This window comes from Protopterus annectens, chromosome 2.part0 (genome assembly GCF_019279795.1).
Source record: "Protopterus annectens isolate FY-2018-M chromosome 2.part0, PAN1.0, whole genome shotgun sequence".
Lineage (NCBI taxonomy): Eukaryota > Metazoa > Chordata > Ceratodontiformes > Protopteridae > Protopterus > Protopterus annectens.
In genome coordinates, this window is record NC_056728.1 from 327,052,547 (window position 1) to 327,124,635 (window position 72,089).

The following is a 72,089-nucleotide window of genomic DNA, read 5'->3' on the forward strand; positions in this document are numbered from 1 at the left end:
CATCCTTTATTCTATGTTTGGCTTTCTAGTCATGTACTCTTGCACCAGACTCTAAGGTATACTCCCATTTTTTCATTACCCTTTAAGCAAGTTTGGTGATGTGGAGTGATGCAAAGCTCTGCTTAAACACACTTAATGACTGTAACTTGCAATTACTATGCTTTGCTTAAACCAGCTGTTTTAATTAACATCTGTGTGGAATGGCAGATTAATGTAGTGGTGTACAGGTGCATTGGTCTTGGGTTCAAAATAGGGGACAGGTGTTTATTTTGTACATCTTTATTATCATTTAAACACATATATCAATATAGCTGCATTTAGCTGAGCTTAGCGAAGCTGCGTGGCGTAGTGCGTCTCGCACCATTGAGCAGCACAGTGCTAAAAATATATAAAGAAAACAAAAATGGTGAGATAGGAAAGTGGTGAAATGGGGTGTAAGCAGGGGGGAAAAACATAATGAAAGGCAGGTAGGTATGTGCAGGAAGGGTGTAGGAAAGAACCATAGCTATCCATTTCTTGTACAGCAACAACTGTGCACTTTGACAGATTGATGAGGTGGTAAGCCAGTTGGACAAATTATGTGTGTCCAGTGGACATTTGTGCAAAATGGAGAGCTATATATGGGAGAATATTTTTTTGGGACATGTTCCCATTTTTTAAGGTGAGAGTGGAATGTTCGGGGAAGGGACATAGGTACATGTGGGGGAGGTAAGTTGGGTAGGTGAGGAAGCTTTTGCAGACAGACAAGACAGCAGACAGGACTGGTGTGTGACACAAGAGGTAGGTAAACAACTTGGATGTGGAGGGTGTTGTAGAATCTCAGTCCACTGTGCCTCCACAAGGTAGCAGCATGACTCACATCCTCACCCATGGGACTGTTGGCACTGCTCCGTCACTGCCACAAGGGTGACAGTGGTGGAGGCTAGGCTCCGGAGTGAGCCTGCCCCACCAAGGTGGGCAGCATGCTCTCCATCCCATGAAGGCATCATCCAAACCCATGGTAGACGATCCTGAGTACCAAACCTGGCAGTTCATCATGGGTGACAACTCCCCCCACCACCACTGCTCCCGAGGGGGGGGGCAGGGCCTGTCCCTGTCCCATGGAGCAGTACTACCTGACACCACAGATAGTGCAGGGACAGCAGAGGGGGCACCACCAGGCTGGGTTCCAGACATGCTGGGACTGGGTGCCACAGCCGGAGGAAGCAAGGTAGGCAGATCACAAGGAAATGACTGACCTTGACACGCTGTAGTCAAGTAGTTATAACAATAAGTTAAGGCTAGTAATAACCAAACAAATGTTAGTATTAACAGAATAGAAAATAATATTTATTAACCCAATACATATTAAGGTATATTATGTGTAACACAACATTAAGTAACATAACAGTAAGTATGTTACCAGCAAGCCAGTATGAATTAAACCATAAGGCCAATTAAACAGATCGTTTAGCAAAATATGTTAATATTAAATCATAATAATAAATAACAATAATAAATTAAAAAGGATAAGAGGTGGGGAGAGGGAGAGAAACATCCCATTAGTTACCTCACATGTAATATTACTACACAGAGTACTACTACATACTTCTACAGGTGTACAGTGAAGTTGTGAGTACAGTGACTACAATTCTTCTATAGCTGATGTAGCATGTGCATACCTCTCAAGCTGTTAGCATGGGATAGTATGGGCCAAGCAGTATCAAATGCAGGTACACAACTACACAGAACAGTTTCACATAATGTGGACTTATATACCAAGGTGTTCTATAAACAGATTTGAAAATATATTGCATTCCAGGTAATCATTTATGTGGTAATCATGGAACAGAAAGATTAGGCAGTTGTAATTACATTATGAAAAATCATGACAGTTGGGAGGTATGTTTGTGTACCTTAAGTAAACTAGACAGCCATCATGCCTTAGTTGGCAGGCATGGGAGTAGAACCTAAAAGCTGTGATTGGAGGGGACATCTGCAAATAATGTAACACTTGACTGCAGCAACTTAGAACAGACATACAATGAATACAGCAAGTATTAAGATAGATTTACTTAGGAAAAAACAATCCTGCTTAACACTTTATTGGTACTGGTGTTTATCATCTGTGAAGTCTACACACAATATTTGCCCATAAAGTGGGCTACCTCACCCATATACCTTTTGTTCCTGGAGTGGGAGGAAAATAGAGCATTATGTGACTGAAATTGGCCTGGAGACAGCCTTGAGCTGTACTATGAGATGAGCAATACAATATTCAGGACATTACTTTTGCATTCTACAGCTATTACAGTTTTATACTTAACTGCAGTGACATTAGGACAGACATGCAATGAATACAGCCCTAATGCAAATATTAAGACAGAGTTACTTAGGAAAACACAATGCTGCTTAACACTTTATTGGTACTGCTGTTTATTATCAGTGAAGTTTACGCACAATATCTGCCCATAAAGTGGGCTACCTCACACACAGGGCCAGTGTCAACATTAAGGCGAATTAGGCATTCGCCTAGGGCGCAGATCATAAGGGAGTGCAAAAAATGTACTCATTAAAACCGTGGCCGGAGTGTTCTCCTTTAAGGAGGACCATGAGTGTGCTCGCATACATGCCAAACATGGATGTAAACCTCATTCTGCACTTGGGCGTGGCATGTCACCTCCTTGTATACTAGCATTCCCCATTGGGCAGGACTCACTGCTTTGCAATATTGGCTTGATCGGGCGAATATGTACAAACCGGGTTTTAACACTCTTCTGGTTTGTGAATTGGTACTCACCTACAATGTCTTTTATTTCAAAAATAAGTGTTTCTGGCAGATTCAATGTACTGCTATGGTGAGCTTCTTTTGCCCCTATATATGCAGACCTGTTTATGGCCTACGTAGAGGAGCAATTGATTTATGATATGAACCATAACATTTTCATGAATGAATTAGATATTTGGAGGAGATATCTTGATGACTGTTGGTTGGCGTGGAGAGCGGATGAGGCTTTTCTTTTTGAATTTTTGGAATACTTGAATTCCAACAAGTGGGGTGTTGAATTCAAGTTAACTTATAATAGATCCAAAATAACTTTCCTGGATGTGTTGATGAGGAGAACTGAATCAGACACTCTGGAGAGTGAGGTATTTAGAAAGTTTCCTCAGTTCAACACCCTACTTCATGCCACAAGCTTCCACCCACAACATGTCATCAGGAACATCCCCAAATCGTAATTTCTTTGTATTAGGAGAATTTGCGCTGACGTATGCCCACCATCGACAAGAACTAATAGCCTGATTTAAGAACAGGGGGTATAAAACAGATGACATCATTAGGGCCAGTTGGTTTGCTAACCAACAAGATAGGTCACAGTTGTTAACATATCATCTTAAGTGCACAAATCAATCTCAGGAGCCCAGATTGATCACTACCTATGGCAGAAACACTAGGGGTTTCATGAATATCATCCAAAGACATTGGCACCTATTACAGTCAGATAACATACTAAATAATTATATTAAGGATCAATGCTCTTATTCCTTTTGGAAGCGGCGGTCATTGGGATCCCTATTGTCATTATAAGACGGTTCATAATCATTTTCCTAATCCCCCCGTTCAAACTACAGTAAATGGGCAATCTTTGCTGGGATGTCATCCAAGTGGCACTGTTCATATTGTCCGAGGGTGCTCAAGTCAGACAGTTTTACTTCCTATAATTCTCCACATGTTTACAATGTTTCCTTTTTTGCCAACTGTAGTACCAGCTGGGTTGTTTACTTAGCTCAATGCAGCTGTCGAGCATTTTATGTGGGACAAACTTTCCGACCCTTTAAATTAAGGGTCGGTGAACACTTAAATGATATTAAAAACAAAAAGGTTTCAAGTTCCTTATATAAACACATAATTAAAAATCTCAGAGGGAGCTTTAGCTTCATGGTCATTGACCTTATCAGGTTTAAGAGCAATGAGGTTCATGTGTTACATGAACTACTAACGAATAAAGAAAAAATGTGGATTGTTAAATTGGGAGCTCTATTTTTACCTGGGTTGAATGACCAGTTTTGAAGTATTCTTCAATAGATCTTCATTTATATATTTACCATTGGATTTCTGCATACATTGGGAAATATTTTCTACATATTTCTTAGATATTACAAGATTTTGTAATATATTATTTTTGTGATTTAGTATTGTAATGTATCTTTGATCCACTAGAGGGCGCTAATATATTGAATATAAATATATGTGAATGTATAGCCTTTATTGGATTTTTTGTGTGTGGTTGCTGAAGAAGGCTTATGCCAAAACCGGTATGACCCCACTGGGTTAATTTTTATTTAGTCTTCATGGAATAAATTATTCCTTTGCCAGAAGGCTACACTGGAATTACTGTGTGCTGGCTCTTTTTTCTTTGTTGTTTTTGAGATGGTACAGCCGTGCACCAGCCACATGTGCAGGTTCCTTTTTTTGCTGTAGGTATGTTTGTGTACCTTAAGTAAACTAGACAGCCATCATGCCTTAGTTGGCAGGCATGGGGGTAGAACCTAAAAGCTGTGACTGGAGGGGACATCTGCAAATAATGTAACACTTGACTGCAGCAGCTTAGAACAGACATGCAATGAATACAGCAAATATTAAGATAGATTTACTTAGGAAAACACAATCCTGCTTAACACTTTATTGGTACTGGTGTTTATCATCAGTGAAGTCTACACACAATATTTGCCCATAAAGTGGGCTACCTCACCCATATACATTTTGTTCCTGGAGTGGGAGGAAAAGAGAGCATTATGTGACTGAAATTGGCCTGGAGACAACTTTGAGCTGTACTATGAGGTGAGCAATACATTATTCAGGCCATTACTTTTGCATTCTACAGCTATTACAGTTTTATACTTAACTGCAGTGACATTAGGACAGACATGCAATGAATACAGCCCTAATGCAAATATTAAGACAGAGTTACTTAGGAAAACACAATGCTGCTTAACACTTTATTGGTACTACTGTTTGTTATCAGTGAAGTTTACGCACAATATCTGCCCATAAAGTGGGCTACCTCACACACAGGGCCAGTGTCAACATTAAGGCGAATTAGGCATTCGCCTAGGGCGCAGATCATAAGGGGGTATAAAAAATGTACTCATTAAAACCGCAGCTGGAGTGTTCTCCTTTAAGGAGGACCATGAGTGCGCACGCATACATGCCAAACATGGATGTAAACCTCATTCTGCTCTTGGCCGTGGAATTTAAACTAGCCATCTCTAGTGTGTGTGTGTGTGTGTGTGTGTGTGTGTGTGTGTGTGTGTGTGTGTGTGTGTGTGTGTGTGTGTGTGTGTGTGTGAGAGAGAGAGAGAGAGAGCAGAGAGAAGGTGGGTGTGTGTGTAACATACCTCCCAACTGTCCAGACTTTTGCATCATATTTTTGGCCTATTCCTCAGAATAGAACAGCAGAATAGAACAGATGGAACTGTGAGCCTGAATCCTCTACACCAACTACCAGACTGCTGATGGAATTGTGAGTTTGAGTTTCAGCACATTTTCATGGACCTGAGTTGGATTGAGTTTCAAGGGAAGACTGGTTTTCTGTTGCTCATGCTTAGTCTGTTTTCAATATGCAACTAATGGTTTTGTTTAGCAAATGGCAGTCACTGTTTGTGCTGTAGAATTTGAAAACTGTGTTAGTAGCATAATTGCCTTTGGTGGAGAAGGCTGTGGATTCTAGTCCCACACCATGTATATGTAGTGTTGATATTAGAGTGCTCTTTTGATTGCTGATTATATGATGCATTTTAAGGGGGGATAGAGGTTCTGCACTCTTGAGTGTGTCCTTGTTTGTATGAGATGCCTAGTACCTATCAACTTGTTGTTGGCTTGTCAATCAATCTCTATTGCAATATTACCAGCTTACCAATTTTTTTTTATGTAACACGGGCAATTAATTCTTCAAGGCAGCAGGCACTGAATTTGTTGATGAAACATTGAAATGTAAAGTAGCTTGTCAATAGCAACCTCTTCACTAGTTACAGATGGCTTTAATGTGGAATTATTCAAATGACATTTACTTCTGCAGAGATTGTGCTTATTGACTGATACTGGTGGATTGTAATGACAGAAGCTTGAGTGGCCTTTCATGGTTGAAATTTTCTGAAATGGTTAGTTTTTCATTTTTGGGTTATACATTTTGTTTCATTGATTACTAGAATAATGTTCAAAACTACAAATTTAAAACACATTCTAACAAGTGGTGCTATATTATACAAGGAATATAATTTAATACAAGGAAAATTAATCGGGGAAGGTGAATATATTTGTATGTTCCTAAAAATGTGTTCAAGGAGCCTATGGTTTGCAAACAGCCCAAAGGTAAACTTAATTCTCTATTGGCCAAATGCATTTTCTTTGAATGTGGGTTTTAATGTCATTTCAATGAGTGTGAGTTTCAAGGGCAGAGAAGTTTATTGCTAAGTCTGTTTTCATTGTGAGACTGTATTGTTTGCTGAGCAAGTGGCTATCAGTGTTTATGCTATTTTATTTCAATATCTGTAATCATTGTAGAAGTAAATAAAGCAGTATGCACATTGACAGGTTTGAACAGTGTTTATGGTAACTGGGGAGAAATAGCCAAATAATGGAACACCTTTGCCTTGTAAACTCTGAGGACAGTGGCGGTGATGACATTGGTCACCAGTGCAGGGGATACCAGTAGCACTGGTAAGTTCCCTGGCCAACCGATCCCAGGCCTCAGCCTTACACACTGAGCCCTGTTAACTGTCCTGCAACAGCCTAGGTTCATAATTGCATAGCAGGAGCCCAACAAATACCCTGGACTCCTGCACACCTCATCTCTGTGCCCAAAAACACGCACTGTCTCCCACACTGCCTGGCATACTGTCAGGCAGATAAACTCCAATGAATGCTGCAGTATTCTCACCTATTGCCAAGAAGCTACGCTATAAATTGTAGTCTAGGGGGCAGTGCTGTGATCCCTTTTATTGCAGCAGGAAAAACAATTTGCATGCAGTATAAGCAGAACTGTTATTACTATTATCAATATTTTAATGTGAACCAGTTACGTAGTTTTAGAAAGATAGAAAGATACTCCATAGGCCCGATTCATAAAGGTTACCACAAAGTGTACAATATGTGTACACATAGTGTAATCATTCTGAGTAAATAGACAGCATAAGCATTGGGGTAGAGCCATTCTTAAATTCAGAAAGTGTACACATAATGTACACTTTGTGGTAACCTTTAAGAATCTGGCCTCATATCTATTGTTTTTCGCATTCTTCTTTTTATTGTTATTATTTCATAGTACATTTGTTCACATCGGTTTCTCTTTTAGTAAACTATAACATTTTTCATGCATATAATCGCAACATATGGTTAATTTTGTTTGCAATATCAAAGGTAAAATAGAAAAAGTGGAAAGCATACATTTATTATCTCAGTATAACATATGAATAAAAAAGTTAGGCTTCCATAAAAGTAATGCTAGACACAATTTTGAGCATCAGTGGCAGATCCAGGAATCTGTAAAAGGGGGGGGGGGTGTAATCTGGTTAGTTGACTACTGGGGTGGGAGCAGGAAAGTGGGACACTGAGTTTTGGGAATGTGGAAAGATCACCATATGATGTTCTGATATTATGTATAAAAAGACAGCACTACATGTTCAGTTGCACTTTATTTTGCTGTGGATGTGGTAGTAGAAACAGGTAATTCCCATGCAGCACACAGCAGTACAATTTGTTTTTTCAACATATGCTTGAAAGAGATGCTTGGATGCCCATGGCAAGTCACAGTCCCTTTCCATGGCATAGCTGGCATGTGCATTGTTGTAACCTAGGAAACAATCCCACTGAAGGTGATATTAGCCACAATAAATACCATAGTAAATTTAAGTCATTTTTTGTAAATTAATAATGATTTATGTCGAAATAGTGAAATTCAGTTAAGTAAAAGTAACACAACAATTAAGTAGATGTTATGAAAAAAATCCCAAAAAGCAAATACTTAGTTTAGTAATTGCATGAATCTTACAGATGTTAATAAAATAGATATTCCACATAAATATCTCCTGACTATATACTTGCCGAACTTTTCTTAACAATGTTGTTTTAGTTTCATCTTGAATTTGACTCTGTGTTTAACCTAAAAACCATCAGTGTGTACCCTTTCATCTTTTCAGGGTATTCAGATTTGCAAGTCAAATAACCACTAATCTAGCCACTATGCGAATAATGGCATGTCCTAATTATGATTTCACAAATAAAATGTTTAGTAATGTATGCTTTAAATACACAAGATGCTTTGTTAAAATATTTCACAGACCCTGTTGGCAATATACAAAACCCATATGTAATCCTCTTAAATCTGGGCCAGTCAGAAACTTGGCTGGCTATATTGATAACAGACTCTTTACTGACCCCCTTGCCTCTATGGTGGATAGAAAATGCTTTAGTTATAAACATATCCTTTGCATTATCCCACCATAGTCTAATGATTCCTTCCTTATTAGGGTCATCATTGAATATAATGCCCGATTCAGCATGTACCTCACTAAACAATTAAACATTCTTAAAATGCAACCAGATTTCATCACTAGACTGAGTGAAAGCTATGTCCATACACTTTATTTCACAAAGACTCCTCAGGGGTGGTCCTTGCTTATGAACATCCCAGTATTCTAAGACCTTATTCATCCTAAATAGAATAATTTTAAAGCAAACACCAGTTCTGGAGACTTAAACCTATATTAGAATATCAAACACACCAAACAGCATGACTGGTATGTAAACCTGTGTACCTCCATTTCCAGAATAGGCAGCCTTTATATATCAAGCAGAGAAATTCCACAGCAACCCTTAAAACTAATCAGAACTACTGAATGGAAGACCACAAACTTTCACCCATGCCATAATGGGGGAAGTTTACTTAATGGTGACATTAATGTCCCACCAATATTGGGTGACAGGGCTGAGATTCTTGATGGCCCCTTAGCATTAAGGCTAACAACCTATATACCTATAATTTTCTGAGTATTTGTTGTGTGCAAAACTGGCCAAACGTTGGTAGAGCACCAGACTTATAGTAAAGCTAAAGTTAGTGCTTCCATGTATGGAGCTATTTCAGCAGGTTCTTATGAGACATGATTTAGCTCTAAGCCTGTATGAGACACGAAGTAATGTAAAACAATACAAGCTGCATTATGTGGAAGAATACTGTCCCTTAAAACAGCTGCATTAAAATAAACAATACGGAGTGACATAATTTCAGTGAATTGGTATGCAGTTGCTGTAATGATAACATTACAGTAGGTCTGCAGTTCCATAAGGTGATTGTAGTAGTATATGATACTCTTGGGGTCTGCTGGGATTTACTTATGTACTTTATTAAACAGGGACTTTATTTCTTTTAGGCATAATTCTAAGTGTGTGAATAAATCTGTTTTTACTCCCATCACCGAGCTAATCTGAGCCAAGCCATGCAATGCTATCTACCCTATTTTCTCATGGCTTAACATATCAGATGTGGTACAAAGTAACTTTGTACAGTATTCTATATGTAGTTTTACAAGTTACAATGGGTAGTCAGGATTTAGGTCAACTTAACAATGGTCAAGACACTGAAAACTCATTCACTGGCACCCATCTATTGAAAAGCCACCTGGAATGACAGCCCAACATACTGAGCACATACTAAAAGAATTCAAAGGCTATGAACATAAAAATAATTTGTGCAGGGGGAAAACCTTTTGTTGCATGCTCCTCACCTGACAGTTATTAACTCCTAACTCATATAGTATAGTTAGACAATAATAATAATTAGTAATTGGAAAAACTAATCCCCATCTTTCATGGTTAGGGAAGCACACCCTCTGTGTAAACACACACACACACACACACACACACACACACACACACACACACACACACACACACACACACACACACTACCAACAACAACATACCTCTCAACCTCGTAGTGCAAGAAATCAGGGCAAAGCCTAAAATTATGGGGGACAAAGTCCAGAAAATAAGAGACAGATTTTAAACATTTCTCTTACAACCAGACATTTGCTAGAATAACAGGATTTCTGTTATCATGTATTTTCTATAGGATATGAAGTCTGAAACTCAAATGTATGTCACTATTTAGTGACTTCAGTCATCAGTGGTTTGCCAGAAAAAAACACACGTTTTCTGAGGATTAGACGAAAAATATAAGGCAAAAAGCTGGACATTCTGCAAATATCTGGACAGTTGAGAGGTATGATTTACAACAACAAAACGCCCATCCCATCAACAAATCAAACATAAAATGATAGTTCTGAAAAAGTGGGCATTCATACGCTTCACCTAGTTGAAGAGCCCTCAAGGAAATAAACCGAATGGAGTATATTTCAAAGAATGGAGCACTTGCTGATAAGGATTGATACTGCTTAATTACTGTGCTCTGATGTTTCATTTCTAATGCAGCATGCAGGTGAGCTGTAAAACAAATCTGGGCAAGACCTTCTAACAATGTTATTTTAATTTATTTTTTATTATTTTGTTTATTTAACATTTGTTGACCTGAAAAGTCTGACAAGGACAGAGCCTATTTTCAGTGGAGACCTGGGGAGAAAAGCTCCAGATGCATGTCTTTGGAATGTGGGAGGAAACCGGGGTACCCAGAGGAAACCCATGCGAATGCAGGGAGGACATGCAGACTCTGCTCAGAAGGCACCCCAGCCGAGAATTGAACCAGAGAACCTCATGCTGTGATGCTTATTTGACATCTTATGACAAATAAGCAAAACTTTTGAAGGTCATTCTGCATGACTAGTAAAAGCTGATTTTCTGTCTGGCTTAAACATGTAGCAGGTTTATAGCGCAGGAAAAAGCTACAGTTCTAACCATCTGCCTGTGTAGTTGTTTTTGAAAATGATGGAGTAACTGTTTGCTTTTGCTGGGCCAGCATTCTGTAAGCACTAAGGAGGTATCATGCTGGTCTAGCACTACTAAGCTGTAGACATACTGTGGCTGGAATGGGAGGGTCTCAACCCTTTTCAAGTCCATCACCCCTAGGAACTCAGCTCTTCTATAATGACTATTACCAGGTCACATAATGTTTAAAAGTAAGAAAATTTTACAGTACCCCAATACCATACCTAATTAACAGTGTTGTCTATTATTATTTCTCTCAGCATCATCAAAATCATATGTAAAGCATAAATTTATCGAGCTAATACAGTAGTAGGCCTAGTACCCAGCAATAGTACAGCATGTACTAATGGTGCCTGTCCTACCTGTACATGCAATACTGTAACTACTGATTCTTATCTTTGTGAACATGATCATACAGATGTTAAAGTCATGACTGAAGAATGGTGACAGTATCCTTCATTACATTCAGGCAATGCATAATTCCTTCCAAAGCGAGACACTAAAACTTAAGTAAGTAGAGGAGCTCTACTAGTCAAAACAGTACTAACTGCACAATCATCTTGTCAAGTCACGACCATAACTGTGTAATAATTCATTCACACGCAAACCAACAATGAAGTAAAAGTAAGCCTCCTTTACCAAACTCCAACTAATTCTAAATTTGTAAACAGGTTTATTATTACTATTATTCACATTTACAATGCAGTAATGCATTTTATCTTGGTGACTTTAACATGCACTGGGATCCTAGACACAATTTGCTTCCATACAGCATACCATATGAATATTTTTCCTACCCTGTCATAAAGCTTACTAATTTTAACTCCAAATCTATTAAACATGATAATAGAAAAGATCTGCTTCAAATGTAGTCACACAAAAGTCAGGGTACCTTTTTGGCTGTGCTTGTATAGGCCCCAGGGCCGATAGCCTAGTACCTACCTATGAACATGCAATGTGCAGAAGATAAACCTCTTGTATTCAGTGATCATGTATCATCACTACTATCAGTTTTGGAAAGAGAAAAGCCCACTAAAGGTAAGATCATCCCAAAAAGTTTTTAAACAGACTGGCCAAAAAAAAAATAAAGCGTAGAACAGAAATAGCTATGATACAGTAGTCCTGTGAAATAAATCACTTGGACTGTGGAACTGCAGTTTAGTACTTTCTAATATTTTTTTACAGTTGCTAAATATGCATTATACTGAACAGAGCGAATGTGCAAGGAAGGCCTGCTCCCTCAGATTAATTCAGAGCTAAAGAAAGCCTTTAAAAATCTGAATGCAGCCTGGCATTAATGCAAACACACTTGCAAGCTGATTATGAGTCACAAGTTGAGAAATCACTAAACAATAATACCAAAGACCATATTTCTACAACTGCAGCAATCTGTCTTGCTAGGGAACTAGATTTTAAATGAGGGCCTAGTACTTACCCAGGCAACAGGAAGGGTGGATAAAAGAAGGAGCCAACTCTGTAGGATCTGCCACCTCGCCATTCCTAATGGCAAAATGACTCAAATTATCTGATTTTGAAAAGACCTGTAGTATTGTGTTTCAGTTTTGGTCCAAACTGCCTCTGGAACACTTCAGGAATAAATGATCCAGGCCAGTGTGCATCTACTGGACTGGTCACATTGCACAACACAAAAGTTTAAACAGATCGGTCCGACTCCCTTGCAGAAGAACCTTGAATTAAAAAACTGAAAAGAAAAACGGTCACTCAGCAACTCCACCGAGAGAAAGAAAAATAAAACGGGTTTGACTGCAGCTGTATTTAACGGGAATTAAGCAGCCAGCCAAATACACCTGCAGCCAATAATAACTAGACTGGATCAGTCATCACCCCTCCTTGCAAGTGCAGAAATGAGTAGCACCATGATGTGACCTTAAACACGAAGTGAGCCAATGAGGGATGTTTTTTTTTTGCTACTTTACGGCTGGCCATAGTGTATGCTATAATGTACATAGTGTATGCCTGCCGATTTCCTTGCCACCAAGCCCACATCATGCTATCGCTAACCAGTCCCTTGTTTAGAATGGACTTAATTTCTGTATCATCGGCTTTAAAAAGGGGGAGGCATGTGCCCCTGCGCCCAGGCCTAAATCCGTCACTGCATGCATGTTATACAGTATGAAGAAAACAAACATAAAAAAGAAATGCCAGTTTTGGTATGCAAGTTCAAGATGCAACTATTCCTTTATATCTAAAAACAAGACATGCATGCTTTGTATGTGGCTTTCTAAAAAAAGATGCAACAAAAAGTCAATTTTGCAGACAAGTTTAAAAATGTAACAGATTAGCTTTACAACTATCAGCTCAAAATGTGTATGATTTGTAGAAGTCTCCCTAAATACACCTCTCTGAAAACTGTTACTACTAAATGTCAATTACAACAAAAAGATAGGCAGGGGAATTCAATAAACCTTACACAATCATTTTTACAGTGTGCACGTCACAGTGTGATGCATACACAGGCGGGGCAAGTTTTAGATTCAGTAAGTCCATGTAGGGGTGCGCAATCACACACACTCACTCACAAATTCTGAAACTTTAGTCAATGCAAATTTCAGCATAAGCAGCTGAAATTTATGCTAATGAAACAAAGTGACACAACCGAGCAATCCAACAACCTAAAATGAAGCTGTGTAGACTCCATGTATGTGTTAGTAGTACACGCAGACATTTTCCACATATAGGTGTCTACACAGAAGCACAGCCAACGAAAAATATTGAAATTTGGATAGAACTGATCTTAATAGATAACACCACACATATTTGGTCTAGGTACACACTGAGGATGATAGAATATCAGTAAGTCAAATAAAAAAGTAATTTTATCTGCCCTGACATAAATGCACCTTTGGTGCCCCACCCCCAACTAAATAATAAACATGTACATAATGTAGGTTTTTAAAATATTTAAAATTGGTGAAACATAGTATTATAATGCTCTGTAAGTATAATGTGTGCTGTATCACGCATATAGGCAAAGTAATAGCCTGCCTTGTGTTTACAACATTGTACTCTCGGGCAGTTGCCCTGCTCACATGGCTGCTAACCATGTAGAATCCAGGCTGTCAGCACAGTCACTATGCAAATAAGGCCAAAAATCAGTAGACTTATTGAATCACAAAAAACAGTAACCCTGTAGGGATGTTCATTTTGTGTAGGGATCTACACAGTGTTTATGTTCCCAATGGATGTCAACAGTGAGTGATGACATTGGGAGGGGTGTCAGCTTCCATTTTTTTTTTGTTAACATGTTTGTGAATTCGATCATAGCCTTTGGACGTTTGCATCCTTACCACTTCTCCCTCTCATAATGTATCGAATGATTTACTGGTTTTATAATAGAAGGACTTCTGGGTTAAGAGCCTCTTCAACAGATCGGCTTTCACTAACCTGTTGTTCTTGACACATGGAACCAACAACTGACTTGGACATTTTAACTGAGATAATACTAGGGGCTGCTGCAGCTATTCTACATCTGATTGTGCTAGAGGTTGAAGGAGAAGAGTGTTCAGGCCTAGGGTAACCTTCTAGGTGCTACATGAGCTGGAGACTGTAGAGCACTACAGGGTGGACAGGGACACATTACAAGAACTCTGTGAGCTCTGACTCGCTCTACTCAGAGCCAGAGCCAAACGAGGGGAACCCATCCCAGTGGAAACTAAGGTATGTGTAGCTCTCAGAATATTATCTACAGGTACTTTTCAAAGACCAACTGGGGACATGATGGGTGCACCGCAGGAATCACCATCCAGGATACTCCACCAGTTCCTGGATGCTATGCTTACACATGCCAGTGAACACATATATTTTAGCCATACTGCTGAGGAGAAGGCCAGTAATATGCAACAGTTCTGCCATGTAGTGCACTATGAAGTACTGGGTGCCATAGATTGCACTCATGTACACATCAAGATACCATCTGGTGAGCAGGGTAGAATCTACATTAACTGCAAGGGATACCACTCCATTAGTTGTGTGTAGTAAACAGGGGATTATCTTGAATTGAGCTTTAGTTTCATCTAATACAGGAGATTCCTTTCATACGAACAGTTCGAACAAGGAAAGAAATGGAAGGAAGGGAAGAAAACGCTTCAAATAATTTACTGGTACGTGAAGCTGGTTTTAGCCAAGTAAATGCTGATATAGAGACTTTAATGTGCATTAATTTATCTAACTTGGAATTGACTCATGATATGAAAAATGTTTTGTTCAAAGGTAGTAAATTTATACCGACTTTTTTTCCTTCTCTTGCTGATATATATTTTCATATCAAGGATTTCATTAGAAAGCTGTTGTTAAAAGTTTATTTTAAAAGAGAAGATGAGTCATTTTCTGGAAGTGTCGATTTCAATGTCTGTTGCACTGATTTAGATGACAGCCTTTTGAATTTGTCTATATATGATTATGATGGGTTAGACCTTCATGAGTTGTGTGATTTGTATGAAAATGATGCACAAGTAAACCATGAAAGTATTTACAACACTGGTTATGGTAAACTGACTGTGCCACATCTAAGAAATGTCAATAAGTTTACACCCAGTATTACTGTACCTGCCATTTCAATTTTCTTTAAAGTTCTTTTTAGGGAAATTGAAACAGCATACAAAATATTTTGTAAGGAAAAAAGATGTCATAATTTAAGCAAAAATGAATGGCAAGCTTTAAAGGAATTAAAAAAGTTTAAATCTAATTTTATATTTAAATGTGCTGATAAAGGTGGGAATTGGGTTGTTATGAACAAATTTGATTATTGTGAGATGGTTGATATTCTACTTTCTAATGGCGAGGAATACAAGAAATTGGATTATGAGCCAACCAAGATGTTCAATGATGAATTATTATTTTTGTTAGAAAAGGGAGAACGTTTGGGTTTTTTTGAACATAAAGATGTTTGTAGAATGTATATCAAAAAACCTGCTATACCCATTCTGTACGCTCTGCCTAAAGTACATAAAAATCTACAAAAACCACCTGGCAGGCCTATAGTTTCGGGGATAGGTTCCTTTTTGGACAATGTAAATACTTTTCTAGATTTTCATCTGAAAGCATATTTACACAGGGTAGTAGCTCATATTTCCAATACTCAAGATCTCATTAATAGTATATCTCAAATCAAATGGCATCAAGATTATTATTGGGTAACTATAGATGTTAAATCACTATATACAAACATAGACATTAGATGGGGGCTGGATTCCATTTTTGATATGTTGGGTGAAGGGCCAAGAACTAATTTTTTGGTAAGTTTATTAGAGTTTTGTTTGACCCATAATTATTTTTTCTTTAACAACAGTTATTTTTTGCAGGTGAAAGGTACAGCGATGGGGGCAGCTTTTGCGCCCTCATATGCTGTTATATATATGGGTTTTTTGAAAAAACATTCATTTATCCCACTGACTTTCTCAGGAACAATGTGATATTGTATCAGCGCTTTATAGATGATCTTATTTTCATCTGTAGGGGAGATATAATTGAATTTTTTGAGGTACTAAATAGTAATGGGCACAATCTTTCTTTTTCTTATGAGTTAAATAGAACACAGATTATTTTTTTGGATCTGTCACTATTTGTAAATGGGGAAAATATTGGATTTAGGCCTTTTAGAAAATCTACTTCAGTTAACATGTTTTTGCATGCGACCAGCATGCATCCTGATCATCTATTGAAGGCATTACTCATGGTGAATTTAAGAGAATTTCTGACCACACTAGTAACACTAGTGAAAAAGCTAATGAATTGAACAAAGTTGTGTTGAGGTTGGGTGAAAGAGGTTACAATAAAACACAGTTATTAGCATGTAGGGATAAATTACTTGGAAAAAAAGTAGATGTGATAAATTCTGAATCTAGACGTGAAGAGTTCACTATGGAACAGAATAAAGATGTTGAAAAGCTTTTTTATGTAACCAAGTTTACTGCTTTTTCTGATAAACTAGTGTCATTGGTCAGAAAATATTGGTATTTAGTCAGTGATGATGAATCTATTGGTCATTTATTCCCTAAACATATCACGTTCTCATACAAAAGAGGGAAAAATCTTAAGGAATTGTTAAATAATAATTTAATAGAAAGGAAAGAGAATATCATAATTTCAAAGTTAGGCACCTATCCCTGTGGTTCTTGCAATATTTGTGATAAGGTTAGGAACCTGAGTGTTATCAATTATGTAAATTTTATTTCTAAACATCATTTTAGTTGTAAATCAACAGGGGTGGTCTATATTTTGGGCTGTTCATGTAAAAATATGTGGTATATAGGACAAACAAAAAGAATGGTAAGGGTACGGATTTTAGAGCATCTAAAAGATATAAGGAACCAAAATTTGGTTAGCCCTGTTGCTAAGCACTTTCAAGAGATGCATAGTGGCTCTTCTAATAGTCTAATAATCAGTATTTTGGGAAAGCCCTTCCTTCAGAGGGGAGATGATATTGTAGTAAAACTACTGGAGCTTGAAACTAGAATGATTTTTAAGTTTCATACCTTAAAGCCTAATGGCATGAATCAAGAATTAGGTATTTAATGAATTATTTATATTTAGCACACGTTCATACATTTATTTATTTATTTATTTATTTATTTATTTTATATTTATATTTATATCATAAAAGTTTATAATCAGTCCATGGTCACTTTAAAAGTTTTTTCATTGTTTAATTAATCAATTAGGGGATTTAATTGTTAAAATGAGTATGTATATAAATGTGATGTTTGCACTGAATTAATTGTGATCCTTGAAGGCGAATTGCCAAGGTACCAGATCGCTGGAAATAAGGGAAGTAAGATACTGGTGAATTACTGGCTGGTCATGTGTTTTCTTAACTTCTATTGACTGTGCAAGGTGTTTTGAAATAGATTATCTTGAATTGGTTTGCTGGCAACCCTGGCAGTTATCACAACTCCCATATCTGGCACACATCACAGCTGTACCAGATGTTTGCTAGGGGGAGACATCCCACAGGGCCATTTACTGGGGGATGCTGGCTACACCCTGGAACCGTGGATGATGACACCCATCTTAAATGCACACACACCCAAGGAAAGGCACCATAATGAGGCACACGCACAAACTAGAAACATCATAGAGTGTGTGTTTGGACTTCCAAAGTCACGGTTCCAGTGCCTAGATCTATCTGGTGGAGCCTTGCAGTATAATCCACGCAAATGTACACAAATATTCACAGTGTCACTCCTTCATCTCTAACACATATGACAAGAAGGCTGGGGTTTTCGTTTAGATGCTTTAATACATAGAAACACATCAGGATGTATAGCAGCATCATTAAATATGAACAAACTAGTTAACAGACAGACCTTACATTTATACACACTTACATCTCAACTGCTTACTACAAAATGGCAGTTTAGCTTGCCCATGCTCAATATTTATACACTTGTGCAAGTCCTTGGTTAGCTTCCTAAAGGCATATACATACACATTGATCTACATCTTCCCTCTTAAAAAAGATTGCCCTTTGAAAAAACAATATTAGAGATAGACATGCATTACTATATACATTAGAAACAAAACACAATGTTCATGTCCAAGTTGCTTCATATCTGCTACAGGGTTTAGATATGCGACCATATCTCGTAGCATAACAATCTGGACCAAACTTAGCAACAGGGACAGTCTGCGGTGCACAACTCATATCAGCAACTTCTGGATTCATCATAGGAAGGGGAATGTCATCTGGAACTTCCTCTGGAATTGGAGCACAGGACAACTCACTCTGAGATAAAGAGTCTTAATCACAGCCTATGTGCTGTAGTATAGGCTGGGACACCCGTCTCAAATGCTTCCAATTCCACCTAAAAACTGCTCCTGATTCCACAATGTATGATCTCGGCTCTGGACCAATATTTTTCACGACACCAATCCGATTACAACCTTTGGATGTTTGCATCCTTACCACTTCTCCCTCTCATAATGGATCGAGTGGTTAACTGATTTTATCGTAGTAGGTCTTTTGGGTTAAGCGCTTCTTGAACAGATTAGCTTTCACCAACCTGTTGTTCTTGACACATGGAACCAACAACTGACTACTGATTGATAATGTGGTTCTGGTTTCTCTTGACAGAAGTCTCTGAGCAAGTGAACCAAGATATTTATCACGGGGAACATTTTTGAGATTCAAGAGATTTAGGAAACATCACTATTATCTCATTTTGACTTCTCTAGTAACTGTTTTGCACTGTGAACTGCACGTTCTGCTAAACCATTTGAGTGCGGGTAGTCAGGGCTACTTGTAACATGAGTAAAATCCCATTCTTCAGTAAATCTTTTAAACTGTTGGCTTGTAAATTGCATGTCATTGTCAGAAATAACTTTGTGTGGGCTATCATGCACAACAAAATGATGCTTCGTCTTAGTAATGACAGCATTGGATGCTACATGAGGAAGCAGGTCAATATCAAACCAATTGGAATAAGAGTCTACTAACACCAAATAATGTTAACCATTCCACTCAAAAATGTCAGTGGCTACTGTCGACCAAGATAGTTCCAGAATCTAGTTAAGCTGAAGTGGTTCCTTCTGTTGATGTAGCTTTGTACTATTACACATTGAACAAGATAAATACGCTCTCTCAATGTCTTGTGACATAGAAGGCCAAAATACTAGTTCTCTCGTCCTTCTTTTGGTAGAGTCGGTTCCTGGGTGAGCACTATGTAAGATAGTAATGTACTCAGGTTGCAAGGACTTTGGAACAATCACTTCTGTACCTTTCATAATGATACCATTGTCAGGCAAAATCTCAACTCTGTATGGAAAATAAGGTTGCACTTCTTGTGGTAAACTAGATTGCTTTGATGGCCATCCTTGATGGATAAAGAGGTTGAGCCTTTGTAAAACTGGATCTGTGTCTGTGTGATCTCTCAGCTCATCAAGATGTGTGGAAGAAATATTTCTCACTTCCATGACTTCAAAATCAAGGTTCTCATTCTCGTGCTGTTCTGTGGCATTTCTGGGTGATCTGGATGATGTATCAGAAAGATAAAAAAATTTACCTTTCTTGTAGACAAGATTGACATTGCACTTTTGCAATCTCAGCATCATACATTACAATCTAGCTTGGGTGAATGCATAGGCTTTCTCAAGATAGTGACTAAAGGTTGGTGGTCTGTTTCAATCTGGATAGGTCTACCATAAACATAAACATGGAACTTCAAACATGCAAACACAATTGCAAAATGCTCTTTCTAGATCTGGACATACTGCATCTCAGTTTGGGTAAGAGTTCCCGATGCTTAGGCAACAGGTTGATCCTCTTGTAGATTGACTGCACCTAGACCAAATTTTGAAGCATCACACGACAGTGTTACTGGCTTATGAACATTATAGCATCTGAGTGTTGGTGGACTAGCACTTCTGTGTTTCAGGACATCAAATGCTCTTTGGTGTTGCTCTAACCAAGATCTGGATACATCTTTGCATGTCAGCTCTCTAAGTGGTGCTGATCGTTTGCTCATGTCTGGAATGAACTTGCCTAGGTAGTTGACCATGCCAAGAAAACGTTGCAGGACTTGAACATTATCTGGTGCTGGCATCTAGAGAATGGCTGTTTGTTTTGAAGAGTCTGGTCATAGGTTTGTACTTGTAAATAAGTGACCAACATAAGTATCTTCTTGTAGCCAGAAACTGCATTTGTGTGGATTGAGCTTAAGATTCACTTGAAGTTCCCTTTCCAAAACTTTTCTGAGGTTTCTGTCTTGTTCTGCCTCATCACAACCTCCTACTAGTATGTTGTCTACTATAATAGCACAAGAAAACGCAGAAAAAATTTGCTCTATTGCACGTTGAAATGCTTCACTTGCAGAATTTATCCCAAATGGCATTCTCAAAAATCTATATCTGCCAGAGTGCTGAAAGCAGTGAGCAATGAGGATTTCTTGTCAAGATGAATTTGCCAAAATTAACTCTTTGCATCTAAGACCGAAAAAATAGTGGCATCAAAGAGGCTTGGCATCTAGGCTGCGACTTCTTTGACTGTGTGCATTGGATGATAAGGTCTTTTTAATGCATTGTTCAAATCTCGTGGATCAATATAAATAATTCTGTGTTATGTGGAGGTTTTCTCCCCTGGCCTCTACTGAAAATGGACATATATCCAGCTGGACTAGCCCGGTCAACAAATGTAAAATAGAAATAAAAATAAATAAATAAATACATATTCCAGTGTCATCTGAGCTTTTCTTATGAGTTACCACTATGGAACATACCCATTCAGTTGGAGTTTTGACTGGACAAATCACACCTTGTAGCACCATTTTATCTAGCTTGGCTTTGATTTTGTTCTGCATGGCTATCAGAACTTTATGTGCTGGTTTGATAACTGGACTGACCTCTGGGTCTAACTTCATGGTGTACACAACTGGAAGCTTGCTTAGTTTGTCTTCAAAAAGATCAGCATAGGTAGAAAAAATGTATTGGGCAAAATTGGAGCAGTGGTCTTTTAAACTAACATGATGGACTTCCTTATTAAATGAAAGCAGTCCCATTTTCAAACTGTCTCTGAGCCCTAATAATGACTGGACATGCCTCTTGACCACATAAAAATAATAAGTCATACCTTCTTCCAGTGGAGTAACATGAAAGCACTACTGAGCCTTCAGTTTGAATTTCTTCACCTCCATAAGCAACAAGCTTTGCACACCTTACCAAATCAAGCCTTTCATCATGACACACTCTTGCCAATGTTTCTGCTGACATAACATTGCACTTGGAACCTGTGTCATCTTTGAGCTCTATGGGTTTGCCATTTATCTGAACACTATATAATACTTCATTCTTAGCTCTTAAATCTACCTCACTAACTTTTTCATGAAGCACTGCACACCATCAACATAAAGAATAGAGTTACAGCTTACTAATTGATCAATTAATTTCTTAAAATGTTCTCTTTTAATAAAAGAATGTGGGCCTTTTGATTTATAAAACCTTTTGAAATTATTCCATTTATTGCATTTGTGGCATTGCTGACCAAAAGCTAAACATTTTTCTCTTTTAGATTCATGGCTTCCACCACAATTATCACAGTTGGCAGTGGAACTGGGTGGGGGCCCATGCTTTGAATTTGGAGACTCACTCTTATGCTTCACTGAGACTGTGCTAACTCTGGAATTTGCTGGAAAGCTCTGGGGTTTACCAATAAGTGTTTCAGGGGTTACAGTTGCTGATATGTGCTTGGGCCTATTTCATTTAACCACGTGCTGCATACTATCAACATGAACTTTGTCACTGCCTTCTAGAACTGTTCTCATTTGTAAGCTTGTTTCTGTGCTTTTCTGTAAGCTCGTATATGTGACAAATCTCAATGGCCTTATTCAAAGTTAAATCACTGTCACAAAGCAAAATCTTTCTCACAACATCATCTTTTGTACCACACAGAAGTCTGTCCTGTATTAATTCATCCCTTAAATCACCAAATCTGCACGTTTTAGCTTTATTTCTCAGGTCAGTTATATATGCTGCAAAAGTTTCACCAGACTTTTGATCCCTTGTGTAAAATAAGTGTCTTTCCATTGCAACATTTGTCTGGGGGTAACACATTTCTCTAAATTTACATTTTAAGCACTCAAGAGTCCTCCCTTGACTCAGCCTGTACAATAATATAACGGTTTCCCCCTCTCCTGTATAGATAGCAGATGCATACACACATAAGTGTTCCTTTTCTATGGCTTCTGACCCAGCTAAAAGGACAGCAATGGTATTCTCTTATTGAATACACAACTTCTCTGTCCGTTTTCTCCCTGTTTACTGTCCCTGCTATGAATAAACAAAAATACAGCATTTCAAATATTTTAACTCAACTGTTTCTCTCCATTAGAACAGTACCTTACTGTACTGTGGTGATTTCACTTTCAAAAAGCTTTTGACCCACCCTGGAAAAGCTTGCTGCAGTCTCCAGTTCACTGATGTCATCAAGGCCACTGAAAACAGGTAGTTTTCCGCCCAATTCCCTCCCCATACTGATATTACCACAGCCATCCTAAAAACACCCATGTTGCGATGTCACAGCTCCCTGGTCCTTCACCTACCCATACAGAAAGTAAAGGCTAGAGCAAGAAAAAAGTACATGAGTCAAGTCTCCTGCTGTGAGCTATCGATCACAGCAGGTAACAGCTCAAATTACCCATAGCACTTTGACAACTAGGGAAGTTAGGTGTGAAGGGGGATGAGAGTGGAACCAAAGTAGTACAATTCAAGCTTCACAAAAAACTGCAGTTTAACTATTCTAAAAGGAAGCAGCAGTAAAAAGCACTTTGAAAGTCTGTTCTGTGGCATTTGCACTGTTTGTGTTTTAAGTGGTCAATGAACGGCATGAAATGTTACTTAAAACTGACTGAAAGACAGCAGTGTATACATGTAAAATCAATGCAGTGGCAAGAGCTTTAAGAAGAAAGAGGCCTGCATGATGTAATTTTTTACAGACAAGCACTGCATTGTGGGACACCTAGAGACAGACTAAACCATCAGAATTACTAAAAGATGCCAGACCCCAAGTGGTCAGACTCAGAAATTTCATATAAAAATATTTAAAAACATGTAAATTGTCCCGAGTGGTGTTGAAATGTACGATATACCAAACCATGATGAAATTAACATGTTTTTTTTTAGTCTGTGGGTGCGGTTCTCCTTTAAGAAGAATAAATGCCTTTATGTGGTCATCTTTATCAGAAAATGCAGCCTGTATGAAAATGTCATATTCTTGCTCAAACACTCTCCAGTTCTCAGCAATATTACTGTCAAACACAAGTGTACCGGGCTTTTGAAATCTGTCTCCCATGCCCACAAAGTATACACAAAGACACTGAAAATATGGCCCTTGTAATTAGATATGAGCAAACAGTGCTGTGAGCTTGTAACAACATTCAAATGCACAATAAACTCTTCAAAATAATGTACTTTGTGAAATATGCTCTGTAATGGCTCTACTCTCTTTATACACTTTTGTTAACTCGGATATCTTTGCTTAATATGAAAAATACAGATTTGTAAAGCATGTATTGAAAAATATGGTCATTTCCCCTTATTGTATTCATTTTATGCAATTTGAACTTTATTTCAAAGATTTATTTATTGTAATTTGAATATTTTTATCAATAGCATACATATCTGTTCATGCGAATATCATTTAGAACATTCTGTATGCATTGTTTCATATTATACAAAAAGAAATAGTGCTGAGCAAGTTTTAATATCTGAAATTCATTTCTGACCTGTTTTGTGAAGTTTTCACATTACAGGGATGATCCACTCATCTGTATTCCTCCAGCCCTAAGCAAGTGCTTCTAGAGATTTTAGCCAAGCTGCCTCTAACTTCATGCCCTTTGGATATGCCGGTTATGACTCCATGCCCTTTAGACATGCCGCTTCTGACACCATGTCCCTCAGACATGCCACTTCAGACACCATGTCACTTGTTCATCTCTAACACATATGACAAGAAGGGTGAGGTTTTCATTTAGATTCTTTAATACATAGAAATGCATCAGGATGGATAGCGGTATCATTAAGTATGAGCAAACTAGTTGACAGACAGACCCTACATACATACATGCTTACATCTCAACTGCTTACTACAAAATGGCAGTCTAGCTTGCAGGTGCTCAGTATTTATACACTTCTGGAAACTCTTGGATAGCTTCTTAAAGGTATATACGCTTACATTGATCAACACACATTATGTGTTATGATCTACAATCTGATCCTGTGGAAACAGCTGCAGCAGGATCAGCAAGGGGAAGGGATGCACATCCTCCACCAATGTCTAAGTCATCAAAGACAGTCACAAGAGGACTTGGAGGTGGAACCCCCAGCTTATATCCCTGTAGGCAGATTTTGGCATGCTCAGTATGCCCTTGCTTTGGCTAAGAGGCAATGCATAGCACATTCACTGACCACTTAGGGACCTAGGGAGTTATACCTTTGTCCTATTCACATACATATATTAAATTTGTTGCCAGGCAACTCACACAACCTGTACCTATCCATGCATTGGCTGTGTACTGCTTGCATCAGAGTCAGCAATGAACTAAAGTTGTATGAACTGTTGCATTTGCAAAGTAAGTCCTGAACCTACACTGCATTCTTGAAGAGTATTATGATATATCCTTGTATCTATGAACTTGGTACAATATGCAAGTAAATAGTGGTGGATTTGTACAGAAATTAAATTAACATGTGACTACAGACACTTATGTGTCCATTTATAATTAGTAAGCCTCATGCATGAAACATTCACACAGTCCTACCGCAGCAGATTACTGGTAGATCATTCAAGAGGGAAGTTAGAAAGTCGGGCTACACATTGCAGTTTCTGACTTCAGATTTGTTTGTATCTAACAGTAACTGTGCTTAGTTCTCCCACCCCCAATACAGGATTGTCCCCTTGTAACTGCCACAACAGTAACTCAGCTATGCTACCCCCAAACCCACAGTATATGTGTGTTTATGTCACAGTTAATATCCCCTCACATTTCAGTGAAAATTATATAGAGTTAAATACACATTGTATGTGTTAGGTAATTGATGAATTAACAACAAACACACACATATAAGACAGAGAGAGATGTATATTTGTAACCATGATTATGACAGGTTGTGTGACTACTAACTGTTCTCTGTCCAAATACAATACAGAGATGTACATGTACAATATACAGTCCATGGTTGGATAGCAGTGTACATTTTTATGCAGGTTGTTGTGTGGTAAATGACCCAGTATTATTCTGGCAAAATGCTTCTGTGGCCAAAAGGACTAAGGCAGCCATCCTATTTGCTGAAGCTGTATTGCTGTTGATGGTTCTAATCCTGATACAAGCAGAACTTTTGGAGGTGTTCTAGCAATAGGTAGTCTGTTTCACAGACTTTGGTTCTGTGACCCATAATGTTATCATCATTGTCATATTTGAATTTCATATTTGTGCAGTGTGTCGTGTGTAGAAAACATTTTGGATATAGCTTAGCTAGTTTGTGCAAAGTGCAGCATTGCAGAAACAGGGAAAAAGCAGATAAGATTTGTCAGACTGCCAACAACTGCAACCAGATACATTCAATTATTGCTGTTAGTAAATGGGAAATCCCAGCATGGAGTAGTGATAGGAGTGGGCTTTAGAGGTAGGTATATATTACATAATAGGATGGCTCAGATGTTAGCAATGTGCCTAGTGCTCACACACTGCTTACCTATGCACAAACAGGCAAAAGGGAAATGAGCATGCATGTACACAGAGCAAGAAGCTTTGCATTTGTGCTATGCCTATTACATTAAATACGTAGATATGTATTCTTATTGTTCTATATTTACCAGATGTTTTGTCTGACCTGAGACTACATGTGGAAACATTGCTATCTGAGGGCACAATATAACTATTTGTACATACATTTAATATTCATCCATTTGTTTCTCCACCACCAGCCATATCAACAATCATTACAACCCTGGGGTCAACTTAATTTTACAATAGATATATGAAACACAAAACCATGTATAATATATAATGTTGTGTGCTCCCACATGGACAGGACCACTTAGTGGTGCTCACATGCTTGCACTACCAAACTCAGACAGCCAAATATGCTGAATAAGGGATTTGTGTTGTTACACAACTAGGCTTCTAAACAGTATACTACTGTTAGGGTACTAGCCTCAGATGACACTAAGGAGCAACGTGCCTATGTAGGCCTCCCAAGCTGATGTTCCCCACATGGCTTGATGACGTCATCTACTATAAGTTCACATGCTGTCTCACATAAATCAAACTTGTGCCATGGTGCTTGCATTAAGTGTTATGTTCTGCAGTCTGTGCACTTAGTTAGGGGTTCAGTTCTCACAGCAGTAGACTGTGTGTGTGTGTGTGTGTGTGTGTGTGTGTGTGTGTGTGTGTGTGTGTGTGTGTGTGTGTGTGTCCATAAAGAAGAGGTGAAGTGTGTATCCCAAACTGACATCTCCAATGGCATGGTTTTTCAGTGGTATGGTGCTTGCACAAACATTAATTTCAAGCAGGTCTCCTACCTCTTGTCCCCCACATGGCCTGCTGATGTCATCTACTACAAGACCACCTACAGTCCTGTTAAAATCAGACTTGTGCCATGAAGTGTGCATTAAGTACTGTGTTCCATAGTCCCTGTACTTAGGTAGGAAGGGCTTCTATTCTCACTGCAGTCAACTGTGTGTGGATCCATAAAAGAGAGTGGAAATGTGTATCCCAAACTGACTTCTCCAATGGCATGGTTTTGCAGTAGTTTGGTGCTTGCACAAATATTCATTTCAAGAAGGCCTCCTACCTTTTGTCCCACACATCGCTTGCTAATGTCATCTACTGTAAGACAACCTGTAGTCCTGTTAAAGTCAGACTTGTGCCATGGTGCATGTGTTAAATACCATCTTCTGTAGTCTATGTACTTAGGTTGGCATTCTATTCTCAATGCAGTCAATGTGTGGGGGAGTTAGTGTGTGTGTCTGAGCTATTTCTGGACATTACACAAAGATTGTCCTATAGCAGCTTTTGGAACACTGTTCTGTGTAAATTCATCATGCTGTTTTATTTGGCCACTGGTTTGATGTGAAAGCCCTGCAGTATGTGCAGTTGCTGCTGTTAGTTATGTAAGAAAAATTATAGTTAAAGTTCTTTGTGTTACTATGATTACTTTAAAAAAATGTGCTGCTTTTGACTCTGTTACATATATAATGTTATGAACAAATGAATTGTCAATTACTGCTTTTATTCAATTGCAGTTATGTTGCCCACACTATACATTGGATTCACACTGCATGAATCCAGTTCAATTTAACTATTGATAAGTAAACATGACACGTGATTTGTGAGAAAACGCCCCTGTGCCCTTGTACCTGCAGTGTACAGTAGGACTATATATTGTTAGGTAATTTTTTCTGATATCATTTTTGAGCTTTAACACTGTTTCATTGTCTTAGCTGCTCTGCTGTTGTTTGCATGCAGACAGCTTAACTCCTTGCAGTTATAGATGCAGAAACAACAATCAAATTATTTTCCCTTACACCCATCCTTTACTCATTCTCTATGCAGATACCATGATCACACCTCACATTATGAGCTGTCAGTGTCCCTCTCTTTTATTTCCTAGCCTAGATGATGTCTTTATTGACTCAGGGAAGATAATATCTCAGGCCTGTACTACAACATCAATTAAGTACCATCATAAGCATAGGTACTCCCCAGCAAACTACAGAAACAGCAGAGACATCCAAAACACAAGCATGGTACACCTAACAGTAAAACCAAAGCACACCAATACACATGAAAATGGAGCACCAGTGTCTCACCAAGGAAGTGCCTAAGGCAATAGTTATCTATTGCAAAGTATGTCCTTACAGTTCATTGTACAGTGAGACATACACCTGCTCCACTCACTATGTCTCTTAAACAAGAGGAAATGTTGAGTCAGCTGTGTGTCACAAGTACTTGTCACATCACACATGCAATCAAATCTCTCAAAAAGTCCCACTATTAATCCATCATAGTTGGCGTTGGTATGCACAACTTCAGACATATCTCTAGGGATTATACAGAGATAGACATGATTGAGCTGTCTATATGTGTGCCCCAAGCATATATGGCCCTATGTTTGATCAGTGTTATAAGCTCGCCTATGATGAGACAACAGTATCAAGAACAAATGATGTTCTGAAAATGGTTGTATCTGGTGTCATTCTAAGAGGATCCAGTTTATGTCAGTGTGGGATGACATTGTGAATAGACCATACTGCTTTGCAAAACATAGACTTTACCTGGCACCTCTATGCATTTGTTTGCTGGTTAAGGCATGTGCCTCATCCATAATGCCTTTATTAGGCAATGCCATAAACCCGGAGGTTAATGTGTGAAAATATATAACTCCAACAAAGTAAGGGTCATGCTGCTAAATTGTAGAAGTTAACATCAGAAACTGCACTCTCTGTCAGCATTTGTCAGAATGGAAGTGATGGACTTCTGTGCAGTCAGATAAACTTGATTAAAGGTTGCAGTAAGTAACCCAGCCTTGCAAGGCTACAGGGGCTTCTACACATTCAGAATACAGTTTGAAGTTGTGTGAACCACAGGAGGTGGATGATTTCTCCTCACTGAAGATAATTCCTCTTCTTCAGAGGTTAGACAACATAACTGGCTGAAGTAAATGTAATTCCATTTCACTGTGGCTAAGAAACCTCTTAATGTTATAGACAGTTTTATGTCCCCTTCTATGAACAAGAAAGGCCACACAGCCTATTTATAAGTACTGGCAACAATTAAAGTTGAACAAAACAAACTACTCAGGGATGACTACAACTATAACTACATTGATTGTGAAACTTATATGAACCCAAACTTACTTGCACAATAATTCCTGGACATTTTATTAACTCATATGCCATGGAACTAAGACTGCACCACCCTACGAGTGTCTAATATTATAGATCTAGTCCTCACAAATACCACTGACCAATGTAACCCCTCATGTGTAGGGGCTGCACTGTTTCAATCCAACCATAAAGTATTTTGTTCACAATTTGCAATAGGTTCATAGGTTCATAGTTAGGTACTAGGCTATTGGCCCTAGGACCTATATAAGCCTAGCCAAATGGTACCCTGGCTTTTGCCACCCAAGAAAATTATTTTCCTGTGCCCCTGTCAAGCAGAGCCACAGAAGTGATCCCTGGGGTGAATTTCCTATCTCCCATCCAATCATCAAGATTTTTCTTGAAGAGTGCTAATGAGGAGCTTTGTTTGGTATAGATAGGTAGTTTGTTCCAGAGTATGGGAAGTCTCTGGGACAGGAATCTATCCCTCCAGCATGTTCTGTTTATTGTGGTGACAAGGTTTAGGTCCCTAGAGCGTGTAGCTCAGAGGAATTGGGATTTCTTTACGTGGAGCATGTCCAACAGCTCTGGGTTTGACATAGCTTTGTATGTTAGGCAAAGATCGCCTCTGAGTAGGTGATATGCGACAAAATAAAACTGGAGTTTTTTGAGACGGTCTGCGTAGGGCATCTGTTTGAGGCCAGTAATCCTCTTTGTGAGGTATTTCTGTGGCCTTTCCAGTTGTTGTAGATGTCTTCTGAGGTACATACCAAAAGGGGCATTGTACTCTATAATGGGTCTAATGAGTGATGAGTATAGGGGAACAATGACCTCTTTTTTCCTGGACGAGAAACCTTTTGTGATGAGGTGTGCCACGTAGAAGGATTTCCTGACTACTGTGGCAATGTGATTATCAAAGGCAAGACTACTATCCACCTGTGCCCCAAGGTCTCTTATCACAGTTTTGGTGTTAAGCAGACTACCGCCTATGTGGTAGTTCATGGGTGCAGAGTTTTTACCAAAAGGGATAACAATTCACTTTTTGGCATTGAGCTTGAGGCTATGGCTTTGACACCAGGCATCTGTCTCAATGAGGCCATTTTGTGGGATGCCCACATCATTAGGAGTTTTGATTATGGTGACTAGTTTGCAGTCATCTGCAAACTTTGTTAGCCAAAGACTTTCTGTGTTGGCCTGTACTTCAAGAAGTAGATATCAAACAGGAGAGGACCTAGGACTGAACCCTGTGGTACTCCACTTGTCACTGGTCTGAAGTTGGATTTCACAGTGTGGGTTCTGTCAGTGAGCCAGTTGGCAACCCATCTTGTGACATAGGGATTTATACCTAGTTTAGTGAGTTTATCTATATTTCCAGAGTTGGGGGTGGTGTTGAAAGCCTTAGTGAGATCTAGATAGGCTGTGTAAATCACCTTACCCTCATCTACGGCTTTGGTGACCACTTCAAAGAAGTCTATCAGGTTTAGGAGACATGATCTGCCTTTTACAAACCCAAACTGGGTAGGGTCCAGAGTTTGGAGATTACCAATGTAATTATTTATAAGTTCCATGATGATACGTTCCATAGCCTTGCAGACCAGGCTAATGGGGTAGTAGTTCCTGGGGTCCGTGGTGGCTCCCCCTTTGTGGAGTGGGATAACCATTGCTGTGTGTCATTCAGTGGGTGTATAGCCTGAGGTGAGGCTATGACTGAACATGGTACTTAGGTGGGGTGCCAGTTTGTTCTGTAGTTCATGTAGAACGCAGCCTTGAAGAAATGTCGTAGTAAGCTTGTGGGTGGATGGGGGGATAATTTTTATCCAAGCACATGTGCTACCTGGTTTTCATTTTACACAGGTTCAGTGTGTGTAGTACCATCCACAATTAATTCAGTACACATCTGAGTTATACCTTTAATGTTGTAGATGTAGCAGCCTGAGATGCTAGGTACAGATTTTAAAAATGACAGGTCAGCTGAACATACATTTTCCAATGTAAATTCACCATCCTAAGGGATGGTATAATCATTTTCCACACTTCAATTTCCACAGAAGACATTGACAAGTATAGTAAGGTATACCCTGATGGCCTGTATAAACATCTGCACAAATGTATAGACACAGATGTAACTGATAGGAACAAAGAGAGATCCTTAAGAAAATCGTAACCATGCTGATGGATGACTGAATTACTTGACTATACAGTAAGCAAATGAGGCTGATGTCTACAAAAACAAAAGCTTAAATCCCAAACTGGATAAATAGCATCTCCATACTAAACACGACAATAAAACACCCTGTAAAATTCTCACACAGCAGCTATGGGAAATATGCCAAAACCATAGTTATGGATAACCATAAGGCTTTCCTCTGCTACATCTGCAGCATTAAAGGTATAACTCAGATGTGTACTGAATTAATTGTGGATGGTACTGCACACACTGAACCTGTGTAAAATGAAAACCAGGTAGCACATGTGCTTGGATAAAAATTATCCCCCCATCCACCCACAAGCTTACCACAACATATCTTCAACATCACCTCCAACCACCCTCTACAAAGAGCAAGTAATCACTGCTCTCCCCAAGAATAGGAACACAGCCTCCATGGGACCAGATGGCATTCTGGCATGCGTTCTTGATGTTTATAACCAGTAAACTACTGCACTAGGCACCATATTCAATCACAGTCTGAGTACTGCCTTTATCCACACAGATGTGAAATCAGAGACTTAGTTCCCCCTACACAAGGATGAATCACCAACATACACATGTACTTATAGTCACTTAAGTTTCACAAGCCTCAGCTGTGAGTCAATGGAATAGATTTTCATAGATGTCAGATACAAGAACAGAGTTGACATCCAAACACGTGTTCCAGCATGGTTTTCTCAAGGGAAGGTTCTGCAGTGCATGCTAAAACTGTTGGTATTCAGTTATGTGACCAGACACATGGCATGTGTGCACAGCATTGAGTTTGTCTGTCTTGACTTGACTTGACCAAGGCCTTCCATACAATCCCACATGTGTGCATCAGTGTGAAGTGAAGCCAGGTGAACACCAACTATCTGCTGTGTTGCAAACCGGCTCATAGACAAACAACACTCATTCAAAGTTTGAGAGTTGACCACTAGCAGGAGAACCATCACCCATGGGTCACCAAAAGTATCACTGCTGTATCCATTTATGGTTGCCATGTATGCCTCAGAAGTCCAGACCAAAATAGTGTCTGTGGCTAGCCAAGTGTGTGGTTGAATGACACTTAGGTGCAATCATTTTATTCACCTAACAATGTGACTGCTGTTCAAAAGGGGCTTATACAGATCAATGACTGATGACAACTCTGTGCTGTTAAACGACCATCATATAAATGCATCATCATTTCCTTTGGTATTAACAATGTTCCAGTTTATTATGACATAACTCTGAATACCCTAATCGCCAATTCTGAATTGACAGACCTGGGAACACAAGTAGACTGCAACATGTGTCTACTGTTGTGAGTTAGGTTTTCTAAATATTGCATCAGATTAGCAAACCCATTGCACCAGTATCACATTCATTTCAAAATACACTATAGTGATCCCTTCTCAGGCCTACTCTGGAATATAATGCTCCCTTTGCTATGTATTGCAACAGACAACTGCCGAAACTTGACAGACCTTAGAGATGTACAAGTAATATATATCCAGGTGTCAAACATGTGTCTAATATGGAAAGACTGATGTAGCTGTCACTGTACTCAGTATGATAAAGACTGATTTGAGGTGATTTATGTATGCATTACAGTGCTATCTCTGACCCAGTAATGATGGAAATGATGCCCATACGTATGTTGTTTGGGAATACAGTCAGCTGTTCAAGGACCATTAATGGAGACTGACATATATAGGACATGCTGGAGAGACAGATACATCTCCCATGGGTTGCCAGTGCTCAGGAATAGGCTCCAAAACAATGTAATGCCGAGCCCTTCCATGACACCATTTCATCACAGCCTGGATGACTTGATGTTGCACTGTTACTCTCTGCCTTGCATTCCCCCTGCTTCTTAACTGGACATGAGTAATCCTTGCTTGACAAATCCTGACCATACATGATATCTGACATCGAATTTTATGATGTTTCATGGCTAGGCTTCTAAATACCATCAGATCAATAGCCTAGTAACATCCTATGAAGCTACGTTGATGTACATGCCAGAAATACTGATATACTGTATTACTGTTTTGATGACAGTTGAATACAGTGCATACTTACAGTCCTGATATCTCAGTCTGATGTTGTGACTTCTGATGTGCACCACAACTCTGTAATAAAAATAATTACATGGAAAACTTCAAACTGTATGATACAAATTTCAGTTGTTAACTTTGCAACAGTTACAAGAGGATCCATTGTAAAGTAGTGAAATGATGATGGTAGCATCTGTATAACTGGCCAAGTACAATATAACTTACAGGTGCAATCATCAGTTCAACACCAGACATGCAGATGTAATTATCATTTATGCAAATAGCCACACTGTTTTTCAGACACATAACTTTACTATCCCTGAATCCAAAAGATAGAAAACTGGCATATGGCACAGGTATCATCACTTGCACAGGGTGTTGTGTGAGGGTGCAGGAGGCCAAGAATGACACAAAAGATGTGTGAGTGTGTGTGAGTAAGGAAGTGAAACAGGCAAGATGGACAATGAAAATGTTGTGTGTGTCTCTGTAGGTGCCCTAAATGTAACATTGGTGTATGAGTGTCTGTATGCACACAGCCAAGCTCAGTGCTAGCTCTATGTGTCTGTATGTTGGACAGATGTGAGCCATGCATTGACAGTTCATCATTGTCGCCCCAGACCATGAAAACTGGTTCTGCCAGGGGGCTGCACTGGCACCTCCAATGCCCAAGGTCTGATGCAGGGCTAATAACTGCAGGTGATTGATGTCTGCTGGATCTGCTCTTTTCACGGGAACACCCAGGACCATGACACCATGGCCTGCCATGTCTGGGTGTGGACAGCACACTACCTAATGGAGCAATGGAGGTACTGCCACTATAGGAGTGTGATCGGACATGGCCATGTTGGCTCACATCAGGTGTAGTTGCTGACCTACATCCACAAGGCCAACATTCTCCCCCCAGGAGATGCTCCAGCACAGACAATGTGTGTTTCATGACAGATACTTCATGCTCCCTCACAGACACACCTTGCTCCAATGTGTTATTCATCCGATCAATGAAATCAACAACATGGTGGAGGCAGTCATGGATGTCACATCTAGAACTCTGTGCATTTGTTTGCACAGCCTTTCTGAATGTGCCTGTGCCTCCATGATAGCCCTAAACATATGTTGTATTTCATGTGAAAAGACACCTGCACCAGGGGGAAGGGAGACAGCAAGACTCCTCCGAGCACCCCTATCTAGCCTCCTGCATAGAACCTTGCCAACACTTTGGCTATGGCCAGAGTCAACAGGCTCTGAAGCAGCAGTAGCTACACTTCCCTGGCCAATGTCCTCACCCTCCACCTGTCCAATATCTGTGGCCTCAGTGGACTGGGGATACATAGGCATACTGACTGTGTACGGGGAAAATGAGGGGGCTCACTGAGTGTCAACCTCTGTGTCAAATGCAACCACTGCAACCCCCGGCTGTGCCTCACTTTGGCCATCATCATCATTGTCAGATGAGACACTGACATTAGGTGGTGCAGGGGACACAGAACCTCTTCCATGATCACCTGTGATAAAAGGAAGAAACCCAGGAATACATTAATACTTACAATACCATGCTACAGTATATGCTAAACAATTTACACTTCTGTCACTATTAGAGGCAGTTATACCTCTCAGCTGCTTAAAGCAGGACATCTGGACAAAGCCATAAATAATGGGTGGACAAAGGCCCAAGAATAGGGTCAGTTTTGAGATGTAGCTCTTACAAGCCTAAACAGTTGATAGAATAACAAGTTTTGCTTTAACATGACATCTATGAAGGGTATGAAGTGTGAAACTCAGATCTCTGCCATTATTTTATGCCTTCAATCTTTCATGACTTATCAATAATTTGGCAGGAAATCACTATGATATGAACTACGGACAAGAAATATGAGTCAGAAATCTGGACATTCAGCAAAAGTCTGTACAGTTGACAGGTATGCAGACAGTATAGCAATACATACAGCAGGTCTGAGAGGACACATTAGCAGATATCTTGGTATTTATCTATAGTAATGACATAAATTTATTATGCTTACCAACTGCAAGAGGCCTATGTCTCTAAATTCCTGATGGTCCTGAAATAAGTAAAGCAAGAGATGATGGCAACAGCACCACATTTAGCAATATAACAGGTGGTAATACCTTTACTCATCTATACCTGCACTAACACAACTGTTAACAACAATGTGGCTGACAACCTCAAAATAAGTATAAAAATACAGCTATCTTAAATACCACCACCAAAAAAACACCTTTACACAAACTGATAAATTATTGACACCATTTTAGAATGCCACAGCATTCGAATGACGCTCTAACAAAGCATACCTGGAAGCTCCTCTTGAGAAGCAGGAGTGGCGCCCATATCAAGAACATAAAAGTATGCCCTGATTACACATAAAAAAAAAATATGATTTCTGGGAACTATCCTGTGTGGAAATGTTGGCCAGGAATTCCTATGTGTCATTTAGAGGGGGTTCTGCATCAAGCCCACTACCGGTGATCTGGGGATCACATGCCACTACAGCTGCATGCCTCCATGCAGCTGTCATCATGTCTGTTGCTGGGTGATGCTCCTGCTCATAGGTGCGATTGTGTTCACCAATAGCATTAATGTCATGTACCAATTTGTCCCACAGGGTTGTATCATTGGACATATAGGCCCGCCCTCTGGACAGCAGGACTGCATGATGTTGAAGTAATCCATCTACAATTAGGTCATTCTCAGCCTCAGTAAATGGGAGCCTACATCTAACGGACATTTTGTCTCCTGAAAGACATTGAAATAACACATATAAGGATCACATAAGTATAAATAAACTGTTTACAGATACAGCAGTAAAGGAAGGCTGTCAGTATTCCCACTTGATAAAATTTAAAGAATCAACAGGGGTCAAAAAATAGCAATAGAGGGCACAAAACAAGGAGAGTAACAAGAGGAACACATCCTTGTTTGTGCCATAACAGATACTCACCTGCGCTCACACACACAAAATAACAGTCCATCCTTGTTTGTGCCATAACAGATACTCACCTGCGCTCACACACACAAAATAACAGTCCATCCTTGTTTGTGCCATAACAGATACTCATCTATGCTCACACACACAAAATAACAGTCCATCCTTGTTTGTGCCATAACAGATACTCACCTGCGCTCACACACACAAAATAACAGTCCATCCTTGTTTGTGCCATAACAGATACTCACCTATGCTCACACACACAAAATAACAGTCCATCCTTGTTTGTGCCATAACAGATACTCACCTGCGCTCACACACACAAAATAACAGTCCATCCTTGTTTGTGCCATAACAGATACTCACCTGCGCTCACACACACAAAATAACAGTCCATCCTTGTTTGTGCCATAACAGATACTCATCTATGCTCACACACACAAAATAACAGTCCATCCTTGTTTGTGCCATAACAGATACTCACCTGCTCTCACACACACAAAATAACAGTCCATCCTTGTTTGTGCCATAACAGATACTCACCTATGCTCACACACCCAAAATAACAGTCCATTCTAGTTTGTGCCATAACAGATACTCATCTATGCTCATACACCCAAAATAACAGTCCATTCTAGTTTGTGCCATAACAGATACTCATCTATGCTCACACACACAAAATAACAGTCCATCCTTGTTTGTGCCATAACAGATACTCACCTGCGCTCACACACACAAAATAACACTCCATTCTAGTTTGTGCCATAACAGATACTCACCTATGCTCACACACACAAAATAACAGTCCATCCTTGTTTGTGCCATAACAGATACTCACCTGCGCTCACACACACAAAATAACAGTCCATCCTTGTTTGTGCCATAACAGATACTCATCTATGCTCACACACACAAAATAACAGTCCATCCTTGTTTGTGCCATAACAGATACTCACCTATGCTCACACACACAAAATAACAGTCCATCCTTGTTTGTGCCATAACAGATACTCACCTGTGCTCACACACACAAAATAACACTCCATTCTAGTTTGTGCCATAACAGATACTCACCTATGCTCACACACACAAAATAACAGTCCATCCTTGTTTGTGCCATAACAGATACTCATCTATGCTCACACACACAAAATAACAGTCCATCCTTGTTTGTGCCATAACAGATACTCACCTGTGCTCACACACACAAAATAACAGTCCATCCTTGTTTGTGCCATAACAGATACTCACCTGCGCTCACACACACAAAATAACACTCCATTCTAGTTTGTGCCATAGCAGGAACTCATTTTTGCCCCCTCCCCCCCCAAAAAAACAAAATAACATGCTAAGAACCAATTTTGTTAACGAAACAACTGTGAAATGCTAAAAGTGCTATCAAAGTACCTTTCATTAAAACATGTACATAGTTATCACACAGCATTATAATTTCAGCCTTCTCTACATCCTCCATACCTCTAATATGGACTGAAAAACAAGGCCATGCCCTGATTACACATAAAAAAAAAAATATGCATACAGACTTATGTCCTATTAACCTTAGCTGCATTCCAGCATATGCATTATGGAGTTAACAAAATGGATACATACCAGCTGGAGTACAATACTCCTCTTTGTAGAGAATGCAATACCTCTCATTCACATCAGCTGGCCTAGCTACATATTATAATGGAGTGCATTAGTAATTGATTCCAGCTATCCTAGTCTGTGCTTCAGAGATGCTAATTACAGTATATGCAGCTGAACTGCATGCTAATCAATCAAACTTGTGGAGCTAGTCAACAAGATATAAAGCATTCACATAGACTCCGTGCTGGGTTTTTATGCAGGTTGAGAAAATAGTGGAGAAGAGATACAGACGGGTCGATATCAGAACACCGAAAGTTCACATTTTCGAATGTTCTTACATCGACCCCTAATCAGCGAACGCTGACAACATCGAACATTCAGAACAGTGAATATTTTCCTAGGGAAAAAATTTGCTGTTCCAAAACACATACCACACCATGCCCCAGGATTCCCACTCCTCTTTTCTTGATATACTGGAAAATATTAGGGTTCAACCAAACACCCTAATAATGGGCAATTTCAACTACCCCACCATTAACAGGGAAAACTACTCATGTACCAAATCCTTTGCTCAATGCTTTCTGGAATTCATAAATTCCAATGCCTTGGATCAACTTATCCACACCCCCACCAGGGGCAACAATATCCTAGACCTAGTCATTACCAACATGAGTGACCGGTGTTCCACACCTGAAGTCAACTCCTCGTTGGTTCGATCCGATCATAAGCTAATCACCCTTGATATCCACATCCCGCCCCCACCCCCCATTAAGGAAACCACAGTAAAAATATCTCCAAAACCAACTTCATGCTTCTCAAGACAGAAGTGGTGAACTTCATGACACCCATGCAGATAGACAATACAGTTGCGACTGCTGAATCCTACACAAATGCACTCTATAAGCACTTACACGAGTGCATGGATCGTGCTATATCAAACAGAACCAAGACGCTATCCTCCAAAAAGAGGAAGCCAATATGGTGATCCCCTGCCATAAACAAACTGTACAACAGTAGGAAGAAACTGTTGCAAAAGAGAGTAAAATCCCATGAGTGGAGGAGCTCCCTGGTCAGCCTCAGTTTGTTTGTTTCTTTCAGCTTTTCCCAGTTAGCGGTCGCCACAGCGGAACTCCGGTCCGCTAATGATTGGTAGTTGATTTTTACGTGCCGAGTTACCAGCCCTGATGCACAACCTTCAATGAAGGTACGCCCATTCATGCTTGTCTCCACACAGAAGACGCTCTAGCTGAGAATCAAACCGGACAGCGTCTTACTGTGAGGTGGCAACGCTACCACAGCACCATAACCACGGGTCCTGGTCAGCCTCAGTAATAAGCAGAGATCCCTTATAAGATCCTCCAAAGCTAGCTACGAAAACAAAATCGCCACTAATTCCAAGGACAACCACAAAGCATTCTATAGCTATGTCAAGAATCTCGATGGCAACACCCAGATCTGCTCTGAGTTACAGCACAAAGGCAAGAAAATTACAGAACCAACTGATATTGCCAACATCCTGGAAGATAGGTTCAGTGCTAACTTTACCCCCCTCTCACCCTCTAAAGGGCCCATATCTATACAGGAAGAATGCAGAGTCCCTGTAATCACAACTATACAGGTAAAAGCTGCACTCTCTAAAGCCAAAAACATAGCATCCATGGGACTGGACAACATCCCAGGCTGCGTTTTACACAAACTTCAGAATGAACTGGCTCCCCACTTAAGCACCATGTTCAATAACAGCCTCGCATCAGGCTTTGTGCCCACTGAATGGCGCACAGCAACAGTCATCCCACTCCACAAAGGCGGAACCACCACTGAACCCGGGAACTATCGACCTATTAGCCTGATGAGCCTGGTCTGCAAGGCCATGGAACGTATCATCATGGAACTCATAAACAAAGACATCCTCCAACCTCCAAACTCTGGATCCCACCCAGTTCGGGTTTGTGAAAGGCAGATCATGCCTTCTGAACCTGATCGACTTCTTTGAGGCAGTCACCAAAGCCGTAGATGAGGGTAAGGTGGTTCACACAGCCTATCTTGACCTCGCCAAGGCTTTTGACACCATCCCCCATTCTGGAACTATAGCTAAACTCACTAAACTAGGTATAAATCCCTACATCACAAGATGGGTTGCCAACTGGCTCACTGACAGAACCTACACTGTAAAAGTTGCAGACTCCAAATCTGACCTCAAAGCAGTGACAAGTGGAGTACCACAGGGTTCCGTCCTGGGACCTCTCCTGTTTGGTATTTACTTCTCTGAAGTACAGACTAACACAGAAGGCCTCTGGCTAATGAAGTTCACAAATGACTGCAAACTAGAAGCCATAGTCAAGTCCCCAAATGATGTGGACATCCTACAGAAGGGCTTCGCTGAGACAGATGCCTGGTGTCAGGGCCATGGCCTCAAGCTCAATGCCACAAAGTGCAGTGTTATCCCCTTTGGTAAAAACTCTGTACCCATGAACTACCACATAGGCAGCAATCTACTTAACACCGAATGCGTGATAAGAGACCTTGGGACCCAGGTGGACAGTATTCTCTCTTTGATAGCCACATCGCCACAATAGTCAGGAAGTCCTTCTATGTGGCACACCTCATCATAAAAGGGTTCTCATCCAGGAAAAAATAGGTCATTGTTCCCCTGTACTCGATACTCATTAGACCAATTATAGAGTACAACTCCCCTTTTGGAATGTACCTCACAAGACATCTGCAGCAGCTGGAAAGGCCACAGAAGTACCTCACAAAGAGGATTACTGGCCTCAAACAAATGCCCTACACTGACCGCCTCAAAAAACTCCAGCTTTACTCCGTAGCATATCGGCTACTCCGAGGTGATCTCTGCCTAACATATAAAGCTATGTCAAACCCAGAGCTATTGGACATGCTACACCTAAAGAAATCCCAATCCCACCGAGCTACACACTCTAGGGACCTAAACCTAGTCACCACAATAAACAGGGCACGTTGGAGGGATAGATTCCTGTCCCAGAGACTTCCCATACTCTGGAACAGACTACCCATCTATGTCAAGCAAGGTTCTTCATTAGCACTCTTCAAGAAAAATCTTGATAAGTGGATGGGAAATAGGAAATACACCCCGGGGATCACTTCTGTGTCTCTGCTCAGCAGTGGCACAGGAAAATAACTTTCTTGCGTGGCGTAAGCCAGGGAACCTTGTTGGCTAGGCTTACGTAGGCCCTTGGGCCGATAGTCTAGTACCTACCTATGAACCTATACACACAACACAAGCACACCAAACAAACAGCAATCCACACACATACACCCAAAATCTTACAGCTAACCCTACACTAAACTGTACTTTCACCATTAACTATCCACTTACCTTAACCCAAACCCTAACCCTAAGGTCCATCACTATCGCACACTCACCTCACCCGCGCCCTAACCCTAACTCACCTAACCTGCCCTAACCCTCATGTCCACACAATCGCACACATATCTCCCTCGCGCCCTAACCCTAACTCACCTAACCCACGCCCGATAGCACACTTACCTGAACCCGACCCGTAACTTTCCACCACAGCGCGGAAAATAGCGAAATGACAGAAACGGACAACCGAATTCTTTCCCTAGGAAAAAATTTGGTTATCTGTCATTTCGCTATTTTCAGCGTTCACTGAATAGGGGTCGATGTAAGAACATTCGAAAGTATGAACTTTCGGTGTTCTGATATAGACCCAACAGAATTATCATAGACAGCTTGTTAATAGCTGCTGATTTTTTAATATTTTTGTCTGTGCTACTGGCTGAAGACAATGCTGCCAACAGACATCGACAGAGAGGGTGATTACTTTGCAGGCCAAGGACACAGTAGCGGTACTGTGTGCCATCTGGCAGCCTTGACTCACAGCCAGAGCCAAACACAGGAAGCCCATCATGGTGGAAAGTAAGGTATGTGATGAACTTAGAATGCTAGCAAACTGACTCACCACCCGTGAGCCAAAACTATCTATATCACTATACTTTTGTACTGGCAAAGCATTACAGATAACAGCTCAACAGTAAGGATACACATTGCAGTTTCTCACTTCTCAAAACTACCTAAATTAGAAAGCAGGCAGGATGCCAAACAAACAGATTAACCAGACCAACACAGTCTTGTTAGTGCCATAGCAGCAATACAACTTTGGTCTCCCACCTCCAAAAGAGCAATCAATGTCTGTTTGTGACATCCAACCTGGTTTCCCTTAACTGGCAACTGCATATCATGTTATTCACAGTTAATACCCTTTGACATTGTAAGTGCAATGATATAGAATGGTGTATACACTGTATGTCCCAGAGTACTGGTCAGATAACTGCTGAATGAACAAGGAATGCAGACAGAACAGTGCTGTATATTTGTAAGCAGTATTTTAGCAATTGTTCTGGAGCTTTTTTCCCTGGGTCTCTGCTGAAAATGGACAGCTCTATCCAGCCGGACCTCCCCGGTAAACAAATGTAAAATAAAATAAATAAACATTTCACTACATGTGGATGTAACATTTAATACTGTAATATAACTGTAAATTCTGTTCGATTTGTTTGTGTGCTGAATGAATGCTGCTGCTTGCTACAAAGGTTTATGTGTGAAAAACAGGGTTAAGTCACCCATCCTGTGTTCTGAATGTGCATTGGATGTTGAATTGGATTGTAGACCTGTGTAGGCATATTTCATATGTACTAACATATTGTACTGTGTCTGTAATGCATTGATTTCTGTTTCTGCCAGTTATTACTTGCTTTTTTCTATTAATTTTTGGGCCACTGTTTGTGCGGTGCTGAGCTTAGCACAAACAGCTTCAGCTATGCTCAGCTGGTTTGTGTGCATAGCAGCAATGCACTAACTGCACAATTGGACTACCCACCTAGCAGGCAGGACCAGACATCTAAAAACAGACATAGGATGCATTCTATTAATGTTAGTGTGCTTGGCGCAAACCTGCTATGCACTGTTGTACTGCATTTAACAGCATGAACCTCAGGATGAATAGTACTCTAAGAGATGTTCATGTAACTTCTCCTGTGGTTGCAGATGTTAAGTGTCAAGGTGAAGTTTACATGGTCCAAAGTTCTAATACAAGTAGTGCAGCCTGTATTTTAGTAATGTGAACTTCCACTAGACAGCAGTGAAATTAAGCACAGACATGTATTCTTGTTTTCATTCTTCTGTCAACAGCTGGGAGTGTAGGGCGATCATAGAGAAGGTCCATGGTTCTAATACAGTAGACATCTGTCTTTGTTAATGTTATCCCACTTCAGATTATAGTCAACCTCAATTACAGCAGTCGACCTAGTATTCCTTATATCATGAATATTTTCCTGATGGCTGGCACACTAATATTGTGTCATTTATGTACTTATGTATTAATATCTGTATTGGTTAACAACTCTTTATGGGTTACCGTGCAAATACTTTGTGTGTGCTTGCGTGATGGTAAGCGACGAGCAAGATTTTCAAATGTTGCAAAATTGAAAGGTGTGCTCTCTTAGTGTCTGTCATAACTGGAATTGATGAGAAACATCATTATAGATTGGTCTTCTTCTGCATTAGACATGGCTGGTGGTCGTGGAAGAGGTTGTTTTGATTTTGGTCTCAAAGGTGGAGTGCGCAGGAGTCCAAAGTGTTTGTTGGAGTCCTGGTGAATGAGTATGGTCCCCAGCTGTTGCAGGAGCACTATCATGGATCCAATTACAAATCAGATGCATGGAATAGTTTGGCCCAGGATTCGTCCAATGCTACCAGCATCCCTTGCACTGGCAAACAGTGTAGGAATCACTACCGAGACCTCAGGATGAGGAAGAGGGATACCCTCGACTGTTGGCTCAAGGAATGTCATACTGGCAGCAGTCCACAGATATGTAAGTATCACTTACCAGCGTTACTTCTAAGAGTTAGTAGCTGCATTTATTCAGGATTGGTGTTGTTAATGGTATTCTGTTGTGGTTTGCCTTTTCCACAGCTGATGCTGATAGATTACTGAATCTGCGAACTTATGAAGCAAGATTGGCACGGATGAGAGATGCAAGTGGTATGCATGCATCCAAACAGTACTGTTATTGTAACATTAAGAGTAAATACAGTGTGCTTGCATTATGATGTATTCCAAAGGAAAAGTAGACACTGCTTGTGTGTTCAAATACCACACTCCCCAAATATAAAACTCTATTGTTTACAAAAGTGTTTTAGATTGTCATCAATAAAAATGCAGTACTGTTACATATTCATCATGATATATTAAGTGCAGACCACTATACCTGTGGCTTGAATGACCTGCTGTCATGTGTAATCAGTGTACATGGAACATGCATATGTGCTGTATATGCACCCATGAATGATTGCTGGATGCAATATGATCTGTACTATAGTGCGTATGTGTTAGGAACAGGGTAGTATTCAATGTAATAAAGGAATTTCTTAGCAGTTGATATTGTTAAAAGTAAAATGTTTCATAGAGTAAGTTAATTGTAGAAAGTGTTGTATATTATCTGTGAAGTTAGGTTCTCCTTTTTTTCTCTCACCCCACCCCTTCTCTTCATTTTGTTTTTTTATCGAATTCTTACTTTTTATTTTCATTTTTATTATTATGTCATTACTTATATAATCATACTTTCATTGCTATTATCTTACTTGTAATGTTTTGTTTATTATGTATTTTCATCTTGTTTTGTTGTTAGCTACATTTTCATTTCTTATTTTTTTTTTCTGTGTTTTTAATTATATTATTTATTGTTTTTATAATAATTTATTCTATTATTGTTTAATTTAATTTTATTATTTCCATTTTTTGGGGTTATGTTTTATTTCATTACTGAATTTTACATTTATTTATGTTATTACTACAGCACGGCAGGGTAGGCCGGTTTCCCATGATCCACCCAGACTTGCTCCACCTGCTACAGCACCAAGGCCGAACACTTCTGGGCTGCAGCACAGCAGCACCCCCCTGCTGCCCCTGCCCTACCTGGACCTTCTGGTACTTCTTCCCCAGAGGACAGGCCTGTGGTTCCCTCTGGGAGCAGAGGCAGAGGGGGTGATTTTGTTAACTGAGCTGAACTGCCAGGTATGGTGCATAGGATTGTGCACCACACAATTAGTGCACACCTATGCCGAGTAGAGACACTAATTTTCATCATCGTCCTGATTAACAAAAGGACATGCAGATGTCAGACACTGCAGCCATCGGTGCAGTGAGGTGACAGTGATGACAGTCCAGTGGTGAGGACTCGATTCTCACTGTCACCAAACTTGACATCCATAAGTTTGCAATCTCCCAACCCTCACCCCAATCAAGGTGTTCACCCCCTCTTGTGTCCTTCTCCAACCCTGTCTCTTGTCTTGTTTGTCTTGTCTGTCTGCAAATGCTTACTCACCTTCCCAACTTGCCTGTTACAGACATGCCTATGTCCCTTCCTCAACATTCCACTCTCTCCTTAAAAAAAAGAACAAAAGGGCACCTGCCTCAAAAAACATTTTGTCTTATACATAGCTCTCCTTTTCACACACGTCTACTTGACACATGTAATTTGATCCAGTTGGCTTCACGCAGCAATTATGTTGTTTTCATCCCTCTCTCTGGAAGTGATGGTCCAAATTCAGCTAAGATTCTATACATGTGCTGATTTGTTACTGCTGAACAAATGGATTGCGATCGTTCTTATCTACACCCTTCCTGGACATTTCTGGCTTCCTTTCACCTTCCCCCTGCTTGCTCCTCATTTCAACACATTCCTATCTTCCCCATTTCTTTTCTTTAAAGAATCTTTGTGCACACACACACACACACACACGGCTGGGCAATCCCTCCCAACACGCAGTCACTCATCTACTTTTATATTCTAATCCTAGTGACATCATCAGGAATGAGGAAATGACATGACAACAGCCATTAAAGTCACACTCATTTTCCCCCAAGACAAAAATGAAGATTCATAGAACTGTAGTATTTAAACTGAAGGAATGCAGCTATCAATTTAATTGAGATGTCAAAGTATTTCAGTGTACAGTTCAACCCAGCTCCTTAGTTAACTATTTTTAAGACTTGGTCCCAGTGTTCAGTATAACATGTAATGTGGAGCCTGTCAGCTTATCAAAAACCATTTTTACAAATGCAGATAGATTGAAGTAAAAGTGCTGAAACAACTTTCTGTAGTGGTGGAGCTTTCCCTTTTCTACACTGGTTTCATACCTCAGAGTGGGCCTCGGCCTATATACTTTGGAGGATCGGTGTGTCCCACCACATGGATGGAGAAGAGGAGCTTGCTCCCTGCAAAAAAGTCTTACCTATGAGCATCACTAAAAGTTGTTTTGGCAGGTTATTTCTTTGGTGAACCTACTTTTGCTGAAAATGAGTTTGATTGATCAACATAACTCCCATCTAATGGACTTCACCTCATGCACTACTTCTTCTTCTTCTGGCTTTTCCCGGTAAGGGGTTGCCACAGCGGATCACCTGTCCGCTCATGATTGGCAGTGGAGTTTTACAGTGTCGAGTCGCCAGCCCGGCACCCAACCTTCCACAGAAGGCACACACACACATGCACTCACACCTATGGCCAATTTAGAGTGTCCAATCTACCTGCAGCATGTCTTTGGGATGTGGGAGGAAACCGGACCACCCGGAGGAAACCCACACGACCACAGGGAGGACATGCAGACTCCACACAGAAGGCACCCCAGCCGAGGATCGAACCGGAGAACCTCTTGCTGTGAGGCAACAATGCTAACCACTGCACCACCGTGGCCGCCCTCACCTCATGCACTACTATGGTGTGTAATTTTGTTCTGATAAACAGTTATAGAGTCATTATGCAAAATTGCCATTTAGGCAGGCAATGTAAATATATACTGACCAGTTGGCTTACATGGCCAGCTGATGAAATATTTAAACTCTTGTGCAAAAAATATGGAAAAAGTAATTGTATTAGTCTATTTTTACATACTTGGATACATGTTTGTAAGAGGGAGAAATGGTTAAGATGGTTAACCTTTCCCACTTAGTATGAGGCCCTTATCATCTGTGATCTCTTGTAACTTATTCATTCTATGCATCACCCTCATATTATGTAGTTCAGGGGATGTGATCTATATATAACATGGAGTCAGGTCCTCAGAGCTGGCAAGAGAGCATGCTCAGAGTTTGTAAACTGTACAATCATTTGCCTATCCTATGCATGCTGTGAGGTTATTTGACTTTTGGACTATTATTTTCCTTAGATATCAAGATTCCTGATGAGTAATGCATCATGTATGCAGTCATATGTATGCACCCTCAAATGAGCACCTGCAGCTATCATCATATCTCCCTTTAGTCTGAATGTGGATGTTTTACCAATAGTGCTCATTAAAATAATATCTTATTTGTGGCTGCAACTGTGGTGTAGAGAGAGAAAACCCTGACTACATCTCATGTGATCTGAGTTTATATAATGGCTTGGGCACTTGATGGCACAGGCAGGGAAGATGTGGAAGCCCATTCTAAGAGGGGGAGGGAGCCACATGCTGAGGTGCATATGCACATAGGTTGATTCCCATGGTCAAGACCAGTGAAACAACCATGCTCTGCCCCCAATGTGTGAGCAGACTATCCTGCTGATGTTCACCCCTTCCAGAAGTGAGGGGTTGTGTGGAGGCAATGCCTATTGCATGCTCTGCCTATGGATTGTGACTAGGTGGATGCAAGGGGGCATGGCCAAAGGAAAGAAAACAAAAACATACCACCCCTACTTATGGCCACTTCTAGCTGACACTGACCCCTGTTGATTTTCTTTCTTTATTTATTTTACTTTATTTTATTTTATTTTTTTATTTTGTTTTTGTTTACTGGATTTGTCCGACTGGGTTTTGTCAAAAAAAAAAAAAACATGGAGAAAAAGTTCAACACATTACAAACATTTTTTTTTTAAATGACATTCAATAATATATATGAACAAATATTAAATAATACACATTAACAATCACACACACATACACATTTGCTAATTAGATTACATTCACATGACATAAAGGCAACTAGTACAGTATAAGAGATACTTATGCAGATGTTGAACACTGAGCATTTGAGGAGGTATATTAGTGGGTTTGTCAAATAGATATATCATGTAATTAGTGCTTAGAAATTCAAAGAAATGAAGTTGAGGGAATGAACTAGGTAGGGCAGAAAATTTTAATATTGTAGTTAAGAGGTGAAGTGTAAAACATTTTCATAGATTATTATATATATGGCTATCATAAGGTTTAGATTCCAAGTATAGTAGTGAGGGGTGAGCAGTGTTACAAAACTATGCACATGGCTGTGAGATGTTAGTAAAACTATTCAAGTATTGGTGAAAACTGGTTGTGGGGCATAGGATTCTGAAAGACAAGAAATGGTTTGACAATATGGCAATCTGAAGATAACAGTGGCACTTATCATGAAGATATACAGGAGCAGATCCATTCATTTGATAAGGAAACTTTTACTTGTGTTTGAAATGAGCTTGCATTATAAATGCTTTTCAGTGATAGTGGATGTGGTTCCATAGCTACACTATTTGAATATAGAGAGTCACTTGCAGTATTAGATGATTTGGTTAGAGTGACTAGTTATTTTTATCTAGGTGCAAAATTCTACTGAGGGGCAGTGTTGTATTAAATTAAGGGCTGGGTAATTTTCTGGCTTATACAGAAGTTTGTATATTGCTTGTATATTGTTGATAGGGCTAGGCAGTGGTGTGTTCTATTATTATAGTTTTTTTTTCCAAATTTGGCTATTTTATTATAATACTGCTCAAGTTTGGACAGTTGTGAGACTTGAAGGTTAGTTAAGACCGGGGCAGGATAGAGGAGAGATGGCACTACAAATACAAAGGTTATATGACTTCTGGTTATGTTAGTGAAATAGGTTTTTACTCTGTACCTGGTGGTTGAATTTCAACTGGCCAACTATAGTGACATCCAGTAATTTTGTGTGGTTTACTTGTTCTGTCATTGTGTTATTGCCAAAGACAATAGTGAATACTACTTTTGCAGTAAGGACAGTAATTCAGTTTTTTTAGTGCTAAGTAGTAGTTGTGAATTATTTAGCCATGTTTCAGTTGATAAGAAGGATTGTTGAGTAAGGTCTTGGAGTTCAGAGAGACTGGGCATTGGGCACAGCATATTAAGTATAAGACATCAATATACTAAATTAGGGTAGCAATTTTTTGAAGCAGTTGTTCTTCTTTCGGCTTTTCCTGGTTAGGAGTCACCACAGCAGAACTCTGGTCCGCTAATGATTGGCAGTAGTTTTTTTTTATGGTGCTGAGATGCCAGCCCGATGCCCAACCTTCCACATAGGCACTCCTATTCACGCATGTCTTTCAAATGCCAGTCGACCGCGGGGAGGACATGCAGACTCCACACAGAAGGTGCTCCAGCCAAGAATCGAATGGGAGAACCTCTTGCTGTGAGGCGACAATGCTACCGCTGCACCACCATGGTACAGAGGCTATTGATGAATTTGTTAAAAAGTATGGGGGCCTAGTATAGATCCTTGTGGGACACCAACAGTTACAGGTAAGAATGTGGAGAAATAATTTTTCCATTTCAGTATGTGTGCTCGGTTTGAGAGGTAGCTTTGGAACCACTGCAGTGAAAAGTTGGTGAGCCTTAAAGATGACAGATTATGTAAGAGTTTTTGGTGGGAGTCAATATCAAAAGCTTATGATAAATCTAGGAATATGGTGAAGACTAGGCTTCTGGCATTTCTGTTGGTGTTGATAGTGTTAAAAAATATCAGCAAAGCAGTAATTGTGCTTTGTCAAGGTTGGAAGCCATGTCATGTTGAAGGCAGAAGCCTGTTATCTATTAGATAATTGAGAATTTGTGTATGAATATGTTTTTCTAATATTTTTCCATAGGGGTGATAAGATGGTAATTGGCCTAAGGTTTGCAGGTTATGTGTTGATCCCACCCTTGTGAAGTGGAATAATGAAATAATTTTTTCCATAGTGAGGGAACTTTATTTTTACACCCCCTGCTACCAACTTTTAGTTGCACTACAGTGGGTAAAGGGTATATTTACCGACCCTAACTGTACCATGACCTCATGGTGGAAAAGCCAGTATGATTGACACAGCATTCTGCACCCGTATTTCACACACACACACACACACACACACACGCACACACACACACACACACACACACACACACACACACACACACACACACACACACACACACACACACACACACACACACACACACACACACACACACACACACACACACACACACACACACGCACACACGCACACGCACACAGACACACACACACACACACACACACACACACACACACACACACACACACACACATACATGCGTGTGTGTGTCTGTGTTTAAAATTCATTTGCAATGGATACTCTTGCAGCTCATTTCCCTTATCCATTCATTAAGCCCTCTAATCACTTACAACCTGTTTTCTTAACCAGTATCTCATGTGTCCATGGCACACCTAAAAAGGCATTTATTAGCACTCATTACATATACCACTCCTTTCCTTTACCTTTATAAACCCATAGTGAGCCGAACTAATGTTTTTTTCTCATTAGTGACACTATTGTTTAGCAGACACCCCAAACTACTCCCTCTATAATATGTACTCTAGATAGACTCTGCAAACAGAAATTTCAAAATACAAATAACAGTCATTTTACTTAAGGGGGGGTCATCTGATATATAATAAATGCCTACTACTGTTCATATTCATTTTAGTGATTCCCATAGGGCAATTACAGTCTTCAGATATTTAGGTATTAAAATGGTACATATTTGTCTTTCTTCAAAAATCATGTAATCTGTCATTCATTTTCCAAAACCATCTTTATCCTACTTAGGTATATGAGGAAGCAGGCACTTTTCCTGGCAAGCAGTGGGCAAAAGGCAGAAAACAAATACTAGATAGGATGCCAGTCCAACTCAAGATGCACGCATGTGCATGCGTGCGCACACACGCACGCATGCAATCATGTATGGACACATGCACAAAGTGCGAGCACACACACATACACACACACACACACACACACACACACACACACACACACACGAAAATGCACACACTCATGTATGCACACATGTGTGTGCACACATGTGCGCACACACACACACACACACACACACACACACACACACGCACACATGCACACACTAGGAACAGTTTAGGAGAATCTGCAATTTATCTACTGTCATGTCTTTAGGATGGAAAAAAAAACTGGAACCTGAAAACCCACATGGACACAGGAAAGGAAATGCAGGCACCACAAAGTAAGTACTCCGATCAGGACCCAAAGTGGAGAAACAAGCACTGTGAGGCAGCACAAGTAACCACTACACTGTTGCGCCACTAATCAGTCTCACTTACCAGAAACGCATCCTGTTGTGGTACCATAGACAGCAGCAGCATTACCTTAGCCTATGACTTCAGTCTAGTTCTGTACTGTGGTGTTAACAAGGATATTTGTGTTTATAACACAGCTACCTATTCCATCTTGTTGACATCTATCTAACCCATAATGAACAAATGGTACCTATACCCAGATGCATGCTGACCCACTTTGTACCTGAATCCAGTACCATTCTTGCCCCTTAAGTATAAATGTTTACATGATGTATCCAAAATCTTATCAGCAAAACTGTTGCAAAAATCAATTGTATGTCATCTTGCACTGTGTGTATTTATCAACTATTGAGTACTGAACATCACTAGCCCAGCCACCCTTGGAAGTTAATCTTTTTCATATTTTCATAGCTCTCTCATAACACCTGTGTGCAACTCTACCAGGTACATTTGAGTTTTGCTTCACAAGGCATTCTTCTCTTGGGTGCTTGCTCAAATCTAAAGTTCATCGTCTTTCTCCTCTCTCTGTGTTTCTCTACATTCTCCCTATTCTTGTGATGAGGCCCTTAGGAATTTCCCTTGTAGCTGTCCGGAATTTGGACACACATGTTTACTTATGGATACTTTATGTTTGTATGCTTTCTTTGTCCATTTTCAAGTACGGTCCTGGATGTTTCAGTATACAAATGATCACTAATAGATAAACGAAGGAACAGAAGTCAGCAAAGAAATATAACACGTTGACGACATTACTGTAAACAATCAGCAGGGCAGTACACAATAGTTTTAATCATTTTTGCAACCCTCTTTAATTGTCATAGTGCATCTGCTAGACAGAGGCCACTTCTTGGAAAATTCCCTTTTCTCTAAAACCCAGCAACTCTGGAGCTGATAGGCTGCAAGAGAGAAAACCCCTGCATCAATTACATGGGGGATTGCCACCCACAGAAATGGAGCAGATTTTGAATTTTACAAATGACTTTTGCTGTTCAGTCATGTGTGGAATTTCAAAAGTTTGTGTCATACAACCAATCACTGCAGCGCAGGTTAGTTCTACTTCTGTCTGCTGCATCTTTTTCTTTGAAAGTTATACAGCATAACACGACACTTAAACCTGGTAAATTTTATTTATGTTTGAAACATAACATGGGCATTAAACAAAGTGTAGAGACATATTTTAAGCATCTTTTTGTACATCTAACAACCTATATTCAAATGCCTCTAATGTAAAACTGCATTCAATGAATGAACAAATAAACCATATCAAAATTGTATTATAATTCCTTGAGCAACTTAATTTTTTAATCCTTCACATTTTAGATGATAAAATGCAAAAACTACTTTTCTATACAACCATCATTTACCTATCTATTCTTTTGCAATGCCATCTTCATGCAAATCAGCAATCAGATGATTACATATTTAAAATGCATAGGATCATAGCTATTTTTCCCACTATTTCTCTTTGCACTTTTTCATAATTTATTTTCCAGATTCTGATTATGCAATCTATACAATGACCTTTTTAACTTACTTTCTTTTGTTGTGTTTTCTTTAGCATTAGCTATATTTTCTCATACTTCCTCTGCCTTAACATTTTATGTTTGTTTAGCCATTTCTTTTATTTATTTTTCATTAATCACATTTCTTTTGGTGCATTAGAAGTGAGTCATCGACATGGCATTGTTCCAACTCCAGCTGTAGCTACATCTTGTACTTAACATGTAATGAACTGTAAAATGCCTTCTTTAAACACAGAAACCCAGAGAAAGAAGAAAGATTAGTACTAGACCATTCCAGCCTTCCCACCTGCTGAGCAGTGCGAGGATCTTCCAGTATCTTCATCAAGCACACGTGTACAAGCTTATGTTTTCTTCAAAGGAATGTTTTCTTCTTTTCTGCTGTTCTGTCCCTTAAAAAACAGGTCCGGCTGCAACTCTAATGTTGCCATGCTTCAGGGTGACTGTTTAATACTATTCCGTCATTATCCTTATTCTGTTATAAATTGTACAGTTTTTCTGTACTGCTTCCTTCCATCTGCTATACAACTGTTAAACATGTTGTGAAACACTTTTACTAAACATCTTAGTTGACAAATTAGCAATACGAAGAGCCTCACTGCTTCCTGTTTCAATGGGTGCTGACTTGGATGCATATACAAGTAACAGCATGGCACACCAGCAGCTGGTACTCATGCACAAGTATCTCTCAACACTAGTACCCTGCTCTAACCCTAACATTCCTCAGTAGCAAGTTTAGTTCAGCTCAGTTCAGCTTTTCTAACTGCTGTGCAGTAGCTGAAGTGCAAACTCACTGACACTATGTGAGTAATTGCAGCCTGGCTCCATGGCTTAGGGGATGGATTCCTGACCATGACCCAGGTGACCAGGGAGATCAGTTAGCAGCTCTGGCACTGGAGAAGCCAGGCAGGGAAGGGGACAGGAAGGAAGGAGAAAAGAGGTGTCCTGATTTGCCTATCCCAGAATTGAGGGATGGGTCTCACACACTCAGGGTCACACTGAGCAGTGCCAACTTCTTGGTGGAGATTGGAAGGTCATGATGAATGACTTGTAGGATGGGACAGGGATGTCTGGAGGGAATTCCCCCTTGATGAAACAAGGTGACATCCTCTGCTGTCATCCCATTGCGTGCTCCTCCCCTACATCTCATAAGGTGTAGGTGTTAGGGACAGGGGCAACCAAATTATAAAAGCCTCAAACCACCTTTGATGGCTATTGGAATGACGGCTTCTCCCAGCCAACCATCACACTCGTGATGGGGAATAAAGAGACAAATTGGCCATGAAGGGAGCTGATGGTAGGCAAACAGTGGGAGATGGAGGACAAAAAGTACAAAAAATGTAATCAATTTTACTACAGTTTGTTAAATATCAGAAATACAAGACAGATTTACAAAAATAACACATGCCTCTCTTCTTAATATTGGAATAATTGTACCTACATTAGCCTGCATGGTAGTTTTATTAGAGGTCATAATGATTGCTAATAAAATTGCTCGGGAGACAGGACCAGACTTGAGAGCAAGCGAATGGGAGATTTTCTCATTTATATATATATATATATATATATATATATATATATATATATATATATATATATATATATATATATATATATACACATACATATATATATATATATATATATTATTTATTTATTTTTTTAAGGTTCTAGGTACTGAATTGGGAGTAATCCCTGTTTGAAAACTGAGCTCTGTACTCATTCAGTTTGTATATGTGTCCACAGCATCACTACAATGTGTAGAAAGTGTCTCATAAGATCATAGGAATATTAGGAAATATTTTCATATCTGACTCACAAAACAATTGACTTCTTGCCAATACCAACCCTCATGCTATAACTCCTTCACAAGAGGAGCAAAGTATGTCAGCCCTGGAATCAATTTATGGGTACCCATCCAATCGTACAGGTTTAATTTGAAGGATATTAAGGCATTGCCTAGGTAGCCATCTGATATTCAGGTTTAATGTGAAGGATGTTAAGACATTACTTTGTTAAACTTTCAGAGCAAATTTGTTCCAGAAGTGGTGTAGGTGCTAGGTAATACATTTCTGTCTGTGGCACAATGTTTTCATGTGCTGGTGGATATTTAAGTCTGTAATTCTGATATTAGTCAAGATATTTGACTTGTGAAGATACAGGAGATCAAGGAGGAAGGGATCAATAACTGCTCAGAGCACAGGCCATAGATCACCCCACAAGAGCCTATAAGAAACAGAACAGATAGAAACATTGTCTGGCTACTGTTGCTACATGGCTGGTCATTGGCTATACTGTATGCTGAAACAGAGAGATAAAGAAATTTACTTACCAAATGTGATATGTTAACACTATTTTGCATCTAATTTTAGCTCTTTTTCCATGCACTACCTGTTTACAATGTTTAGTTGATGCTGTAATGAATGGGTAGCACAAGGGGAGTTAAAGTAATGCCCCAGTTTGTTGTCATCTGGAAACTTAGTTAACCAAGTCTGGAGATCAGAAATGTAGATGCTGAAATGGAGGGGTCTTAGGGCATACCACTAGTTAACTTCAATCTTTTTGACGCAGTGCCTGCCACCTTAACTATGTAGGTTCTCTCCTTCAACCACTTGGCTATTCATCCACCAAGTATGGCTCTAATTTTAAGGCACTTAGCTTGCTTACGATGTATTGTCAAATGCTATGGCCAGATCCAAAATAAGCTGTGTGAGCAGACTGGCCAGAGTCAACAGCCTGCATTCTTCTCAAAGAAGATAACTAAACTGTGTAGGCAGAATCTCCCTTTGACAAAGACAAGTGGAAGTGCATCTTAGCCTGAGAAGGGTTTTAATGTTATAGGATACAGGGTCAGATATAATGCATTCCATGGCTTTGCAAATCTGATTAGTCAGTCTAATGGGTCTAAAGTTTCCCAGGTAAGTAATAAGGCTGCCCTTGTGTAGGGGCATCACCACTGCAATTCTCTATACAGTGGGGACAAACTCTGTAGCTAAGTTCAGGTTAAACAATTTAAGGAGGGTCTCTACAATAACATGTTTGATGCTATTTATTAGACATCTGGGCACTTTATCAGGCCTCATGGAAGCAGTGTTTTTCATCTTAAAAAGCACCAGTACTTGTGCCTTTGTGGTATTAGGCTGTGTAACGGATTCAGGAATTTGTAGAATTAAGATAGTTGTTTCAGCATTAAAGTCTGCACTGAATTTGTCTGCTGGTGTATTTTCAATGTTTACTGGTCTCAATGGGCAATACCATTTTGGATAAGTACAGAAGACGTGCAGGTGTTATTTTCCCAATGTAACTGAAGAAGGACTTGTAATTATCCTTGGGTTCAGAAGCTAATTTAAGTTCATGATTTGCCTTACTTGACCTGATAGCTGGTTTTAGTTTCATACTGATATTCTTCATGCAATCTGTAATATGAGTAATTTTTAGATCTGCTGTTTGAGTTAAGAAGTGTTTTTCTCTCTCTTTCTATAAACTTAATTTAAACTGGTTGACCACCAAGGTAGTTTCTTAAATTTCGCATTATATTTTGCTCTAGTAGAAATGGCCATGTCTAGGCACTTGTCTATGTGGGAACAGCATTGCTTTGTGTTTGTGTCAGGTTTGATGAGGTTACAAGTGAATTTGGATAGTTTAACATAGATTGTGATGAGTTTTGCCCATTTGAAACTCCTAAATTCAGAATGATCGAATGTAGTGGTTTAGAATTTTTTTTTAATACAAGGTTACATGTTTATGTTCAGACTTAACTAGGGATGGAGAAACTAGAGGGGTGGTACATGTACTGGCTATATTAGTTATGACCAAGACAAGAATACTGTGTCATCTAACAGGTTTGTTAATTATCTGTCCCAAAGAATTTTTATGTATTAAATCTATGAATCTCTGAACATACCTAGCTTTGGAAGTAATGGTAATTCAGTTTATTGATTGGCAAATTATCTTCATTCACAAGATAACCTGAATAATCATATGACCTCATCACTCCAACTGTACATTCGTATAACCACTCTCTTTTCTACTTGCATATAGCCGTCATGTAAATTTCTTCCCCCTATTTTTGTATATATCATATATACACCATCTGGTTCTTTTCTTTACTCATGCTTATATATGTTTTTGGAATCTTCTTGTATTTCTCAAACCCACTTTGGGTAGTTTAAAAACTGTAATCATATGTTATATTTCTAATGTATTATATTTTAATAGGTTCATAGGTTTATGAGAGGTTACTAGGCTAATGGCCCTAGAGCCCTTACAAGCCTAGCCATATTTATCCTGAGTTGCCCCAATTGTCAGTGGTTTGGTGAGCGAAGTTTGCAGAGGTAAGGGTCTATAGTAGTTAATACCAACTTCTTCTGTTCAGGAGGAGCAGAAGTGAAAGTATCTGGGAGATGTATCTATCCCTCCAGCATGACCTGCTCATGTCAGAGGCTAGGTTAAGATCCCTGGAGCAAGTGGCCCTCCTGCAGTTTCATTTATGAATGTGTAGTATTTCCATGATGATTGGGTCAGAGACTGCCCTGTAAGTGAGGCACAGGTCACCCCTTAGCAATCTGTAGAAGAAAGAATGCAGTGACAGCTTTTGGTCTTTCTGAGTAAGACTTGTTTTGTGTACACTGTAATTTCTTGGTGAGAAACATCTGTGGTCTCTCCAGTTATTGTAGGTGTCTGATGAGGTACATGCAAATGGGAGCATCATATTCAATTATTGGTCAGATGAGGGCAAGTATAATGGAATTATTACATCCTTAGATCTAGATGCAATGCTTTTATTTATAAGATGCGCCGCATACAAGGGTCAAAGTTCAGATCGCTATCAACCTGAGTACCTAGATCACATACCAATGGGTCTACTCCATGGGGTGGGGGGCAGTCTGTAATGTAATTAGCAGGGATATCAGCTTTCTCAAAGGGAATAATAATGCAGTTTTTGCATTTAGCTTTAATTCGTGACTTTGGCACCAATCATTTGTTTGCATTAACCCAGTCTGCAGTGTATTAACATCACTGGGGGACTCAATGATTGCTCCCAATTTGCAATCTTCAGTGAACCTGGTCACCACAAACCATCCAAGTTTGCATGGACTTCTGAAAAATAAATTCCAAACAGTAAGGGGCACAGAACCGTGTGGTACCCAACTGGTGAATGGTCTTTTGTTAGAAGCAAAGTCACTCACTTTGGCAGTATGTGTCCTGTTGGTGAGTCAGATGGCTATCCATTTTGTAATGTAGGGAATAATTCCCAACTGGGAGAATTTCTCCATAATAACTGAGTATGCGATTGTGTCAAATGCCATGGCTAGGTCAAGATAGGCAGTATGCACTGTCTTTCCCTTGTCCAGGGCCTTGGTGACTTTTTTGAAGAAGCCAATCATGTTTAACAAGCATGATCTACCTTTAACAAATCTGAACTGGGTTGAGTCCAGAGTTTGGAGATTATCTATGTCCTTGTTAATAAGGTCCATAATGATTCTTTCCATGGCCTTGCAGAGGAGGCTAGTCAAGCTTATGGGCCTATAATTCCCAAGGTCGGTTGATGGTCCCCCTTCATGCAGAGAATTGCTGTGGTTAAACAGGGATCCAAGTGAGTCTGCTAGGTCATCTTTTATGTTGTTTAAAAGGCAACCTGAGATGTTGTCTGGTCCCATTGATGATGTGCTTTTGGCCTTGGAGAGCACTGAGATGACCTGCTCGCTTAAGATAAGAGGCTGAAGAATGGTGGTAGGCATACTTTGGGGAATGGCTGGAGGGGACAGGGGGTGAAGTTTGCTCCAAATCTGTCAGCTAGCAGGTTGGCTATTACCTCAAGTTGAGTATTGGTGGTGCTTACTTCCAGTGATGTTCCAACCTTTGCCCTTTCCATCAAAGACAGCAGAACTCTAGGTCAAATCATGGCTCGCATTCTGTCAGTGGCATTGGGTATAATTGACAAAGAGCTAGCTTGTCAAAAGCCAATGATAATGATTCATTGTAGTCACTTACTGGGGTATCTTTAGAGCCAACATGTGTTATGACTAATAGAGTGGCACTCCTTCAATTCAAGACTGGGGATACTAAAGGGACAGTAATTCTAGAATAAGCTGACAAGGAGGGGAACAGATCATGAAATCAGCTGGACCACAAAGTCAGAGGTCTGCACATCCTGAAGGAAGATCAAGTCAGAGGTATGCTCGGAATTACAAGTTGCAAAGATAATAGCCTGAGTAAACATTTAGCCCTTCAAAATACAACCAAATTATTTAGTAGCAACCACTGACTCATCATCAACCCAAACAGTAAAGTCAACAAGAGCAACAAGGTGCTAGTGCGAAAGTACTGACTCAATGAGGAAGCCAATGAATTCATGCAGGAGTGCCTTACACAACCAGGTTTGTGGTGGATGAGGAGAAACTCACACTTTGTTCCAAAAGCTAGAAAATCTTCTAAGGAGTTGATCAATCTAATAACAACTTGTGTCATCAAAAGGCCAGAACTGTAACAGATATAGCAACCCCATCCCAATCCTCGCCTGTCTAGGACAATGAATAACAGAAATCCATAGTGGAAAAGTGGCTGCCAAATGTAGGTCAACCATTTTATCAACCCAGGTCTTCATAATAAATGTGAAGTCAGCAACATGTATTCAAAACTGAGATGTTTCCAAGACTGTTTTGGCTGGATCTCACATTATGGTACATTATCAAGTCTTCTTGAATTCATGGACATCTGCACCTGCTGGAAACAAGGCACCATGGTTACTACACAAAAGAAAGAGAAAGAATGATGTCCCTTTGGGTACTTCCCCTCAGGATAAGAACTATAGTATGATGGCCAACCATGAAAAGCACCCAGGAGACCCCACAGCAACAGAAGCAAGGCAAAGCAAAATTGGAAACAAGACCCGGCAGTTGATGGGAATGATATGAGTGCAGAACTATGTCAAAAGTACAGAGTTGGCTTTGAATGCCAGGAGGAACAAGGGACAGTGAAGGTCAGTCTGTTGAAAAGCAAAGAGAAAGAAGAGGTGCTTGAATGAGAATGTCAACAGAAAAGGCAAAACTCTGTGATAAGTAAAACAAAGGAGAAATCAAACAAAAAGGCACTGTAGGAGACTAGAAGTGATAGTGAAATGTACACTATATACAGGCAGTGCCAAGAATAAATACAACAAAGCCACAAATTTGCATTGACAATAACTAGCTAGAAAAAAGTGTGCCCATACAAAAACCTGGCTCATATAAGCACCAGTACTACCACACTTTAATGAAGTCCAAAGGGAACAAACAGAAAAAACACCAGTAAAGATAGGTCTGTCTGTAACTCAGAGAAAAACCATAAACTGGTGTCATGCAGTGATCTTGTGAAGATACAGAAGACACAGGTAAGGAGATAACAGCTGTCAGTTCGTTATTAAAATTGCACAGCTAAGTAGTCACCCAGCAAACAAAGCCTTGTAAAGAATAAGACAGGTCAAAGAGTCAGTGAAAGTTCAAAAGAATTAAAAAGAATAGTCCATAGAAAACAACAAGAGGGATCAAACAAAGTTAGAAAAAAATAGACAATTCAAAGAAAATTATAAATAGTACATGGTCTAGACACAATAATAGTGTATGGACTAGAAAAAAAATGAAAAGACAGGAAACCACATGGGAAAAGAAACAATAAGATGTCATAAATAGAATGGAAGTAAACAGGAAAAAAATGAGACAATATTGTCACGTTAGTGAAAAACTGTGGTAAGTTGAAAAAAAATGCACAGGAACAGATGCACAATAACATTTAGGTTTGCCAACACAACAGTTCTTACAGAGCTTTAAGAACAGATGCTGCTAGACTTATATGCATAGCTGTCTATGGTTTGATTTCCATATACTACTTTTTCTGCCTAGTGTGTGACTCTGAACAAGTCCCTTAACTGATATTTGCTTCCAAGTTGCACCTTAAAAGGTGCAGTTGTTGGTCAGTGGACTTATCTGGCTGACAAATACAATATTTTAAGTCGATCAGATAATCAGATAATGCTGACCTCAACTCAAGTACATCTGAAAAGGACAGTATTTTCAAGCTTACAAATAAGTGTCATAAATGGGATAATTATTACAAGGCTAAGCCTGTGTGCACAGAAAAATGGCATCCTAATTTAGGTTGTTAAAATAACTGATGATCATTGACCAATTCCCATCAGTTCCACTGAAATTGGGAGGTTAGGTTACTCAATAGTCGTTTGAGAGAGCGGATGTTTTGGAGCCATCCGCTGTTTAGAGGGGTAAGAGTATATTCATTTGAATAGTTACACAGTAGTTGTAAGCTGTGAAGAAAGAGTTTCTTTAATGGTATTGCTGCTGTACACCCTGGCTGTAATTTAATATTTTCTTACTGTCTCCCTCCACCTAAGGAAAAGTGATTACTAAGCAAAGAAGTTGAGATTAATCGAGGTCTCTTGAATTAACTTTTTTCTCATGGATTATAAATCTCATAAAAAGCATTGTACAGCATCACATTAGGAAAAAATATCTGCATAATGCTACTCAACTCATTGGTTTGTGCAGAACCTATGAGAGTAGTTTTACAGATTAAAAATTTCTCTCTTTCCCTACTTTAGACCAAGGGTCAAACTTCCATAGATCACAATAAAGGCTAACACTGCAAATTTGTACCATCTTACACAACAGTAGGTTCCACTAAGTTTTTTTGTAATAACAAGTGATGGCCCATGTCGAATGGGAGATGATAAACCACTGAAACAGATAAGAAGCAGACTTATTTTTTGCAGTAAAAATGTACTGGGAGTCGATAATGTTTTAAGATTTTTTTCTAGGATGCAATATGTTTTTGTCTTTGGGTTTTAGGATTGTAACTTTTACCTTCATCAATTCATCTGCATAATATTTTAGCTGCGGTACAAGGTATGGTGTTAATAGCAAATGTATTATTTGACATTCTGAGAACAAAGAACTCAGCAGTGGGAAAGATAATAGAATAAACATTGTTTTACATTTTCAGTACACATATATGCATGTATAAGGTTTGGAGGAGGTAAACTCCATTTAGAAAAAATACACTTTTAAAACTAAACAACAACCACTGTCAATCAGGATCATATGAACCTGTTCACAGTCATGAAAGGATCAAGGTAAAATGAATAAACAACTTCCTTTGCTGCAAAACAAACAAAAAGGCCTCCAGCAATCACAAGAGGGATTTTCTAAACATGATGGGAAGGCAGGACTGCACATGTGACTGTAGTGAATGAAACATTTTAATGTATAATATCTATATGTCCGGAATGGGAAGTTATTTATACCTGAAACTCTGACACACTAAAGCCCCAAGTTAATTCCTGGTTATGTTTCCTGCTGGAAAGAAAGCTTCTTTAGTATACTCCCTGTAACAAGCAGCATAGGGGAAGGTGAAAGCAGCACAGATGTTGTAATCCTTGGCATTTGTGCATGAACTCTGTAAACTGTCCTTGTGAATTCCATCAAATACGGGACAAATGTTGCTGAATTTGACAAAGTAAGGTAAGGGGAACGCATCCCAAACTTTCATCACAACAGCAGTATGCAGCACGGTATCTGTACATCTCTGCTTCAAAGATATATTTTCTCCCTGTGGTGTTTTGATTTTTATATAAGATTTAGATTGCTGAAACTCCAGACTCTGATATGAATTAATGTAACTATTTTTGTATATCGTTGCAGTTGTTCTAACAGTTTTTTTATTATTGGAAAGTTTGTAAAAATGTAACTTGTTCAGTGATTTATTCACCTTTTTTATAACAAAGTTAGAAACCAATTTGACTGCTGCATTAAATCTGAGAAATCTGTTTATGTTTGCTTATTCAAGATATCCGTGCCTGTAACTATATTATCCAAAGTAAGCTCTGATATTAGAGCACTTTATGATGAGAAGAGTGATAGTTCAGCTCTTTTAAGAATATTATTGGATAAAACTATCTCAGTAATCATCCCTAATTTACTGCTGTTAACATATTTTAGATGAAACAGACTCAAACACCAGAAATGTAGTCAGTATTTTACAATTTGTCAGCTCTGCTCAGCCTATCCTATTTAAAAACATCAGCTTAGGAAACCAATATGCCAATAATACTAAAAGCATACAGCAAGAAAGAAATAGACACTGAAATGTAACACTTATCATAGCTTTTTTCTTATATATCTTTTCCATGTACAAAAGGGTAGCATTCTTGAAAGAAAAATGAAGTAACAGTATTTACTTCCGCATGAGCTTTGCTTCCTAATTTTTGTTTTTCACCTCTGCATATTCAACCAGTTTGCAAGGCAGCACCTTAAGGGTACAGAAGACCAATAGTACTCATAGTATGGAGATTTATGAAGATAATGGAGTAACCACTCAGGACACAGCTCTTTTCCACGTTCCGTCTTCAGTGAATGTTTTAGTACCATCAGGCAGCATCTTGACTTTTTACTTAAAATGCGAAGCAGTAATTAAACATGATTAAAACAGCACTAAAAAAAGCAGAAACCATATTTTAGTGATGTCTGTTAGTGTTTTCAAAAAGCACACACTATAGGTTCATGAGCTAGTGTTCCATCTGATATTCTCATGTCAGATTTTCCACATCTCCGAAGCCTTCTATCTCCTTCCAGCTTGTAGCCTTCATGCTGACCTGTTTTGCAACTGTTTTATTTTTAATATAGTTTTAGACCTCTGTATATTCCATTGAGATTATTATTTTTTTATAAATCCCCCCACCTGAAAACAATAAATGTTAGTTTCTGTCACTTTTCCTTTCTGTGGTTACTAATATAGACCGGGTACCGTTTCTGCTGAGCTAGATGACTCTTGTGCAAACCATTTCAATGACTGAGATCTCCAGTACTCTAGATGTGGTCTTAGCAACTGTCTCTAAAGATAATAACTTCTTAATTCTTACTGGTAATGCTTCTTTCTACATAGTTCTGCATTCTGCTAATTCTCCTTGTTATTCCTTCATATTGATTGGTTATTTTAATATCGGTTGATATGACTTCTGCCTGGTTCCACTCTGCTCCTGCTGATCTCTTTTTTACGTGTCCAAGTTCTTTCTTTGGCTTCTGCTCCCCATATGCAAGGCTGCTGTGTTGAGACTGCTGCTCCAGTTTTGGCAAGTTTTTTTTTCATCCATTCATTCTTATGAATCAAAAATGTTTCTTAACTTTGTATCAACATCAGAATCAAACATCTTCTGCCAAGATCACTTACAAATTTAGTGGAAAGGATAAACCCAGCAATAATTCCCGTGGTACATTAATGCCTTTGGGCCAGTCATATGAGCGAATTCCATCTTCTATGAATATCCGTATCCTATTACCTAGTTAATATTTTACCTAGGCTACCACCCTAGGGCCTATTTCAAGTCTGTTAAATTTTTGCATTGATCTTTTCTGTTTTTTTTTTTTTTTTTGTCAAGATGTCTTTCTGGAGCCTAAGTAGACCACAGTAATATATCCAGATCTAACTTTCTGCTTACCCTGTCAAGTACCCTGCTAGATTTAAAAATGTAATCTTGAGTTTGTATCTCAAAAGTTTTATGATATTCTAGAATTCTTTTCTCCATCACCAAGTTCAACATTTCCTGTACAGCTGTTGTCAAACTGGCAATGCAGTAATTTCAAATCCTTGTCTTGTACTCTTTTGATTGTAAATCATATCTGATCTCTTTCAGTCATTAAGAACTTTGTCCTCAACATATGATTTTCTAAAAGTGTTAAAGGTATTATTAGTTTTCCTTTTGGCAACTTAAGAAATTTACTGCCAGCCTCTTCATACCCGTTTGCTTTATGCACATTTACTATTTTTTAAATTCCCAGAGGGGAAAAATGGATTACATAATATTGTAAATATTCACATTATTTGTTTATGAATACTAAGCAAAATTGTTCATTCGATAAACTTTTTTCATAACCTGCTTATGTTCAACTTCATCTATTATGAAGTACCCACCCATGTTCTTTCTTAGTTCTTGCATGACTCTATAAATGGAAGTACTTAAGTGTTGTGTTTTCTTTTTCTCAACATTATTCTTCATCAAGTGCTAAGTTAATCAAACATCAGAATACCAAAAGTTAGATTTGTAGAGGGTGTGTGCTTTGTTTAGAGAAAAAAGCTGTTTGTTAATGGTGAAACGTTTGGATGTTGCAAGTTTTGGCATTTGGGGTAGGAGTGTGTGTACTTGTGTTTGTGGATTAGGGAATCTGGGTAAGGGAAAACTTTAGTGCTGTTAATGTGCATTATGTATAGTGTGTCTGAGTGTGTAGTGGTAGTGTTAGAGAAAGGGTTTTTCATAAGGTAATGTATATAGTTAGTCTAAGGAGGAAGGTTGAGATTAGCAGAAATGAGTAAAGTGGTGTGGGGTGGTGACGCCTCGCCTGCCCATTCTTCCTCATGTGCGCTAATTTTAACCCTAACTCTGCTTTTGCCCCAACCCTGTGCATTACCTTATGAAAAAACGATTCCCTAACATTACCACTGTTCAGACAAGTAATGTTTTGCGGTAGTCCTAGGGTTTAATTTTATTTTATTATTTTATTTGTTTTTTAGATTGGTGGAATGTTAAGATTTTTAGTGTTTAAGTTCATAAGTTGATGTAATGACTGTTGATTTTTCAGCACATCACCACCTTTACGTAGATCACTATAAACATAGTATTACCTTTCCTGACAAAATATTGCTAGAATAGATCAATGAAAAAGGAGACTCTGAAGGAAGCTATTGGGAATAACCTTTTATAATTTCATATACAAGGCAAGGAAAGAAAAATTAAATAACTTGCCGCTGATCATGAGCCGTATAAACGTAAGCACAAATAGTGAGGAAAAGAATGCTGTGTAGACATGTTGTTCCTGCACTTCAAGTAAAGCTTTTCATAATGTGATCCATAACCTGTTAGTCACAAAAGTTTATAGAACTAAAATAAAAACAAGTTTACAAACCTAAAATTTCACTGAGATGAAAGTGATGTAAAAAGGTGAAGAGTAAATAAAAAGTCCAAAGTATGTGGAGAGTGTTTTAAAAATGTAAAAAGGAATGGAATAGTTGTCAGATCGATTAATATTATTGTTGTACACATAGCACTGTGTTTATGCTACAGTATTCTCAAAAAGATAAACTAGTGAACAACTGTAATTCAAAACCTAGTCTTAATAACTGTTAAGAACTCCCTTAAGCGCTGTTAAGATTGTGGCCAACAGACCACAGTCTCTGAACTCAAAAAATAGCTTTGTTTCTGCCTGCTGTGTTTGCAATCTGTACCTGACTTTGTGTCAAAATATTACTCTGACCTGTGCTGCTGTTCATTTCACAGTGCCCGCTAAGTACTTTATTGGCTTTGAAAGCTAACAAAAGACTTTGCATCTTTTTCTGTTTTTACTGTAACTAGTAGTACATGGAGCAGATAAGCTCCATGGCTGCACAACAAAGAATTATAATCGAGTCTCTGATTGTAACCTAATATTAAGTGTTCGTGACATGGATGTCAAGATTCACCTCTTGGTCTTTACTCTCAAGGTGAATTTCCTGATATCCATGTCTTGAACACACACCACTTTCTCACAAACTATAGGTCCCCCTCTATGACCTAGGAATCCCATAACATGTATTTAAGTTACTAAAAAAACTTGAAGTCCCCATAAAACCTGAGAACACTGCTGCCTACATGGAACTATTTGCAGAAACCCTATACAAACATGCTAATAGCTGCATTGAGGCAGCTGTACCCACCAGAAATAAGTACATAACTAACTCAAAAACAAGCCACCCTGATGGAATCACAACATCAATAGGCTGTATAGGAGAAGGAAGAAAATCATGGCAAAAATTAGGAGGTGTAGCATCTAGGAGGATAAAGGCATTGTCATCAAACTAAACTTATAACTCAGAGGAAAAATGAAGTCTACCAAAGCCAGATTAGAGGTAATTTTGGCCTCCCAGGCTAAGGACAACCACAAAGCATTCTTTAGCTATCTCTGCATCCTCAAAGGCAATACCCAATTATGTGCAGATCTCATTGTTAATGGAGCCACCTATACTGAGCTAGAAAATATGGCAAACATGGAAATTTAGCTCTAACTTTACCACTCTCTCCCCCTTAAACTCACCTCAGAAAATACCACCAAATATAACTCCCCTACTATCAGTAAGGAACAGGCCCTCAATGCTCGCTCTAAGGCCAAGAAAACTGCATTGATGACCCCAGACAATATCCCAGGATGCCTTCTGAATAGCATGAAACATGATCTATCAAGCCCTCTGGCATTTGCTATTTAACTGTAGCCTACAAACAAGCTTCATGCCTAATGAATGGAGAACAGCAACAGTCATCCCTCTGCACAAAGGTCGGCCATCTATCGAACCCAGAAACTACAGATACATAGGTCTCTCTAGTCTCATATGGAAAGCCATGGAAAGAATTATCATGGAAATTATCAGTAATGACATGCAAAACCTCCAAACATGGGACCCAGCCCAATTTTGGTTTGTTAAGGGCAGTCATGCCTATTCAACTTGGTGGACTTCTTTGAGAAGATCACCAAAGCAATGGATGAGGGCAAAATGGTTCACATTGCCTATGTTGGGTATAAACCCTTATGTCTCCTGGTGGATAGCCAGCTGACTCACGGACAGGACTCAGGAAGTTAGAATTGGGGAGTCCACCTCTACAAAGAGGCCAGTCACAAGTAGAGTCCCTCAGAGACTGGTCCTGGGACTACTCCTTTTTGGTATTTACTTCTCTGAAGTTAAGCCCAATGTCAGCAGTCTCTGGCTGACCAAATTTGCATACAATTTCAAATTAGGAGCAGTTATAGAATCCCCCACCAACAACATTGTTCAACAGTATGGGCTGCACAGACAAATAACTTGTGTCAGGGTCATGGTCTAAAAGTCTATGTCAAGAAATGCATAATAGTATCCTTCAGGAGTTCCTCCATTCCTGGTAACTATCATATTAACAACACACCTGTAAGGGATGACCCAGTAGTTAGGGACTTGGGGACACACACAGACAGTAATCTAACCTTTGACCGTAATGTTTCTACAGTATCGAAGAAATCATTCTATGTTGTGCAACTTCTAAACAAAGATATGGCATCTAGGTCCAAGAAGGTCATTCTTTCACAATATTCAGCATTCATCATGCCTATCACTGAATACAGTGCCCCATTTGCTATGTACCTAAACAGGAATATTCAACATATGGAATGTCCACAGAGGTTCCTCACTAAAAGAATATAGGGCATTAGTAACATATCCTATGCAGACTACCTCAAAGCCCTGTCCCCTGTATTATGTCTCCTACTGGCTGTTAAATTGGGATCTATGCCTGGCATACAAGGCAATATCAGACCCCACTCTGATGGGCCTCCTACATATCCACAAAACAAACAACACCAGAATTACCCATTCTAAAGACTTAATCCCTACCTGTGATATAAATAGAACCTGCAGGAGAGACAGGTATGTATCCCAGAGACTACCTCATCTCTGGGGCAGGTTCCTCATCCATGTGAAGCAGAGTTCCTCCCTAACACAATACAAGTGTAACTTGGACAACTGAATGGGGAACAGGAAATTCATCCCTTCTTTGGAACCTATGTCTCTAATGGACACATGGAACTAGTAAATGGTTCATCTTCCAGGTCCCTGCTTGCAAATGTTTCATTTCCCAAGCCCCTGCTCACACTTATCAAGGGTACCAGAACTTGTCAGAGATTTGGGATGCATGGCTAGGCTTAATAATAAAGATAGTGGTTGTTAGACTAGTACACATGCATAATATGGCTACAACCAGAGACCCAGTTATAATCCTCTGTGTTATTATTTCATTATTTATAATACAATATCATGTTAATTATACCTGCCTGCAAGGCACAAGTGCCTTTTTTTCAGATGTGATCTGGGAGAACTGAGAAGATAAAAGCAGTGCTGCATTACAGAAATGAAAAAGCTACAATTTTCAGCTCCAACTGAGATTTTTTTTTTAGATTTTGTTTCGAATAAGGGGCATGTATTGACTTTTGAATCTATTTGCTGTTAAAAACTTGGTGCATTTACAGCTTACATTTTTTAAGTTCTTTAACAGATACTTGTAGCTCTTGTTATACATTTTGTATTCTGGTGTCTTGGAGACTAGGCCATTTCAAAAGTGAGTTAAAGCTTTAAATTGCAGCTTTTATTCCAGATGTCATTGGTCTGAAACACTTGGAACTATATTTAAGGACTTATTTTTATCTTCTGAATCAAACAATTATTAAGATGTTATCATTCCTTTTTACATTTGTGATTTTCTACTAGTAAAATATTAATGTATTTATTGTATGTTTGTTCTTCCTTTTATTCATCCATTTAAGAGTCAGACTAGTCAAAGTCAATTTTCAATGAAGATTCTCGGACAAAAGCTCCTTAATCTACACTGAAAAAACATTTATAGTTACATAAATACAAAGAGAATTAGAAAAAATGTAAAGAAACATATAACAAGCACAATATGGACTTTTCGCAGTTACATAGCATATTATGGACAACATGTTGACAGAAGTTATGTTTCATAGCCATGTGTAGTATGGTATAATAAATGCAGGTAAATATTAAGGAGCACAGATAAAATTCATAGTCTGTTAATGGTTGTCAGTACAGATGAAAAGAACAGCAATTTCAGGTAGGATAATGAGAATAAAGCTTTATGATGTAATTATACAAGGATGGATTAGATGTGAAATGTTGTTGTTTGTCTTTTGGCTTTTCCCGGTAAGGGGTCACCACAGTGGAACTCCGGTCCGCTAATGATTGGCAGTAGATTTTTACGAAACGCTAAGGTGCCAGCTCAACGCCCAACCTTCAACGAAGGCACGCCCATATGTCTTTCGAACGCTACCCAACCGTGGGGAGGACATGCAGACTCCACAAAGAGGGTACTCCCAAGCCCAGCTGAGAATCGAACAGGAGAACCTCTTGCTGTGAGGTAACAACGCTACCGCCGTACCACTGAGGCATGGATTAGATGTGAAATAATTAGTTAAAAAAGTGCTCATTAGAAAGGTTATATTAGCAGAATTTAAGAACAACAGAGGAGTGGTAAAAATAGGCAAGTTAAGAAGTCATTTAGCAGCAGGGTTAACTCAAGGTAATAACTATTAAAGAGAGAAAGGAGAAAGGAGACCACATGTATTATGTTGGAGCAACTACACAGTTGCAAATCTAGTTAGAAGAAAATATACTGCTTCAGGGCTTTTTACAATCTGATCTTGAACTCACATATTTAAGACTGTCAGCAATATTGTTTCAGTGTTGGGTAATGATTCTTTTTACTTTTAAGGACTGTGCATACAGGAAAGCTTCTACCATTTTATTATTGACTGCAGTACAGGAACGTATCTAGTTTAGAGAGTATAAAATGCAGAGTTCTAAGTTGAATTTAGAAGAGGAACTTTGAGAACTCTAGCCAGGAAGATATATGCAGTAAGAGGATGATATGGTAAGCTAGGAAGGTAATGTGCAAATTTAGCTGTACAGGTGAATGTTTGCTCTAACATTCTCAGATGACTAAATGGAAGGTATGTCAGGTACCTGATGCATAAAGGAGGATTAGTGGTAAGTGTATACCGGCAATAATAGTGAATGCATATTCAGTAAGACAAAGTTTAGCCCTTTATAGTATTCCTAATTTGTGTTTACTTTTGATGAGAAAATATTGATGCATTGATTGAATTTTAGTTCAGACTCTACAGAGTTAATCAAGAGCTTCACACTATGTCTTCTAGATGACAGTGATTCTTTTGATTTTAAACTTAAAAGGAATGATAGATTTAGTGTTTCTGGCTGAAAATAACATGACTTCAGTTCAGTATAAAGGAGGAGGCCAGACATTCCTAACCAGAGCCATCCCGAAGAAGCTGTCTTGCAGCTATTTGGGTGCATCTTTAAGTAGAAAAGCTGAAGTTGGTATCAATGAATCATTCAGTTACTGTATTAATCAGGCTCAACTGCAACGCATGTGCATGATGTTTACAAATGAAATATACAGTGGAGGACCAAGTACAGAGACCAAGGAGAACTCTGACACTGATTACTCAAGAATGTTAAATAATATGCTAACTCAGGTTGACCTAAAAGATCCCATGTTACTTATTGAAAACCAGAATAGGGACATTTTCCACTGTCCTGTCTAAATTTCTCTTAGTTAATATGAGCACCACCTCAGGGTCTCTCCTAAAAAGAGGCCTTTAGCCTAGAGGAGCTAAACCAGCTAACAAAAATGTAAATAAAATAAAATGAAGTCATTACCTGTTACTGCTTGTGTACACCCACTGAGACAACTTCTGAGCCATTTGATGGGCAGCATAGATAATACCAAGTTGTTTAAGGTGTTTGATTTTCAATGACTGGATCAAATACTTTGATAAATCTAAGAATGTGGAGTCCTGTTATTTTACTTGAATTTAGTTTGGTACGAACAATGTCCATGAACTCAAGAATATTGATACTGTATCATTGCTGGGGCATGTTGACTATTTGTTAGTATCTTAAAATCAAAATCTAAACCAACTATATTAGAAGAGGTGAATATAGTAACAGACATAAAACAACTAGAATTGAGATCTTTAGAAAAAGGAGGAGCAAGCTTTGTCACCTGTTAGAAAAATGTGTATTTGAATATATGAGAAATGCTAGTTTAAAAGCAAAGTAGTATATAATGCATTTTATTCTATTAATCATATAACAGAAAGGATTAATCCATGTGTAAATGTAAGTAGTTTTGAAACTGCAGTGTGGCTTGAAGCAAGCTGACCTTCGACCCTGGCAGATGCTAGCTTAGCAAGTTTTAATGTTTATGCTTTTCACAAGTGATTATCTGCTGGGTCAGGAAATTAAATGTGTGAAATAATGAAATCTTCTGCTCTTTCCTGCTGGGATGATTTGGCCTTGTATATGTGTTACTAAAATAGCATGCAGCTGGTGGGAAAGTGTTACAGTGAACAAAGATGTATATTAGAAGATTGAATCCACCATTGTATTCGAACTGATATGAAACCTTGAAGAAGTAACTTTACAGAAAGACATTATGTCTGACCAGGTGGATAGCAAGGCCGTATTGTTACCAGAGGAAAACTTTTTTTTTTTAAATATACAGCATCAGCAGTTTTTATGAATAGAGGACTGTGAGCT